General features: G+C 33.8%; 8 protein-coding genes and 1 long non-coding RNA gene across 12 annotated transcripts; 5 read left to right on the forward strand and 4 right to left on the reverse strand.

Annotated features, from left to right (window-relative positions):
- The first annotated feature begins 1,949 nt into the window (after positions 1-1,949).
- On the forward strand, positions 1,950-3,244 carry LOC105781884 (adenylyl-sulfate kinase 3). The gene is made up of 6 exons (XM_012606410.2): positions 1,950-2,073; positions 2,160-2,309; positions 2,566-2,684; positions 2,768-2,852; positions 3,003-3,049; positions 3,143-3,244. Exons 1-6 carry the CDS (start codon positions 1,950-1,952, stop codon positions 3,242-3,244), a joined length of 627 nt encoding a protein of 208 aa, XP_012461864.1.
- Positions 3,245-5,010: 1,766 nt separating this feature from the next.
- On the reverse strand, positions 5,011-8,757 carry LOC105783612 (probable protein S-acyltransferase 17). The gene is made up of 10 exons (XM_012609174.2): positions 8,276-8,757; positions 8,092-8,185; positions 7,285-7,379; positions 7,025-7,192; positions 6,870-6,942; positions 6,686-6,738; positions 6,080-6,171; positions 5,944-5,996; positions 5,673-5,798; positions 5,011-5,578 (listed from the first exon to the last, which is right to left on the reverse strand). Exons 1-10 carry the CDS (start codon positions 8,422-8,424, stop codon positions 5,300-5,302), a joined length of 1,182 nt encoding a protein of 393 aa, XP_012464628.1. The 5' UTR covers positions 8,425-8,757; the 3' UTR covers positions 5,011-5,299.
- A 7,537-nt stretch (positions 8,758-16,294) lies between these two features.
- LOC105783835 (gibberellin receptor GID1C) lies at positions 16,295-18,517 on the forward strand. Of its 2 annotated transcripts, none has more exons than XM_052626333.1 (2): positions 16,295-16,663; positions 17,374-18,517. In XM_052626333.1, exons 1-2 carry the CDS (start codon positions 16,625-16,627, stop codon positions 18,454-18,456), a joined length of 1,122 nt encoding a protein of 373 aa, XP_052482293.1. In that variant the 5' UTR covers positions 16,295-16,624; the 3' UTR covers positions 18,457-18,517. The 2 variants fall into 2 exon arrangements, with proteins under 2 accessions (XP_052482293.1, XP_052482294.1); XM_052626334.1 differs by having other exon boundaries at positions 17,474-18,517.
- A 5,629-nt stretch (positions 18,518-24,146) lies between these two features.
- LOC105784962 (gibberellin receptor GID1C-like) lies at positions 24,147-26,744 on the forward strand. Of its 2 annotated transcripts, none has more exons than XM_052626336.1 (2): positions 24,147-24,502; positions 25,317-26,744. In XM_052626336.1, the coding sequence occupies exons 1-2, from the start codon at positions 24,496-24,498 to the stop codon at positions 26,210-26,212; spliced, it is 903 nt and encodes a 300-aa protein (XP_052482296.1). In that variant the 5' UTR covers positions 24,147-24,495; the 3' UTR covers positions 26,213-26,744. The 2 variants fall into 2 exon arrangements, with proteins under 2 accessions (XP_052482296.1, XP_052482295.1); XM_052626335.1 differs by having other exon boundaries at positions 24,148-24,502; positions 25,217-26,744.
- A 3,471-nt stretch (positions 26,745-30,215) lies between these two features.
- Positions 30,216-31,628, reverse strand: LOC105784618 (histidine-containing phosphotransfer protein 1). The gene is made up of 6 exons (XM_012610515.2): positions 31,338-31,628; positions 31,084-31,214; positions 30,928-30,996; positions 30,706-30,777; positions 30,556-30,628; positions 30,216-30,474 (listed from the first exon to the last, which is right to left on the reverse strand). The coding sequence occupies exons 1-6, from the start codon at positions 31,395-31,397 to the stop codon at positions 30,430-30,432; spliced, it is 450 nt and encodes a 149-aa protein (XP_012465969.1). The 5' UTR covers positions 31,398-31,628; the 3' UTR covers positions 30,216-30,429.
- A 3,697-nt stretch (positions 31,629-35,325) lies between these two features.
- On the reverse strand, positions 35,326-41,229 carry LOC105783312 (autophagy-related protein 18h). 2 transcript variants are annotated; one of them, XM_012608697.2, is made up of 9 exons: positions 40,702-41,229; positions 39,114-39,572; positions 38,390-38,833; positions 37,816-38,061; positions 36,929-37,729; positions 36,681-36,853; positions 36,393-36,514; positions 35,779-36,312; positions 35,326-35,554 (listed from the first exon to the last, which is right to left on the reverse strand). In XM_012608697.2, exons 1-9 carry the CDS (start codon positions 40,906-40,908, stop codon positions 35,541-35,543), a joined length of 3,000 nt encoding a protein of 999 aa, XP_012464151.1. In that variant the 5' UTR covers positions 40,909-41,229; the 3' UTR covers positions 35,326-35,540. The 2 variants fall into 2 exon arrangements, with proteins under 2 accessions (XP_012464151.1, XP_052482560.1); XM_052626600.1 differs by having other exon boundaries at positions 39,114-39,549; positions 40,702-40,834.
- Positions 41,230-52,742: 11,513 nt separating this feature from the next.
- LOC128035998 (uncharacterized) lies at positions 52,743-54,029 on the reverse strand. The gene is made up of 3 exons (XR_008192744.1): positions 53,955-54,029; positions 53,392-53,477; positions 52,743-52,874 (listed from the first exon to the last, which is right to left on the reverse strand). It is a non-coding gene; the product is annotated as an uncharacterized LOC128035998 (long non-coding RNA).
- Positions 54,030-55,369: 1,340 nt separating this feature from the next.
- Positions 55,370-59,396, forward strand: LOC105782637 (sugar transporter ERD6-like 8). Its single transcript, XM_012607504.2, has 19 exons — positions 55,370-55,652; positions 55,734-55,944; positions 56,042-56,104; positions 56,218-56,307; positions 56,537-56,596; positions 56,689-56,754; positions 56,842-56,907; positions 57,086-57,161; positions 57,280-57,344; positions 57,523-57,615; positions 57,692-57,772; positions 57,906-57,990; positions 58,101-58,144; positions 58,231-58,293; positions 58,365-58,424; positions 58,515-58,568; positions 58,667-58,726; positions 58,813-58,927; positions 59,078-59,396. Exons 2-19 carry the CDS (start codon positions 55,774-55,776, stop codon positions 59,188-59,190), a joined length of 1,425 nt encoding a protein of 474 aa, XP_012462958.1. The 5' UTR covers positions 55,370-55,652; positions 55,734-55,773; the 3' UTR covers positions 59,191-59,396.
- Positions 59,397-61,541: 2,145 nt separating this feature from the next.
- LOC105782636 (phytochrome A) lies at positions 61,542-66,007 on the forward strand. The gene is made up of 5 exons (XM_012607501.2): positions 61,542-61,689; positions 61,949-64,001; positions 64,164-64,983; positions 65,082-65,372; positions 65,512-66,007. The coding sequence occupies exons 2-5, from the start codon at positions 61,955-61,957 to the stop codon at positions 65,720-65,722; spliced, it is 3,369 nt and encodes a 1,122-aa protein (XP_012462955.1). The 5' UTR covers positions 61,542-61,689; positions 61,949-61,954; the 3' UTR covers positions 65,723-66,007.
- Positions 66,008-70,515: the final 4,508 nt, after the last annotated feature.

Here is a 70,515-nt window from a genome sequence, read left to right on the forward strand (position 1 = left end):
CCAATTCCTCGCCTTACCCTTTCAGCATTCGTAAGTAGGCGTTGCTTGAGGGTGAGCCATAAAAAGAAACATATCTGTTGAGGACTTTTAAATTTCTATGGTATCTCCCCAATATGTTCTTTCGAATTCAATGTACCTTCTTAAATCTTCCCATAGGTGCTTTTAAGAGAAAAAGAACCAGTTGAAGTAGCTCCCCAAGTTATTTTATCAAGATCCGAAAAGGGGTGCGGTGGTGGAACACCTGCAATTTTGTTAATGGTCTCTTCTAAGACCCACAATCTGAAAAGGTCCAAATTCCACGATTTGTCACCTGCAACCATGCTACTAAGAAGACAATCCATATTAAGGTTAGAAAGAGATGGAATCTGTACAAATAAGGGACCACAATTTGGAATCCAAGGGTCACGCCAACATTAGATACTATTTCTATCTCTAATAGACCATAAAAGGTTTTCGCGAATGAGGGGCCATACCTTAGAAATGGATCTCCATAAAAAGGAGCATCTAAAAACCCCGTACTTCGACCAGGACCCAAACCCAAAGGGCATCATCGTTGACGCATTGAATCCCAACTTTCTAAAGCCATATTTGCACTAGCACTAGAAGATCCCCAAACGAATTTCCGTACAATGCACTCAATCTCTTCATAAAGGCCTTTGGGAACCATCATCGTCTGCATAAAATAGCTTGGAATTGAAAGTAGAACCGATTGAGCTAAGGTCACCCTTCTTGCTAAAGAGGGCTATCTTGCATCCCAGCTAGACAACTTACTACGCACCTTATCAACCACAAAGCATAATGTATTGTTGGTAACCTTCTCATGGAAAAGGGGCACACATAGATACGTTCCCAAGTTACTTACCTCCTAAAAACTAAAAAAATCTACTGATACTCCTCCCTATACTGCCATCAACCCCTCTAGAGAAAAAAATATTCGTCTTCATAACCAGTTTATCCTCCCTATAACTCTCGGAAAGACCATCTTAAACCGATTTGCAATGACCTTCATAACCAGTTTGTAAAGGACAAAACATAAACTAATATGTCGAAAGTGAGCGAAGCCCTCCAAAATTTGAATTTTAGGGATAAGCACGATAAGCGAGTTATTCAATTCCGAATCAAAGAGTGTACTTTTTTTATTTCACAAATAGTTTTAAAAAACTTCACTAATGCTGTACCAAATATTTTTCAATACATTATTCTCTCTAAAATTTTAACTTTTATCATTTTAACCAAAACCACTACATAATTTTTCTGTTTACATAAATTTTATCTAGTTAAAATAAATTTTATATAAAATAATAAAGAAACTTTGGTTTAACTGACAAAATTAAAGATTTAAGAAACTCAAGTCTTAAATTGTTTCTATATAAATTTTATATAAAAGTATAAAAATAATAATAGTGCAGTATATTAATGGATGAAAATATACCAGAAAAAGGAAAAAAAAAAAACTGTTTCCTTTTCTTCTTTCCTATGTGTATGCCGCCTTCAGCTCCGCTCCTACCATCTCCTCTTCCATCCATATAATAAGCACACAGTTTCTCTCTCATTTGTTTCATTCAACTTCATTTAAAAATATAACTTTCAACAGCCTTGTTTCTTTCTCTCTCAGGTTCCTGCCATTACTTTTCTCTCTTTCTTTCATGTGATGGGTAGTTTCCCTGGATATATATATATATATATATATATATATATATATATATATATATGCGACATAATGTGTGTTTTTGGTTTACGTGTACATTCATGTGGACGATGATGTAATGTTTTCTGAGTCTTCTGCAAAATTTTGATTTGTCCAGCCTCCAAAGTCTTTGGAACATTTAAGGGTTGAAATGGTTATTTAATATTGCGTAATATGTAGATTATCTGGTTGTTAACAATTCTAGGTCTACTTGTTTGTATGCATATTTATATAGACACAGAAGACAACTAAAGAACTTAAGATGTCGACGGTCGGAAATTCAACCAATATATTTTGGCAAGAATCCCCGGTAGGGAAGCTTGAAAGGCAGAAACTCCTTCACCAAAAGAGTTGTGTTGTATGGATCACAGGTCTCAGTGGATCAGGTTTATACATCAAAGGACTTTCCCTATATGTTCCAACTTGCTCTTTTCTTGGCTTTGAATTTGAAATTTGCTTCAATCATGTTCAGGTAAAAGCACACTTGCATGTTCATTAAGTAGGGAACTCTTTACAAGGGGAAATCTATCTTACGTACTCGACGGAGACAACCTTCGACACGGATTAAACCAGGATCTCGGTTTCAAGGCCGACGACCGAACAGAAAATATACGCAGAGTTGGTACGTATGCTCTAAGTTTAAGAGTTGATGGTTTTGCTTGGCGTCCAAGAAATGTAATATATGTATGTATAGCTACAAATCTTGGCTCAAGTATGGTTAAATGTGCAACTTTCACTAAAGTAACCACGGACATAATGGCTTAGAGGAACCCGGATATCGGTTCGGTAGAGCCGGAGGTGTGATTAAGGCATGGTTCTTCTTTGACGCATCTTGTTTGAGTCGGGTCTCTAACGTTTTCTGCAATATTAATATTTAGGTGAAGTTGCAAAGCTGTTTGCAGATGCTGGTTTAATCTGCATAGCCAGTCTAATATCTCCCTATAGGAAAGACCGAGATTCATGCCGTGCTATGTTGCCGGATGCCAACTTTATAGAGGCAAAACCCTTATCTTTCGTTTGATTTGTTTTATCTTTTTATTTACTTGAATGAAAATGCTTTTTCCTTGTACATATTTGCAGGTTTTCATGAACATGCCTCTGACATTGTGTGAAGAAAGAGACCCGAAAGGCCTTTACAAGCTCGCACGTGCCGGAAAGATTAAAGGTTTGATCGATTGCCTTCGGACATTCGTTGACCGCAAAATTGCCTCCTTATTCCCTTTCTCCCCTCCCACCAACAACAACATGCATACATACATGAGCAATGGCCTCAGCTTTAAGGACTCTAACAAGGGAATTGTGTTGTGTATTATAGGTTTTACAGGCATAGATGATCCTTACGAACCGCCATTGAACTGTGAGGTATGTAAGCTACTAATTATGACATTGAGATTATAGTTAGGCTATCTTTCTGCAAACAGTGGGAAATGGATAATCATTTTTGCTTATTTCCAGATCGAAATAAAGCAGAAAGCCGGAGTTTGTCCGACACCAGGAGCTATGGCAGGGGAAGTAGTTACGTACTTGGAGGAGAAAGGATATCTGCAACATCAGTAATGAACTCTCGAAGGCGGTCGTTTTTACAACATTACTTCTAGGATTCCATTTGCCCCTAAGCATGGTTAGTTGGTTCTAATTATATCATCTAAATGAAGATTGTTTTGTGTTCTAGTGCTAGGGACTATGTTACTCGAACTCGAGGGTTTCGGGGGTCAGTTTGCTTGCTGCAACTCCATTTGCCCGAAAGCATTGTTTGTTGGTACTAATTACATCATCTACTAGTTGCTATTTTGCAGTTGCCAGGGATTAGCAACCATTGTTTTACTGGAAATTCCAGATTCAAGACATCCAACTTCTTGTATTCTGGATATAAGTTAATGAACACCACCTGTGACTTGATTCCTAGTCTATTAGGTTTTGATTTTTAATGAAATGGTTACTCAGAAAAATGATAAACCAAAGGTTAAATTTTGCTATTAGTCCTTATATTTTGCGAAAGCTGTAGATTTAATCCGTATACTTTAATTTGGTATTTTTAGTCTTTGTACTTTTCAAATTTTAAAATTCCAGTCCTCACCAATTGTTAAATTCATCAAATTCTGCTATTTCTGAAATCCGACATGACAAACATATTATCATATGTATAATGCCATGTTAGTTTGTTATTTTCACACATTACTCACTAAAAATCTAGTTAATGGATTAATGATCGACGTTTGCATCATGACTAAAATTTCAAAAAAAGTTATTCAGTGCTATAGTTGGATGTCAAAGACATCTATTTTTAAAACAAAAGATCGGTCTTTTGGTGCCATTACTTATCTATTCCTATAGATTTTATAAATTATAAATATATATATACTACAATACAAATTGCATAACATAAATGAATAGAGATGAGAAAATCGCATAAAATGCTTCTATTCTAGAACAAAAAACAATATGATATAACCCTTTTTATTTATATTCCATACACTATCCAGAAAAAAAAAGAAAAAAAAGAGAAGAATTTGTATTTAATTTATTGGTACCTTTCTTTTTATATCTCCATTCAAATCTATAGGATAGATTAGTATCTATATCTATTATGATATATAAATCGAATTGATAAAATAAAACGCAAAAAAAAGTCTTTCTTTTTCTATCTCCGCCTAGTTTTTGTTGTCTTACATTTATAATTTATACATCTCCATTTATACATGAAAACTACATCAAAATAAAAAGTGTAAAACCCATTTTATCTACCCATGCAAACTTGAATTTGATTTTTTTTTCCATAAATTGGTAATTGGTCAAGCTCGAAGAAAGGGTATGCCCAATTTTCATTTTCAACCAAATTCGAATGAGACTCGTAGTTAATATGTTAAATGATACATAATTTTGAAAAACAATATTTTATTATGTTAATAATCATTTTTCTTTTAATTATATGTAAATAGAAAGGAAATATCAGATAATCTTTCCTACAAGAAAAGGTTCATTTATTGTAGTGGAAGACAATCAATTAGTTCCATAATGAAAATGAACTAGTTAATAAGTTCGAATAAACAAGCTCAAATAATTTGTTTTTCTTTTAAGTTCTAGGACACCCTATGATTTATATCATACTTTTTGGGGAATTCTTTGTATTTTTATCGATGTATCTAACTTATTGTAAATAGAAATTATTGTAATATGTAATAATAAATAATAATTGATATTTTCAGAAAAAATATTACTATAATGAAAAAACAGAATTCGGCGAGATCATTTGATTACTTCTAATTTTGAAATTTGAATATTTTTGAAATAGTTGCGAAAGATTAAAAAATTAAGAATAAAAATTCCAGCCAAAAAGTAACACAGAGAGTGTACTCTCTTTAATTTCTTTAGTCTCCAATGTTGTTCATCTTACAAAAGTAACAATGTCTGGATTCCCATTTTCAAGGACAATAACATTAAGCCATCAAGAAGCTGTATAAATGGACTATCCTCCAAATCCCAACCTCGAGATTTCGATGCGATTATCCCATCTTGAACTTCTGGCTGAGAACATGATTTGACTGACGGAGGTTAAGCACGGATAACAGCAGAAGTTGAGTGAATGAATATGTAATATCAGTCGACAAAGCTTTAGCCGGATTTCGATTTAGTATGCAAAAATGATGCTCTTGTTGAAACTGGGAAAACGACCTCGTAGAGATTGTGAAAGAACCCTTTATCATACACATTCTTCTTTACAATGGCTTCAGTATCCTGTAGAAGGGACTGTCTGAAGAAGGATTTACATTTGCTCTCTCGAGGCTTTCCTTCAGTAGTCATCCCGGCGATGTTCGCTTTCAGTGCCGCTGTACTCGCTCGTGCTTCGATCAGTTTCTTCTGCCAGCTTATGTAGTCTTGCCACTTGAAGGTCTGTAATTTCAGATACATTAGAAGAGATGAGTATTTCCAGGTTTATGTCAGAGTAAGGTAAAAAACTACCAAACAAGGTCTAAACAGATCTGACCTCATTTGTTGTTGTGTTCGTGAGACAAAGATTAGCGTGATATGCGAAGAAACCCGCTAACAAGAGAGAAACTACACCCATGAACACCATAAGAAGTATCTGGGTGTTATGTGCGTCTAATAGCCACTGCGAAAACCAAATGATTACTTAAATTCAAAAGAAGCTAAACTGCGTAGAGAATAATCTACACCATAATAAACAGGAAATCAAACATCGAGCAATAACCCTAAGCAAAAATTCAGATACCGGTGTATGTATATATGACACTCACCTGTACGACATACGGAGCTAAACTGCGAAGAGAATTATCCACACGATAATAAACTGGAAAAACAAAGAAAACGACATCGAATGATTAGTCCATAGATTTTTAAGAAACTAGAAAATATTAGTCCAAATCGATTTACCTGTTAAAACATGCACAATTTGCAATTCTTTCAATCGTCCAGCAAGAACCAATCCAATAGCAATTGTCCCATAAATGCAAAGAAGGAAATGCCTGAAGAAATGCTAAATATGAATTTCGAACACTAAAATGGAAAAGCAGCTTTTTTGGTAACGCATATTACCAAGACAGGTCGAGCACAGATGAGTGCTGAACACAAGGATAAGCCATGTTCTCAATCTCCAACAAGTACACAAATGAAAAAAGTGCTTTATATTAAAGGATAAAAAGCAGGCACTTCTCGATTACTAGATTTAGATCATCAGTCCAACCAAAATTAATCAGAACCTTTATACTTATAACTAACTTATATTAACGAAATTGGATGTTCAAAAGCTCCAGTCATAGTTAATGACTACGACCCAAGTAATTGACAGAAATGGCTGCTAGTGTTGGATGATTGCCACCTAGTTATGTTACTTGGACTCGTGTTTAACTGTGTATGTGTTTGACACAGATATGTTCAACAATTCAAGCAAAATGAAGAGTCAAAGTGAACACCACCGCCCTAAGTAAATCGAATGAAAAATAAAGACCACTAGCTGCAGATAAATAGTGCAGAACTCACCATAAAAGAAAAGCCAAGAAGTATCGGGTATTTCTCTCCCCAATACAGTTATTCTGCAATATATAAGAGCATATTAAGTAGATATTGAATGAGATTCAGATTTTTTAAACATTATGTACATAAAACAACTTGCAATACAAAGTAAAATAACAAAGAAAAGAATAGATTGAGATGCCGGTCAAACCATCCATCCACAGTGATGATCAAAGCGAGCAACGCATCGATTGCATAAGCTGCAGTGCTTCGATCTAGCAGGTCTGGAACAATAGCAAAATCTCATCACGCTTTAAGTTAACAAAAAGGCTATCAATAAATACAAAACCAACGCAATGACCCTACTTTGGAATTTTACAAGTGGGACATTCTTTCTCGGTATAGATGATATTGTCATAAGGATAAGCAGATAGATATCGTGAAACATTATCAGCCTTCACAGTCCCCGGATCAGAAAAGCTAGTTACTAGAAAGAGCAGAATGCCGACAGCAACAGCCAAAAAACTTGCGTACCTAAAAGAAGATACAAAATACAAGGAAAAGAGGGAAGACGATCATTTTGAAGAAATCAGGTTACAGCAGAGAACTCGCTTCTTAGCACATACCTATGAACTTCACTCAGATAGTACCCAGGAATATAGCTAAAAGACGTCTTCACTATAATGTAATAAGTCGTTCCAATTATTGCCAAGTATATAAGCTGTCATAAAAAGAAAGTCATAAAATGGTTTACCACAATACGGAAGAAAAATCACCCCTTTACTAGTACAAAACAACCCTTTATAAGATCATCTTTTCAATACGGGTACTTTTCAAGCTAGGGTAGAATACTGGAGCATCTAAACCGTGAATTCTTATCATTTGCATCTGAGAGCAACTTCTTTATATAGTATGGTGTAGGTTTCCTCATTTGACGCATGTATGTTGGCAGTGAGTTTTGACATTAAAATGGACTTTATAGGGCCGTGACAGAACCGAACCTCTATTCGGTTTATCCTCATTCATCATATATAATGTGCATATAACTAAAGTCGTGAATCAGATGACAAAGATCAACAAGAAAACTCAGTCAATCATCTTATAATTCAATACAACATCTCAAGCTTCACACCGTTGTCACTCTCCCATAGAAGGGCAAAGGCCGAAGTTTCGAGTTCTCTCTCCCCCTAAGACTTCCTCATATTGATGGGTACCAAATGAATCTTATAATTCAATACTTTAGCAACTGAAACTAAATATCATTACCCATGCTGTATAGCTTTCTAATGTTCCCAAAGAAAACAACTTTCATGTATCCTAATTCAGATTCTACAATAAAATACCCAAATTCATAGAAATTCACTCAGCTATGAAACAAGAAAAAAAGCAGAAATCATTTTTCCCAGGGGCTTCAATTGGTATTAGAATTAAACCTGTAAGATAGGATTAGGCCTATCACAACAATAATACTCAACGGAAAGGATCAAATTTGTTCCTCTATCTCCAAAAACAGCCCCAATAAACCTCCTGAAACAAATTAAAACAAGAAGAATCATACCCAAAGCAAGAAAAAAAAAACCCATCAAAGAAAATGTGGTAAAAAGAAATGGAAGTTACAGGAAGTATTGATAAGCTCCGAAAGTGAGGAAACGATGGATAGAGCTGATGGGTGTTCCTTGGAAGATAGGCCACTGCCCACAAAGGAAGGAAACAACTATTGTAAGAGTTATCAACCCATGGCATATCAATGCCCAATGCAAAGACATCTTTGTGAACAAGAATAAAGGGGCGAAGCTTTTTCTGGGTCTTTGAGACACAGGGAAAAAAGGGGTATTTTGTGAGAGAAAATCTGGAAGATTTTCAGGAAGAGGTGGATTGGTTTGACTTTTCGATGTTTTGTTTTACTTTTATGGCAGTTTCTTAGTTGGGGTTTGGTTTTTCGGATGTTTGTTCTAACTTCATGGTATTGAATTGTTTAGTGCACGAACTGAACAGAGAGACAATTTATCAGAAATCTTTTCCTATTTGATTATTGAATTGTTCATTGGATTGGATCTTTCCTTATGAATTTGGGAATGGGGTCATGGCCTGTATCAGTTGGGTACGATGTTAGAAAAGAAAATCGATTTAATTATATAAACTTAATTTTTTATAGGGTAAATTCCAAGTTGGTCACCCAACTTTTAGGGTTCTTTCATTTTGGTCACTCAAAATGAAATTCTTACAATTTAGTCGCTTAACTTTTAGGGCATTTTCATTTTAGCCACATCATGTTCACACTCTCATTTTGGTAAAAAAATTGGTTTCCCTCTCCCTCCTTTCGTTGATCTACCCGTAGAGCTCATATTCAAAATTCCTAAACCCTAAATTCCGCTGTGAAGATAGAAAATGGAAAACGGGAAAAGAGCAGAAACTTCAATTCGATGGAAAGTTGAGTAAGGTGAGTTGCGGTATTTAATATACCGGTGGTTTGAGGGATCTGATTGGTGGAGTGAACACTCACGAAGATTGCCAACGTGGGAAAAAAAGTTTTGGTTTCCCGCGAAAATCTGCTCTCTGTTTGGAATCGTATCGGTTCTTTGTATTTTATTCTATATGAAAACGCTGTCGTATAAATGTGCCACAATTGATGTTACTTGAAAGGATCTCAAAATTTTGCCTAAACCGATATCTTGTTTTTGGGCTTTAATCATTCACAAATCTTCATTGTTTTGGGGCCCAAAAAGAACCCAAACATATGACTGTCATGTCTCGTGTTTTTTTTTTTACTAATTTCTAATATCACATGTATTACATATAATTTAAGGTGTTTAAATTTTAAAGTAATTTTAAATAATATAATTTTAATTATTATAATTAATTTTTAATTTTTTATTATAATTTTAATAATTATAATTATTCTTAAACAAACAATTATCATAATTTCTATTAAATCATAATTATTTTTAAAGTATAATCATCATAAATTCTATTTTATGTCAATCTTTTAATTAATAATTTTAAATTAAATATTGAAATTGTTTTTAAATGTAATTTTGGAGTCGGTAATAATTTTTGAAATTTTATTGGGCGAAGAATTGACTTGAATGAGTGTGAAATTATAAGTTTTAATAGTTTAAGGACTAATTTGAATAAGAGAAGAATTAAAAAGGTTTTAAGTTATGATTAGCCCAAGGGTTCGATAGCTATGATGGAGCTATTCCCCCTTAGTCAATTGCCTTTCCCTTCTCTGCCGCCGAGAATTGTGGACCCAGGAAGTAATCGATCATCAATCTGTATTTATAAGTCATAACCATTTAAACACTCATATATGTTTATTTTTGTATAAAAATATTTTGTATGAGAATTAATTTGTTTACTCTAATTACTTATATCATATATTTAAAATCGAAGATTTTACTGAAAAATTCAATTTGTGGAAACCATATTCATTATAAATATATATGGGCAAGTATTCTATCCGCTATGAAATTAAAGTAGAGTTTAACGCACTCTAACATGGAATTAGTTATATTGTATAGGATTTTAATCTTTTAATTTAACCCAACCAATTTCACTCAATTCAACTCGAATCGAATTTCATTTCAGTCGACTTGATTCGAAAAAAATTTAAATCGAATTAAGATGATAAAATAAGACTCATCAACTTGATTAATTCAAAAAAATTTATTTAATTCAACTCGATTCGATCGAATACTCACCACCATGCTAAAAATGTATTAAAACAAAAGGGAAAGAATCATACAATGTATCTGACCTCTATTATGCGTGGATTATATTATTTGATAATGAATATAAAAGTGGGCTGTAGTATTGGCTGAGTGTGTGTGTCCTTATTCGAGGGAAGTCCACAACAATCCAAAAACTGATCCCAGTTGTTGACCCATTGCCAATGCTTCCAAAACTATAGGGGGACTGTGGGCTGAGAGAGAGATGCCTAATAATAATAGCAAAAACTAGAACTTCACGGACAATGACAGCGGCATATATAGACAGACAGATACTAGCTGTTTGGTTTTGCTTCCTCACTCATTTTTCCAATTACTTATGTCTTGTTTTATTTTTATTCCACTTCCTTTTCTTTTCTTTTTTTCTAATTTCTCATTGAGTTCTATATTTTTTTTATTTTTAATACATTTTAAGTTAATTATTCCCCCTTACTCGTTTTTAATATATTTTACGATTGAGAAGATATGAAATTATTTTAAATACTTTTTATTAAAAATAAATATTATTTGAGTAGTAAATTCGACAAGGGATGTATTTATATAAGATTTATATTATTTTCTTTTCAATTTAAAATTTAAAATTTTAATAATTAAGTTGATTGAGGATTTAGCTCGATTTGTATGGGCTTGATTATTATCAATGTAAAAGAACATGGGTTCGAGTACGCTGAAATGCATTATCCTCCTACTTATGGGTTGAGGAGAGACTTTGGGTAATTTTAGATATTGTCTAACAAAAAAAACATATATGATCAGAAATTATAACAAGATTATTTAAAAAACTTAATAATTAATATTTATATAAATCAGTCATATATGCTAGATTTTTTTAATTAGTCAAATAGGTCATTTTTTTCAAAAATTAAGAAAATAGATTGATTTTGGAGAGAGTGTGTGAAAGCGTGCTTTCCTGCCACCTGTGACGTGCTCGGTTGGATGCACTTTCTTCCAACGATCATTTCCCAATGGTCAGAGTTTGAAATAGGCCAACGGTAATTTTTTTTAAGAATCTCGCATCTGGCAAATAACCATATTAGGGCTACAAATTGGATCCTACACTTATCAACGCTTTGGTGGAAAGATGGAGACCAAGATATACACATTCCTTCTTCTATACAATGATTGTATAATCACACTCGAGAATGTAACTCTACAACTCAGTTTACCGGTGGATGGACTAGTCGTAACAGGGTCAGTGGTAGTTCGCAATAAAAAAGATCTTTGCGAAGCATTTTTTGAAGAAGGTGTTGAGAAAGTTTCAAGGTGGTTAGATAGATATGAAATGATTGGAATATAATTTCAAAGATCTTCCTCCAGACATGACTACCGTTGTCAAAAAACAATTCGCCCGAGCATTCATCTTGAGGTTATTCGGGGGAATTCTAATGCCCGATAAATTTCAAAATTTGGTACACATAACGTGGCTACTACACCTAATCGAATTCAAAGAAAACAGATGACTGAATTGGGGATCAATCGTGGTGGCCACGTTGTACATGAAGTTGTGTCAGGCGACGGTAGCGACTACCATTTTTACGTCCCCGAGTGAAAGGTGGAACCATGGGTCGAGTTATGTGGGCCTACTGGAATAGCTCGAAGATATCCGGCTGTTGTTAGATCAACGCTCGAAAGTCGAGGTTAGTTTTTTTTCAAACCTATAATAATTACGCAATAATTTGAAATTTAAAATTTTACAAATAACAAAATTTATAATTGTGCACTACAGTTTTAATGGATGCATACGCCGATTCGGATATCATAGAATATGTCCCACTCAAATTTTTGGCTATTTGGAGTATGTGGGACATGAGGGTGCCATTGATAGTTTACGCAACAATGGAGATGCACAAATCGGATCGAGTGATGCAACAGTTTGGACAGAGGTAACAAATTCCACCTCAAGATATCGAAGCACTGCACAATTTTGATTTACGGAGGGAAAATTAACGAAAATTGGCAATATTTCCACAAGGACTATATCGACATTTGGGATCATAGGATGGATTCCTTACCCATTCACGAATCTTTTTTCACATCAGATATAGTGACCTATTTGGAGTACATGTATTGGTTTAGGGTCACCGACAAGCCATATATACTGTCGGTAGAGACGAGGAGTAGGCAACTTTGTCCGAATAGGCCACGGTAACCGCCCCAGCATCATAGGTCCGGAGCAAGTGCCGCGACGTGTTCGTCATTGGATCCAACCCAATAAAGGCCACCGATGGCTACACCACATCCCAATTAGTTCCCTCCACATATTCATATTCCTTTCACTAACTCCATTTTTATTTCACAAGCACCACCACAACATCCTGCATCTACACCTCTTACTGATATGAATTTCGCTACAGCTCCGTCCCCAACATATTACACACCGATGTCGATATTGATGTTGACACAAATGTCGATACCAATGCGGATACTTGTTCTAAAAGCAATGCCATCATCAATACCGAAGTAACCGAGTTTTACGACATCGTACAATTATTCTTCAATAGTGCCACAAGCACTCACCGCGTCGTTATTTTATCAATGTGCCTTATCATCGTAACCCCTTCTCATAGAATAGAAGACACATGATAGGAGGCTAGGATGACATCACACTCAACTAAGGAAGAAGGAGATGAAGACGAAGACGGGGTGGAGATGAAAATAAAGACGAAAGTCGATATGAAGATTAATATGGGGGTTGAGGTGAAGAAGAAGAAGATGAAGATGATGATCGCGACCAAGAGGAGGAGCCGACACCCCAAGTTGTACATAGAAATCCTACCCACAACTGTCAACCACCACCCTGTGACACACATTCGACTCGACGACGCCAGTGATATATTTTTCATTTACTTTTTGTGATGTAAACATAATTGATATTGATAAAATATGATAATGTTTTTTTTTATATTTTTGTTACAACTTATAATTGTCTTTGTTAAATTCTATTATATAGTGTATGAAAGTTTTCCATATATAATACTTGATATGAAACATGTAACGATCCGAAAGTTAGTAGTGTCGCAAAACGTGGTTTCAAAAGCCCATTTTCATAACTTAGAGTCATAAATATTTTTATTCAATTTTTACGGAGTTATATAGTAGGCGAATTGAACTTTGGATAGTTACTTTTATCGAATTAGTGATTAATTAAGGTATAGAGACTAAATTGTAAAAATAGTAAAAGTTCAATCGCTAGAGAAATTTTAATTGGTACTTGAAGTAGGGCATAAAGTGGCAATTTTTTCACTATGTTGCTTTCATATACCCTAGATGCATAACCTCTATTGATTGTCCCTCTCTCGAACATCCACATTGGTGCGTATTCGAGTAGAATTCGGACGATTGTTTGAGAAACGACGCAAGTTCATATTCGGGGCCAACTCAAATGAACATTGGACACTTGCGGCTACATACCCTAATATGGGACGAGTGGGAATTTAAATCTCCATACATTTTGCATGTGTTCTAGTCTGTACATATCGTTAATATAATGCGTGTACTATATTCTAACATTTGCACACGCAGTAATTACATTTGTGTATGGGAATCGAAGTGCTTGGAATCTCTCACTATCGCAAGTCTCTTTCGATATGTCAATATAGAATCTTTCACAATTGCAAGTCCATTTCGCTAGGTTTGTTTTCATGTGCCCGTATCGTAGACCCCTATCATATGATTGTGTCCATTGTTCGAATGATATATTAACGAGGTAGGCAGTATTGGCGCTGTTGATGGCGCACAAGTTATCCAATATTTTATGGAAACGATGTTAGATGAGTTTGTACCCTGTCAAAAAAAGTATACCCATGAATGCAAACAATGAACGAAATATGGTATAACAAAGTTGTGGAAATAGTGGCAACTACGTACCCATGTTAATGCATTGATCTTGCTCACTTTTCGAAGGCCATTTTGAGTGATAGTTGGAGCCAACATGTCGTATACAGTACCTATGATGTGTGAGATCCTAAAAGTCACAGTGTTCTTCAATAGCATCCAAGATTTCGGGTCCCTTGTCGGAGATGACACATATGTTGGGCTGCGGGCAAACACGATGGCATAATCAGATAAGGAATAAGTCACAGTTATTTGTTTTTTTCTGAATTATTGCAAATGCTATTGACAAAATCCTCTAATTACCATCCCGGGCATTAACTATCAACAACCGATGCTCATACCTCCCGTACAGCCAGATGCCGTCAATTTGTATCAAATGTTTACAGTGCTGAAAAGTTTTCTTGCATTGATCGAAGATCTAAAAGAATCGATAGAATACTCCTTTCTTAGGGACCAGACGATTGTGAAAGTACGCTTGGTGCATTTCTAGATTAGTTACGAAACCTGTTATGCATCAATCAAGTACTTAACACCATTGCCACAATCGTTATATGACATGTTTCAGCTGTGATGCAACTTATCCGTAGTCTATTGTTTTGCAACCCATGCCTTGTAGTACGATGACGTGTAATCGTAAAAGCTACAAATGTTGGCAATCAACACCGACACAAGAATCTTGAGACTCACTTTCACCATAGGTAGAATTATGTCAGATATCATGTTAAAGTCTAACCTCGAATGATCCTGATTTACACTTGCAAAGTACGAGTTAAAGTTACGTTATTGGCAAAAATGAAGACCCTTGTTAGGTTATGTTATGTCGGATATCGGGTGATTGCATCGCACACCTGCTGCAACTCAAGCATGTAGACTGATATACTTCTTTATTGTCCACAAGCTCGTCTTCTTCTGAAAATATGCTACGATTTATCATTTGCATATTCTGTCTTGCATTGCACTTTTTCCCTTAAATTTCTCCGAACGAGATTTTACGACATGATAGTTCACACAGTTCTTGAAGATGTACCACTTCAGTGCAGCAAGAAAAACATCATTGTTGGGATACTCCATGCCAACTTCCAATACCCGAACATTTGATGATGAACTTGAATGGCCAGGTGTTCTATGCGAGAGCTATGAGAACTCTAAACCACTCTTGACGGAGAGGTCGATGTTGATAATGTGGTGCGGAAGTTAATATAAGATATATATTTTGTTCTTTTTAATTTAAAAATTAAAAACTTAATAATTAATATTTATATAAATCTTTAATATAAATATATATTTGTGTTAAATATGGAAAAATAAAAAAAAATTGCACAAATTTCAATAAAACAACATCCATAGGACCCAGTTAGAGGTGATCATGGACTGGGCTGGGCTGGACCCGGACAAAATTTTAGACCGGTTTTCTAGGCTCAGGCCGGCCCGGCTTGAAATATGGGCTTAAAAATTTGACAAAGCCCGTCCTGAAAGAAAATTGCTAAGCCCGAGCCTGACCCGGCCCATATTAAATTTTACAATACTAAAATAGCATAAAAAACCTGCAAAATATAATCAACCAACCAGAATATCTATACATTAACCAATCAACATATTTAATTTTATAACAAACTATAAATTGTAAGCTAAATTAAATTTCAACAATTAGAAAGGAAGGTAACCTAAAAAGCAATCGAAGAAGCATGAAAGTTAAAAAGTATATTTGATTAAAAATAAAAAATAAATATTTAATATATAATTCGGGCCTGGTTGAGCTGGCCCAGGTCAAAAAAGTTTTACCCGAGGCCTGACCCGTTTCCTAAACGAACTTCATTTTTTTGCCTAAATTTATATCTCGAGCCTACATTTTTACCCGAATCCTCTTATTTTTTGAGCGGGCCGTCGGGTCAGGTAGCCCAACCGATGATGACCTCTAGACCCAGTAAACAGTTATCTTTCGGCCGATAAATTTGTCATATCTCGTGTGCTTATTCACATCAGGTGTACTTTAGTCATTCTCCGTTGACATCTTCTAACCTGAGCCACAAGTTTCCTAACCTTCACCCACACCACACACATATAATAACCTCCCTGTTTTAATTTATTTATCGGGGTGAGATTTATCATTTTATTGTTTACTCTGTTTTTCTGCTCTCTTATGAACTTATAATTAAGCCAAAAAGAAAAAAAAAAGAAAAGGTTTTAATGAATTTGATAATGAGCTGAACAGCAGAAAAAAGAGGGATCTTTGGAGTGGAAAATAGAATAAGAATAGAATCTTTGTTGGTTGTTTCTTCTTTTTTTAAAAAAAAAAAAACAAAATTGGTTTTGTGAAATGAATTGTGGGTTTCTGGGTTGTTCTTCAAAAGGATCTGTTTGAAGCTTTGGGGTTTTGTTTTTGAGTCCTTATAGAAGGGGGGAAATGGCTAGAAGTAATGAAGTCAACCTCAATGAATGCAAGGTACGATCTTTATTCTTTGTTTTTATTTGTCAATTTCTATTATTTCTATCTAGAGTTGGATTGTCAAAGTCGGTTTTTAATGGATTTGTAATCTACTTTATGCCTTTTTTGGTTAAATGAAACCCAGTGTAGCGGTGTTTTTTTTTTTTTTTTTGGTTAGAGCTTGGTAGTCTTATCAAGTCATTTCTATTTGAAGATCTTTTCTTAAAACTTTGGGGGCGTTTAGGGTTGTTGAAACTTTATTATTTTCTTGCTTTTGGGGTATGTGTCTATTTAATTTGTGGATTGTTTTGCTTTTGGTTTTTAGTGATTTAGGTTTGGAGCTATTGATTGTGTTTCTCCAAGAAAGTTGGAGTTTTCCGATAGTAGTTTAATCTTTGGAGTAGTGTTATTTAAGAGGCTTGATTAGATTGTGAAGATCATATAAATCAGTGAAGGAATCTACATGTTGTTGGTTTGGATCAGCTTGCTTTGATGGATAGTTTTGTCTTTAGTACCTTGTGAAAAATTATGGAGTTCATAGCATGTATTCATACTGACTTTTGTTGTGTATATTGACAATTGACAAAGTGAGTCAAGTAAACAATGGATTTGATCTTTTCTTTGCCTTTGACTCTGAATAGATAGTGGTTTCCCTAAATATATGTGTTGCTTGGGAAGATGAAGCTCTTTGTTTTGATTTTTTTTTCTTTGCCTTTGTCTCCGAATAGATGGTGGTTCCCCTAAATACGTGGGTCCTCATCTCCAATTTTAAGTTGGCTTACAATCTTCTTCGTCGACCTGATGGCACTTTCAATCGTCACTTGGCAGAGTTTCTTGATCGCAAAGTCCCTGCTAATGCGAACCTAGTTGATGGGGTTTTCTCGTTTGATGTTCTCATTGATCGTGGTACGAGCCTCCTGAGTCGGATTTATAGGCCAGCTACAGCTGAAGAGCCTCAACCGAATATTGCTGAACTTGAGAAGCCTGTTACAGCGGAGGTGGTCCCTGTTATTATTTTCTTTCATGGCGGAAGCTTTGCACATTCCTCGGCTAATAGTGCTATATATGACACTCTATGTCGGAGATTGGTAAGCCTTTGTAAGGCTGTTGTGGTCTCCGTGAATTATCGCCGTGCACCCGAAAATAGATATCCGTGTGCTTATGATGATGGGTGGACTGCTCTCAAGTGGGTTAACTCTAGACCATGGCTTCAAAGTCAGAAAGATTCTAAGGTTCATATATATCTAGCCGGAGATAGCTCTGGTGGTAACATTGCACACCATGTTGCTCTGCGAGCCATAGAATCGGGAATTGATGTATTGGGAAATATATTGCTCAATCCAATGTTTGGTGGACAAGAAAGAACTGAATCTGAAAAGCGTTTAGATGGGAAATACTTTGTTACTCTACGAGATCGGGACTGGTATTGGAGAGCTTATCTTCCTGAAGGCGAAGACAGAGACCATCCTGCATGTAATCCTTTTGGACCTAACGGTAGAAGTCTCGAGGGAATCAAATTTCCAAAGAGTCTTGTCGTGGTTGCCGGCTTGGACCTTATTCAGGATTGGCAATTTGCTTATGTTGAAGGGCTCAAGAAAGCTGGACAAGAGGTTAAACTTTTATACATGGAACAGGCCACGATTGGTTTCTACTTGTTGCCGAATAGCAATCACTTCCATACTGTTACGGACGAGATAAGCAAGTTCGTGGGTTCTGACTCTATTAAAACAATAGGGGAAAGAATCATGCAATGTATCGGACCTCTATTATGCGTAGATTATGTATGTTTATTCAAATGTTTTTTAGGATAAGATGGAAAATAAATTGATTATTAATATTATTTGATAATGAATATAAAAGTGGGTTGTAGTATTGGTTGTGTGTGTGTGTGTGTCCATATTCGAGGGAAGTCCACAACAATCCAAAAGCTCCTCCCAGTTGTTGACCCATTGCCAATGCTTCCAAAACTATAGGGAGACTGTGGGCTGAGAGAGAGATGCCTAATAATAATAGCAAGAACTAGAACTTCATAGACAATGACAGCGGCATATATAGACAGATAGATACTAGCTGTTTGGTTTTGCTTCCTCACTCATTTTTCCAATAATATTACTTATGTCTTGTTTTATTTTTATTCCATTTCCTTTTTTTTTTAATTTCTCATTAAGTTCTATATTTTATTTTTATTTTAATACATTTTTAATATATTTTAATATAACTTTTTTGACTTTTTGTTCAGAGGAATTGAAATAACTATTAGTTTGTTTGTTTTTTAATTTTAGAAATTCTTATGAATAATATTTATTTTTAAAATTTTTTAAAAGCAATCAATTGTGCATTTACGGTTATTTTTTCAACATTGCATTTATTTTTCTTTTATTAACAGAAATTATTAATTACAATTCAATCATTATTTACTCAATTTTTGAATATTGTAGAGACTAAATTATTTTTTATAAAGATAATTTGAACCAAATTATTGTTAGAATGAATATCCCGTCAATAGATTACAATTTAAGGTTTAAATTACTCTTTTTTTTTATCTTAATAATGATTAAATTGCTCCTTAATTCATATTCTATCAATGGAAATAGTTAATTTTGGTAATGCAAAAGAAAAGTTGGGAGAAGACTTCTAAGAAACTTTAAATATAACCCTACTTCCTACTTTTATCGAGTAACTGAGGATAAGGCCCAACACATTTACGTTGTTGTTGCCTGCTTAGTTTATGTTTGTGCCTACAACACATATTGGATGGATTTGTTATTTATCTTTTACGAATATGATATCATTTCAGTTTCTAAATTGTTACAATTTTGACTTGATCTGTTGTGTTTTTTTAAGGAAACTAGCTTTTGGCGGTTGTGCTTTTTAGGAAACTGACTCGTCGGATTTATTGTTGTCCTTCAAAAAATCTTATAAATAGTTGGGTCATTCTCCTCGTGTTCTCGTTTCTGAAAACTTTTCCCACCAAGTTTTCAATCTTGTTTTCCTGACCTATTTTTCCAGATCCTTTTTCGAGAAGAACAATACAAATTGTGTTCCACCTTCTTTATTCGTGTGTACGAATATTGAAGTTTTGTGTTAATCTTTGAGGGCGACGTCCACTACACGATTACACCGACCAGGGCGGATTTACTTCTAAGATGGTGATTCTTCCATGGCACAGTAATTATTTCAGTTATTTACACAATTTACTCTTTCCTGTTAGTGCTAACGGTTTGTTTTGCAATAATATATTTCCAACAATTAACCCTGTTATTAATTGATTTTACTTGCTCACACAATATAGGCCTATCTATAGATTAAGCGATGAGTGTTTGAATAAATTTTTTTTGTCCTCACACCAATTTAGCTCAGTTGGAATTTAAATTAAATAATTTAAATATAATTATAAAATTTACACGTATTAATAAAAAATATAAAATCGATATTAATCGTTGAAATTAATTTTCGAAGGGAAATGACTTTAGAACTTTATTTTTACGATACGAATATAGAATCATGGTGGTACATTATGAGATTGACATGATTAATGTACTATGCAGAATGGGATGAATTATGAGATGGGGACAATGCGAGAGATGGATGGATGGATGGATGGATGGAGAAAGGTTAATAGGCTGAGGAAATGAATTTAGATTCAAGAAAACGAGGGTTTACCTAATTTTTTAGAATATATAGTATTGGTATTCAAACCAGCAATGGCAATATCCTCAAGTGGGTCACCATGTACACATCAGTATTAAGTTTAGTTGTCTCAATACAGTCTTCTTTTAACTGAAGATGTCAATAAGCACCATCCAAAGTCTTGATGTTCTCATTGTGAGTAAGGTGCACTTTCATTTGCTCCCAATTATGAGGTAAGGATCGAATAAGGGCACGAACCAGATGATCATTGGACTGTGAGCTACATCTTTCAGCTCACTTATCATATTAGACACTTCTCTTACATGCTGCATCATATTATGATTAAATCATTTATTGTTGCCACTAAACTTTATCTTAAGAGCAATCCACATTTCTTTTGCTATTTCATTCTTACCAAACTCACGTATGATGTCATTGTCTATACTACTTAGCAATATAATGCGAGCAATGGAATTTTTCTTTTTCTAGCCATCTTAAATCTCTCAATCCCTTCTATGTTGGGTCGTATTCTCATCTTCAGACTCTTTCTGAACATTATTTAGAACCTCGTAAATCTCTTGTTACTCTAAATCATACTGATTTTTTTTTTACTCTAGATTTCAAGATTTCCCTTTTAATTTTCAACTTTTTTCTTTTATTTTTAATTTGCATTAGCTTTACTTGTATATTAAAAAAAATGAATTCACATAGTAGGCTTCAAGGTAAAGAAAAGAAAACCCACACACTTACTAAAAATTGATAGTTAATCTTATATTTGATCTAATCTCAAAGTTTGAATCAATTTACTTTAAATTTAATAATAATATTATTATTTAATTTTAATATTAAAATATTAAATAATATAAAAATAAATTATTAACATTTTTAAATCAATATTATTATTAAATCTGTTTGGTGCCATGAGTTAATAAGATACAAACATAATTGAAAATGAAAAATAAAATAAAATAAATTTTGAAATAGAAATAACAAATATTTTATATCTTAAATGTATATTTTATAATATATTTTTAATAAATGACTTAACTATTTATCTAGAAAAACCTCTTTTAAAAATGTACTATTTTTAAATGATTACCCACTTTCATAAAAATATTTTTATTTAAAAAAGTTAATGTAATTTTGGTATCTAAATTTGACAATTAGATTATTTTTATATCTATGTTATTTTTATGGTCCACTTTACTATCTAAATTTAGTAATTAAATCATTTGTAATCTTGAACTTGGAAAATGTAAAACATTGATGACGTGATACTTTAAGGTTACACTACGCATCACTTAAAAAAATAGTATAAATTTTAAGTGATGATGTGGTACAACTTCAATATGTCACTGAAGACTAAAATAGACAGTTGTTAATTTCAGGAACCATAATAGATAAAAGGGGTAAAGTACAAAAAAAAAATAGTTATTTTTGTTTGCCTCAGATTACATTTTAGTCACTTATGCTTGAAATGTTACGTTTTAGTCACTTACGTTATGGTTTTGTTACGAAGTGGTCACTCTACCGTTAAGTTCTGTTACCTCCCTAACTGCGATCTTACGTGGCAATCCAAATTAAATTTATTTAATTAAAAACCTATTTTCATCCCCGTAACTAGACATCTAAGTTGTCATTTAAAACCTATTTGGACTACCACGTAGGACTGCCATTAGGGAGGTGAATGAGTCTAACGATAGAGTGACTATTTCGTAACAAACGATAACGTAAGTGATTAAAACATAACATTTCAAACATAATTGACTAAAATGTAATCTGAGGCAAACAAAAGTGACTATTTTTATACTTTACCCTAGATAAAAGATACAAATATTAAAATGAATTTAATTAACAAATTCAAGATAAAAAAAAACATTTTTATTACTTTTCACTTTCTAATATTTTTAATAATTTTATTACATTTAAGTGTTCTAATTTTTAATAATATATTTCAAAGTTTTGGTTTGTTTCACATTTAAAATTTGAATTTAAATTGAGATTTTTCCAGTATAGATTAAATATAAGAATACATAAACTTTCAAAATAAGCACAAATTTTAGTAAGGATAAAAAATCATGAATAGCTCATAAAAACGACAACAACCTAAATAAGAAACGGCATCGATTTTCCGCCATTCTCCTTTCCCATGGTATGGTATTTCCGTGGTTTGGATGTCTAAAATAGGTGTAAAGTGTCATTTGATATAAATAATCATCTGAGGAAGTCAAAGAGGAGATCTGACGGACTCCGTTTGTCCTCACGTGACCTGACGTCGGCGCATGCGGGGTAGCTTTTGTTTTGTCAATCATTTCCGTTATCGTTAGTTTCCAATTTATTAGAACGAGACCATTTTGTTTAAAGGGATTATTTTTTCAAGATATAATTGCGAGGTGAAAAATTCTATCGTACCACAACCACCGCCAATCAATATGAATTAGCCAATAAGTTATTGGTAAGGGAAACAGTCCGTGAGTTGGACAAATTTTTTTCTTTTAAATTCGTATAATTGATCAATTTTATAATTTAATAATTTAATCGATCAATTTAGCTCTTAATGAATTTATTCAAACTGATTTAGCATCGACTGAAATTGGATAAAAGAATCGGAAAGATCCTTGTAATAAGATTTAGATTACATTTTGCTCTTTCTATTAAAGAAATAGGTAAATTAATCATTGTATGTTAAATCAAAGAGCAAATTGGTCATTTGTTAAAAACTTCATCTATTTTTACTATTAAAAATTGGTCTTTCTATGTCAGCATGATATACAGGAAGTACAACTTGTGTCGCTATCTAGTTATTCCATCAGACACGCTAGTTTTTAATTGTACAAAATAGATGAATCTTTTAAAAGGACTAATTTGTTATTTGATTTAACGCACAATGATTAATCTACTATTTTTTAAGTAGATGGAGCAAAATGCAATCTGACTACTAGTATAAGAGCCTTTATGGTGCTTTTACCTTGAAATGGTTCAATCTATTGAATTGAATTAAATTGGAATTGGTTTTTAGTTAAAGTTTTATATTATAAACTTTTTAGGCAATGTGTCTAGAATTAGACATAACTCCTCAAACCCTTAAATAAGAGGATAAATGCACTTTGACGCACTCAAATCCATATCCTTTTACACTGATAACAATGTCAATGCCAAATGAACTAAGACTCAATCGACTTATATTATACTATATATTTGTTTTTAATATAAAAAACCCAAATTTTAATACTTAATTTTATCATTTGAACCAACAAAATTAACCAAAATCTTTTTATATTATATATTATAAACATGTTTTTAAAATAAAAATTACATATATTAAAAATAAATTAAATTGATGAACTCAATTACAAAATTTCATGATGAAGAACCTATCCACATAACTTTTTTTATACATCACAATTTTTAAGCCCTATTTAACCATTATAATTTATTTAATTCAACTGATTGAATCGAAAATTATTGATTATTTTTTATAATTAAAGATAATATAACCTAAATTTATTTTTATATTTTAAAATTCGAATATATGATTTTTTATTATAAAATTCGTCAACGGATGTATTTATATAAGATTTATATTCTGTTCTTTTAATTTAAAATTTAAAAGTTAATATTTATATAAATCTCTAATATAAATATATATTTGTGTTAAATATGAAAAACTAAAAAAAAAATGTACAAATTTCGATAAAACAACATCTATAGGACCCAGTAAACAGTTATCTTTCGGCCGATCAATTTGTCATATCTCATGTCCTTATTCACATTGGGCGTACTTTAGTCATTCTCCGTTTACAGCTTCTAACCTGCGCCACAATTTTCCTATCCTTCACCCACACCACACACATATAATAACCTCCCTGTTTTAATTTATTTATTGGTGTGAGATTTATCATTTTATTGTTCACTCTGTTTTTCTGCTCTCTTATGAACTTATAATTAAGCCAAAAAGAAAAAAAAAAGGTTTTAGTGAATTTGATAATGAGCTGAACAGCAGAAAAAAGAGGGATCTTTGGAGTGGAAAATAGAATAAGAATAGAATCTTTGTTGTTTGTTTCTTCTTTAAAAAAAAAAAAACAAAATTGGTTTTGTGATATGAATTGTGGGTTTCTGGGTTGTTCTTCGAAAGGATCTGTTTGAAGCTTTGGGGTTTTGTTTTTGAGTCTTTAAAGAAGGGGGGAAATGGCTAGAAGTAATGAAGTCAACCTCAATGAATGCAAGGTACGATCTTTATTCTTTGTTTTTTTTTTTTTTTGTCAATTTCTATTATTTCTATCTAGAGTTGGATTGTCAAACTTGGTTTTTAATGGATTTGTAATATATTTTATGCCTTTTTTGGTTAAATGAAACCCAGTGTAGCGGTGTTTTTTTTTTTTTTGGTTAGAGCTTGGTAGTCTTATCAAGTCATTTCTATTTGAAGATCTTTTCTTAAAACTTTGGGGGCATTTAGGGTTGTTGAAACTTTATTATTTTATTGTTTTTGGGGTATGTGTCTATTTAATTTGTGGATTGTTTTGCTTTTGGTTTTTAGCGATTTAGGTTTGGAGCTATTGATTGTGTTTCTCCAAGAAAGTTGGAGTTTTCCGATAGTAGTTCATTCTTTGGAGTAGTGTTATTTAAGAGGCTTGATTAGATTGTGAAGATCATATAAATCAGTGAAGGAATCTATATGTTGTTGGTTTGGATCTGCTTGCTTTGATGGATAGTTTTGTCTTTAACACCTTGTGAAAAATTATGGAGTTCATAGCATGTATTTCATACGGACTTTTTTTGTGTATATTGACAATTGACTAAGTGAGTTAAGTAAACAATGGATTTGATCTTTTCTTTGCCTTTAACACTGAATAGATAGTGGTTTCCCTAAATATATGTGTTGCTTGGAAGATGAAGCTCTTTGTTTTGATTTTTTTTTTCTTTGCCTTTGTCTCTGAATAGATGGTGGTTCCCCTAAATACGTGGGTCCTCATCTCCAATTTTAAGTTGGCTTACAATCTTCTTCGTCGACCTGATGGCACTTTCAATCGTCACTTGGCAGAGTTTCTTGATCGCAAAGTTCCTGCTAATGCTAACCCAGTTGATGGGGTTTTCTCGTTTGATGTTCTCATTGATCGTGGTACGAGCCTCCTGAGTCGGATTTATAGGCCAACTACAGCTGAAGAGCCTCAACCGAATATTGCTGAACTTGAGAAACCTGTTACAGCGGCGGTGGTCCCTGTTATTATTTTCTTTCACGGTGGAAGCTTTGCACATTCCTCGGCTAATAGTGCTATATATGACACTCTATGTCGGAGATTGGTAAGCCTTTGTAAGGCTGTTGTGGTCTCCGTGAATTATCGCCGTGCACCTGAAAATAGATATCCGTGTGCTTATGATGATGGGTGGACTGCTCTCAAGTGGGTTAACTCTAGACCATGGCTTCAAAGTCAGAAAGATTCTAAGGTTCATATATATCTAGCCGGAGATAGCTCTGGTGGTAACATTGCACACCATGTTGCTCTGCGAGCCATAGAATCAGGAATTGATGTATTGGGAAGTATATTGCTCAATCCAATGTTTGGTGGACAAGAAAGAACTGAATCTGAAAAGCGTTTAGATGGGAAATACTTTGTTACTCTACGAGATCGGGACTGGTATTGGAGAGCTTATCTTCCTGAAGGTGAAGACAGAGATCATCCTGCATGTAACCCTTTTGGACCTAACGGTAGAAGTCTCGAGGGAATCAAATTTCCAAAGAGTCTTGTCGTGGTTGCTGGCTTGGACCTTATTCAGGATTGGCAATTGGCTTATGTTGAAGGGCTCAAAAAAGCTGGACAAGAGGTTAAACTTTTATACATGGAACAGGCCACGATTGGTTTTTACTTGTTGCCGAATAACCATCACTTCCATACTGTTATGGACGAGATAAGCAAATTCGTGAGTTCTGACTGTTAATAGAATTAACCTGACCTACAGGCCGCCATAAACGACAGGAGCTTGACATTCCTCCACTTGTGGCAACCAACAAGTTTGCAGTTTATGATTGTGTAGTATTACTAGTTAGTGTCTTATTAATGCTGGTATTATTTTGCTCCATATTTTCGGACTACCGAGCTTGATTATATGGTAAAGAAGAGGTATTCCAGCTCATAGCTGGATCAGGATGTGTTCTGGTCTGCATTCACTCGCCTGGACTTGAGTGTTATAGTTCGATGAAGCTCTTGTTTCAGTTAGAGCCTTTTTGACTATGTTTTAGCAGACAAAGTTTAAGAGTTACAAATTCTGGCTTCTTGCCACAAAGGAGAAGAAGACAGGAATATATGGATAACATTCGGTAACCGATCAAGGGATCGGTGTCTGGCTAATGTTATATATATAAATATATATGCTAATTTTAGAACATGGATTAGAGAGTTCTCCATGGCTTTTATGACCCTGTATGTTTATACATATGTGTTAGTATATATAAAGATGTTTGCTTAAATCACTCTCCTCCCTTGTCTGACATTCAGCTTTCTCTTTTCCTCCAATTTAAATGTGGGTATTTTATTGGCTCTATTATTGTTTGAAACACTACAGGACAAGTGTAAATACAACTATATATATATATATCCTATTAAGATTGAGACGTTTTGGACTCTCTTGTTTACAAGCAGGTACACTCTTTTAACTCTTAATCAGATATGGTAATATATGTTTGTGAGGAATCAAAAGGTGTAGACATTTCATGCATTAAATCCCAGCAGGGACAAAAGGGGTATCAACACACCTTTGACAAATGATTGGAAGCAAATTCTAGTAAGTCTTTTATTATTTTTCTACCTATGGGATTGGGATTTTGATTTGATATTTTATTGTCATTTCTTGAATGCTTGTTATTATGGTATGGATGATTAAATTTGGAGGGTTGAATCTTTGCATAAAATACAGGAATTGGCTTGTTTTGAAAAAGGAAAGGAAAAAATAGAACAAACATACATGGTATATTAATGGTGATTGCAAAATGGATGACATTAAAAGGGGGACCACTTGAGAGAGCATACACCATCCCTTTTTTTGTAAGCTGTTATGATTTGCTTTCATAGTGCTAAAAGAATATTAGCATAATGTTAAAGAACAGCTAAGCTTTTTGATAATGACATCAAAAGCCCTGTCTAATTGACTTTAATGGAAAATATGGCACTATCTTAAGAAATAAATTTGATTTCATTTTGTCCTTCTTTGTTTCTTCTTAACATATATGACAATGTCAACTATTGTGATTTTCTTTTATTCCCATCCTACTACAAGATTATTGTTTTGCTTCTAATCATGCATTCTGACTAGGATTTGCATCTGAAATTTCTGCTCATACACCTTTCTATTTCATTATTATTGAATATTCATGGTTTTAAGACTCTGGAAACATGAAATAATTTATACATTCTAATGTTTCCAAAATCATCAGCTTACCATTTTGTTTACGAAAGATATCATGCAGGTTGAGGATAGTGCCAACATTTATATCATAATCAAATTGGTACACAGCCAACGCAAGATTCATGCCTATTCTCAAAGACAATAAACCTTTAGATTTATAAAAATCTTGAAAATTAAACACATTTTGATATGATACAGCGGTTTCTAAACCTCTTGCGTGATGGATCCTCATAATAGCTTGGCATTTTCTTTGAGTCAAGTCGAGATTTTGTCTCCCAACTTTATAGAAAGTTTGAGTGCTGTGAAAGGCGATATGTTGAGATAATAGGAACGCCTTGTTAAGATAATATGCACAATGCAGTGTCACTTACCAAAGAAATAGTGATTACATCATTTCCTTAGTAAGTGATGGTGCACTATGCACGATCCATTCTAACTAGACACTTAATACCTTCAAAATTTCGAGAAAATAAAATTTCAATTTACATCAAATCTAGTATTCAAATTTATAAAAATATTAGAAAAAATTACATCAAATGACATCTAAACACTTGGAAAGCATGAAAAAGATTGAAGAAGATGAAAAAGATGTTGGGTGATGATGATGATGATATGAGCTTTTTATAAGATAATATAAGAAAAAGAAGACAGAAATCTATTTTTATATATTCTGTCATTACAGCATACATTTTGGCTTTGTTTGCAGGTTTGCAGCAACGTAGGGGGACATCCCTGTCATCTGCAAGTAGTTTTCACCCTTATAAAATATTAATAAAATATGTATGTTCATTGAATGTGAATCACAACAAATCATGTAATGAATGCTGCTGTTTAAATGAAGAAAACTTCAGACATAGAAATCACCCCATAAGCGTGCCCTTTCCCTTTCTTTTCAATGCCTAAATTACCGCAGTTATGACCTATCTTTTAGATTATGTGTCGGACATAAATACGTTTAGAGTTAATTACATCATCCATCCTTAAATAATGGTCATTATTCTAAATTAATTTTAAAATTTTAAAATATTTTAATTACATCCTTAAATTATCAAGGTTATACAATCTTTTGTTATTAAAATCATTAATTTAACTATTAAATTAGACGTTATATACCATGTGTCATAATTTAAAATGAAATTTAAAAAAATGTTGTGAAAATAAATGTTATAAAAATATTGATTTTGAGGTTTTCAAGTTTTACAAAAGATTTACCATTCATTCATTATTTTTCTGTTTTATTTTATTTTTAGTTTTTACTTTAAAATTATGTGACAATGTTTTATTTTTCTTTAAAATTTTTATTTTAAATTATTTCGGATATGATTTGATGTGTCATTTAATGTTGAAATTAATGATTTAATAATAGGACTTAATTGATATAATATAAACAATTTAGAGATGTAATTAGAATGTTTTAAATTATTGGGACCAATTTAGAATGAGGGTCGTAATTTGAGGATGTTAAGTACAATTAACTCAGACGTTTATATATATTTGAAGTTTTATATATATATATATTTAATCGAATATATTTTCATAAATCATATCAATATTTAAAGGTTTGAATCACAAACTTTTTTTAAAATTTGGTATTTAAATTTTTTTGGGTCATAACTCATAAGTGGTATCTAAACTATTTTTCTCTCCAAATTGGTAGATTCATTAGTCCAACCTACAAATCGTACCTAAATTATGTCATTTTTCTCATTTTAGTATTTAAACATTGTTTTTTTGGTCAAAAGTGGTACCTAAACCAAATCGATAGTTAAAATAACCAGGCCTCTAATTCTCAGTTTGATTGATTTGTTTAGTTCAATCAAATAAATTATTTAAAAAATTATTTAAAAATAAAAAAATTTAAAAAAGAGTGCTTCGTCCAACCAACTTGGTTTGCAAGTTAATCATATCAACCTCTATCTCCAAACCAATACTCGACCGATTCCCAATCGAACTAGTTCAACTGGTCAATCCTATTTGATTCTAAAAACACTGGTTTTAATTGATAAAAGATCTTTTTCAATCCCATCAAGTTGAGTAACAGGCAGTCAAGTTCGAAAATAAAATTATCCGTTATCTTCTCAACCTTGAAAGGATGAATTTCGAGTATTGCTAACTTTGCCAGATATTATTATAAAGAAAAAAATAGTAAAAAATAAATAGAAAAATAATGTAAAAGAAGAAAAAACTAAGAATTATTTTTTAAAGTTGATATGGCATTAGCCTATTATTGATCGGAACTTTTTAATATAACATTTTGGCGTAAAATGGGTAAAATTAATAATTTAGGTATCACCTGTGACCTAAAAAATTAGACTTAACGGTTTAACTAACCTACTAACTTCAAAAAAAATAATTTAAGCTATACTTAAATATGTTAACATCAATCATTAAGTATAATGTAATCAATAAAGTACGTCAATGAATATGTGGTTGGAAGATCTCCCCATCTTCATACATGGTGGTGGTTAAGCTAGTTGACCGAATTTGTTGCATGTATATCCATATTTAGGGTTTAATATAAAAATTGGCACTTGCATCATTAAGAGCTATGCTGGCCTTGATTAAAACACAGCAGTGATAATACCAGACATGTCTGGTTTAGTACAGAGTTGAAGAGAGAAGAAGAGCTTGTTGTTCCTAAATAGATTGATAATTATTGGAATTCACATGATTCGTTATGATACAAGCTTTTAAGCTCAAAAGTAGATACCATACCCAAAATCCCCATTCTCTGCACATAGGTCCTTTTAGAATTACACAGGGATTGAGCCACCAGCATTCAGGATTTGTTGTTCAAGCTGGCATTCAAAAAAACAATAGGGAGAATCAATTCTCAGCACTAATTTGGAACATTGATACAAGATTGGTCCTAATTTTACCTGGAACATAGATTCAAGCTTGGTTTTAATAATGCCATACTCATGCTTCACTTGTTGCAGACATTTAAGACATCTATATATACATGTAAGACATCAAATGTTCCGGATATATAATCAAATGTAATGATCCAAGGCATAAAATCGACTCACCCTTCCACGTTCTGAGCTTCGCAATAGTTCCGGAAGACGATGCAGAGTTTCTGCACTCTGTGAGCACCAATGCTGTTCATTTCACAACATTTTAGCCATGGAAATGAATCAAAATGAATGGGATTCACAGCTTGCTAGACACTTATGAATGTTAATAAAATCATGGTCAAGAGATTAACCCAAAATAGAAAGAAAAAGCTTATGTGAGGTAAATAGTATTACCTAGAGCTGCTACCTTTCAACTGGTGAACTTGAGCATCCATCCTTTTGAAATCTATGACCTGCTGCTCTCTAAATTTAAACATCAGGAGCAATCATAATCAAATTACATTAAAGAGTAAAAGCATGGTAGAAAATAGGGTCTTGATCCTCACTCACAGTGCTTTACTCAGTTCATTAAGAAGTCTTTCAGAATCTTCAAAGAAAAGAGACACTACTTCCACAACAAAATCTGGGTTATTTTCATCTTGGAGTGACTGAAGTTGGGTGAATTGTTCATCCAGAAAACCCTAATAATAAAACAAGAAATGGGGGTTAAAGAAAAGATAAAATGATGGGGAGGGGGGAACATTAAACCCAGATTTTCTTGAATGCCAAACAGTCTGCTAATACTACCAACAAACAGAACTAACCTCATGGTAGAGTGAGGTTCTGTAGTCAACTAGTTGCCTTTGCAACTGAACCAAATCCATTGCAGCTTTTCTTTTTAAGAATTATACGTTCTGCAGCTCTTAGAGAGCTATATATATATAATATATATCATGTCATTGGATTAAAATGGGTGGAAAAATGGATATTATAGTGTTAGGAGGCAAAGAATCTTTGCCCTTTGGAAGTGGACTATGTAAAGTCACGCTTTTCCTGTTTCTCTCTCTCTCTCTCTTATTATTTTTGCTTCACTCTCTCCGGTCCCCTCTGGGAAAATCTAACCATTAATGATGACCATGTTGAAAACTGAATTTATATATAAACATGTATATGATATACATATGTATGTATATTTAAAGTATGAAAAGATACAAAACTTGATGCCATTTATCATTCACCTTCCCAACTTCTTTCTTTATCTTTATACCAGTAGTTACTTCAATTGTTTATCGTCTCAACATCTCCATTTTAAGTTCATCGAGAAATATCCAACAAATTACGATTATACTATATGAATATAATATTAAAAATTAACATATAATATAATATAATGGTAAAACTATCATGATTTTAATATATTTTGTCTACGATTTTTCTATTAAATATTTTTATGATTAAAAATTTTATTAATTACACTAATTTTTAATGATAAAATTGGATAAAATTTTTAATAAAAAGATTAATTTATCTTTTAACAATATTGTTTGAATTAGACTGGACTAACTGATTGGGTCGAGAATCAGTTAAAATGGGACCAGATAAATTGGTATTGCAGGATGGGAGTTTGGATAAAGTTTGGGAGAATGGATTGACGAGGGTGAAAGAAGAGGATTGATTTATCGCTTTGGAATGAGGGCTTTGTCCCTCAAGATTAATTACAGGACATTGAAAAAGGTGATGTTACAATGTTCCATGTTTTGCATTAGAGCTATTTTGTGTCTTGGTTTTGTCTCTTCTAAAAATAAATAAAGGGATGATAAAAGGACTCTTTTAAAAGATTAAAAACTATTGCAATAGCTAAAATTGTGTAGCTCCCTAAGAATTTATTTATTTTTAACTCTAAAAAATTTATAAGATGTTTTAATTTTTTTACTTATATTTTTGTAACTTATGGTAATAAAGATAGTATAAATAGAGAGTATGTATAATTTTATTATAGTCTAAATAAAAAGTTGAATCCTTTCATTTTTGTCTCTTTTTCTTTAGTTTTGTAATACGTTATCAACCTGTAGATTGAACATATAAAAGATAGAATTCATGTCCATCAATCAACAAGGTCTGTCCATCAGGATGTCCCATTGAAGACATCCACTCCACAAGTTCCATAATGATAACTAGATGACAAGTTCAATACGTTAACATCATTTTACATTGGACCCTCACTTATAAATACCTCCGAGAACGAGAAAGAGATGATTGACTATCCAAGAATACCAAGCCTATACTCTGTCAACTCATCTTTAGCTTTCAACCTTAACACTCTCCTTACATTCATTCTTTGTAACTTCCGGCTCTCTGCCTCGACTGGGTGAACTAACCTCTGCAGCAACCGCCACTCTCTTCTCCATGCCTCCTCCTTGTTGTATTACTGTATCAACAACTTCGTTCTAGTGATAATTTGGTAGATTTTTTTTATCAAGGCATTGCTAACCACAACGTTTGAACGACTGGTAGTCTAGTATACAAGATTTGAATGCATCGGCTCAAATATGTAATATGATGTTGACATTAGAGGGAGTCTAAAACACGTGTACTCTTTTCCTGATAAAGGTTTATAACGAGGTAACTTGTAAAAGAAAATCATGTATTCTTTTTTATTCATTAAGTTTTTAACCCTTAGAGTTTCTTCTAATAAGGTTTTAAGGAGGCCTATTTTCGTTGATAGACATCTAAGGGAAAATGTCGTAAATCCACTAATAAAAGGATGCCCTACAACTCTTAAAACGAAATTTTTTTGTAACCCCTAAAGAATTTATATGGTGCCTTAATTCTCTTATTCATTATTTTGTAACCTACAATAGTGGAAATTGGTAAATAAAAAGTATGTATAAACTTATTATATTCCAAGTAAAAATAAATAAATAAATTGTCCTTTTATTTCTATCTACTCTTGCTACTTCTCTCTTCTTACTACAATTCTCTCAATTTCATAATATTAGAAACTTCTTCCTTTACTCAGTTATTAAAAATATTAATATTTATAATTAAATTTAAATAAAGAAAAATATTATATTAACAAGATCAAAATTCTTACCAAAACTTGAATCCATAGTAGGTGTAAAAAAATCAAGTGGGTAAGTTCTAACACATAAGCATATCCATTCATCTTACCTACTCCCCCATATTCTGTGTTTCTTCCCACTCTTTCCTCTTAATTGATATATAATTGTATATGATGTCAATATTCATCCAAAAGAATCTTATCAGGTTTTTGCTCTTCATTCCACAGTTGTAGGATGTAATGTTGTTGTTGTCTCATTGGCTAATATGTTTCATATGATTCGGAGTCCACAAAGTATTTGCTTTTAAAATCTTTTGCTTTTTTGGCTTTTACTCTGTAAAGGTTATCTTTCTTTTTAATCATCTTTCTATTAATTATTATTTGTGATGTTGAAATGTCTCATCTTTTATATTTATATATATATATATACAGTTGGTAAGGAAGAAAATCATAATGAGAAATAAAAGGGGAAGAATTTTTAGGCATATCAAGCTTTTATAGATGCACACATGATTGCCCTTCTCAAGACCACCTCCAGCTTCCCAAAATTATCCTAATTAAATGAATCTTAACAAAAATTAGGTAACCTACTTTGTATTATATCCGGATATTAATTTAATTGATTCATAAAATCACTTTTAAGAGATGACATTTAATGTTCTAATTTTGAACATATTTTTATATGATAAATGATGGAGTAATTAGAAAAATTTAACTTGATTCAAGGCTAAATATAAGTAACCTAGAATGACAAATTGAATAGTATGTTGGATTGAGACAAGTCAAGCACAGAAAAAGGACAAGAAAGATGGACCCTCACCTAGGACAACAAAAATGGCTCCAATCTCCATACTCACAAGGTTCCTAAGTGTCCCTTATAAAGTTGTCTAAAAGTTCCCAAGTAAAGTGCATGCATATGCAGCATAAGAGATTGTAGATTTTGGTGAGAGATTTCACATTTCACTCAATGGATATGGATGGGATGATGGAAGATTATCTCAGCGACTTGTTATGCTTCAAGGGACCACTCTCTCCCTAACTCCTTTGATGGGAAGGGCATCTAGGTAGTGGGGGCCAATTTCCATGGATTTCATGTCATAAATGCAAGCACCCAAAACATAATGTAATATACACTAAATGTCTCTCTATTCATGTTTGAATTTTAGCACCTTAGACACAAATTTTAACATACATGAATTCTATCAAATCTTACATAAATGTAAGCTTCATGGCAGGATGTTTTTGGGTATCCAAAGTTCTGTAAATGAACAGAACATGGCATAAGTTAAAGATCAGAGAGCTCTACTGCGTATATATAATCAATGTACTGTTTCATTTTATTTTATTCTGGTATCAACTTTGGGCTTATTCTTGAAACTAGAAATCTTGAGAAGGGCACAAGATCGGCTTTGATGATTGCTTTGTTGCTGAAAGCTGTGTAGCAGATTTTGAAATAGCTTAGACAATATATGGTCTCTTATATTATGGACATTGAAGACTGATCTAAACCTTCACAAGTAATAAAGAGAAAAGACGACTCAAGATTTAACCTAGTTAATTTATATAATCATTTTCAAAATGTCCAGTTTGTAACATCTCCTATCATGAAAAGACATTTCAAGAAAATCTAGAAGCATCAGATGGCTTATACAAATAGAACTTAAACCTAAAAAGAACACAACTTGTGTAATTCATTTTCCCCCTTTTTTTTTTTTTTTTACTTTGAAGAATGAATAATGTTACACAGCAAAGAAAGTACATGTCCTCACAAATCATTTGGATTTATCAAATATAAAATTTACAAAATTTACATTAGGACGGAAGAAACCAGAGGAATTTGCACTTGGCAGCACAATAAAGCCAGTAGTCATTATATTATATTACCTGAATAAATCAGTCAGTAGCTTTTTAAAATCATCAAATCACACTTCTGATTAGTGTGTGAACCCCCAACAAGGCTGACGTTTTAACCAAAAGAACCTGAAAGTTCACAATACAAATGATCATGAAGGAATCAAGCACTCATTAAGTCAACATATCACAAAATGAAATGATGATTTCGAAAAGGTTTTAGAATCAGTACACGATTCAAAGTTGGTTTGTATGTTTATATGGAAGAAGCAGAATTTTAGAGGCTAGGATTTCCAGACTATGATGCATCATATATAAGTACAAACAATTATATAATGCCTTTAGATACTTACCTTCCTCGGAGAAGGCGAAAACACCCCCAAGCATATCATCATTGTCAACTTCTTCCTCAGATTTTTCTTTATCACAAGGACTGATGCTGTTGTCAACATCAGTAATAACCTTCTTTGGTTCAGAACATGCACTTAAGGGTAATGCTTTGCAGTACTCTTCTTGAAAAAATTGCTCAAAATCCGGTGACTCATTTACTGGACCCTCATCTAGCATGTTCATACTCAAATCAGATCGATTAGAACTTGTGTTTGAAACGTCACTGGTTCCGTCACTGTTTGGAAACTGAACCTCATTTGCAACAGTTCTTCCACCAGATAAGGAGCCACTTGTTAAGGAAGACATACTATTAGTTGAGTTAGTATCTTCAATGTGACAAACACCCACTTTTGATTGATTGAACGAAACTGAACCAGCATCTTTGTTCAGAGTGCTCTGGTTAAGCATAGTTGATGCCAAAACAGAATTCTGTCCTTTTACCCCATCATCATCCTTTCCAGATTGAATGCCAGAAGGATAAGAACTCCTTGTTGATCCTGGTAAAAACACAAAGCATAAATCCAGTTTGATACATGAGTATATTGGACGACATTTAAAATTCAAAATATTGTTGTACCACTATCTGAGTTTTCAACTGAGCTAGGTGACATCAACTTAGAGTGAGAAATAACAGTGATTTGAGAGAATCTTGCTTTGGCATCTTCAGAAGACACAGGATATTTTTCTCCGCCAAATCCTCTGAAAAAATAAACGGCAACAGTGTGAAGGAAAATTCATTTAGTGATACAATATAACAACCGTTTTGCACCAGGTAAGACCATCCTAAACCTCTCTTCCATATAAAAAAGAAGGGACGTGAATAATCAAAACCAGCAGGCACAATGTAAAAGGACATGGAAATTACCTGTTCCATTCAGATTGAAGCCTGTGAAAATGCTCAAAAACAGGCAACAAATCCTTCTGTCTAATTTCAACCTCATGAGCAGGCATCTGTTCTAATTCAATTTCTCCACCAGATAGATCAGCAGTGAATTTATGCTCCTCAAACCCCACAGGACTCATTGTATAGAATGATACCTAGGAAATACATATCATATGTAAGTGAAATGGGCGGCGAGCAAAGAGTATCTTATGATCCTATAAAAACTCTACCTTAGAATTCTGCCAGACTGGTATCCTTCCGGAGCTTATCTGCACTTCTGCATTAGAAAGATACAAGTGAGACCGGTCTTGGGGCTTTGACAGGTCATCGTGCCCAGCATCATTATTTTCAGAATCAGAAACATCCACCATCATCTCTAATGCTTCTTTTCTTCCATGAGTCATTCCAGAAAGACATTCTTCTCTTTCTGGCCAATCTGTTCTTCGGCATACATCCCATGCTTGCAATTGCATAGTTTCAACTTTCACCCGTAACTCCTCATCTTGTACCTGAGGAGCAGAGCCTGGTCCAATTCTTGAAGCATTTTCACCAGCCTCTCCCCTAAATGAAGGCAATAGCTTATACTGAACAACATGACCAGAAGGTGTGTAAACTAATAGGTGCTCCAAAATATTAGTTTTCATTTGAGCTTGTTGCACATCATTAGGTAAAGAGTTATGAAAAACAGCAGAAAAAGCACCAGAGGGGAATGAGGCCTTCCCAGCGACAGAAGATGCAGCATTGGTAACCGTATTAAGCCATGAGTTACCATTTTTTATTCTGCTAACAACAGAGAGGGTTACAGTTGGTGGTGGCATAGAAAATGTTTGAGAGTATATCACGAAAAATGGAGTGGACCACCAAGGGAGAGATACAGCTGGTGATAAGATAGGCCCATCTACATGAGAATTCTGAATTTGGAGAACATTCTCACCACCAAATGGGGAAAGAACAAAAATATGGCAAGTACCCCGAGATGAAACAATGGCAATCCACTGACTGAAAGGACTAAAACAAATATCTTGAATCACCTGCAAAATAAAACAAAACAACAGCAAATTATAAATATACGTAAAACATAAGAGTTCCTTTAAAGGTAGAAGGAGCAAGGACATACAGCTGACGTCATCCCGCGATGGAGCTTGTAAAGATGCACATGTGATGAACTCCAATCATAGCTTTGAGAGCCAGATCCATTCTTTGTTGAGGATGGCATGATCCGAAAAATATTTATGTTGTTTCCATGTATGGAGGCTGTAACTAGAAGAGTCCCACTCGGATCAAAACATAGAGCAGAAATTGGACTAGTATGAGCCCTGAACTGTGATATAACAGCCCTGGTAACATAATCTTTAACAACAACCTGCAATGAATCATATAAAGAAAATCCTAAAAATTACACTCAAGTCTTCATTGTTTATAATTAGCAGGTCAAAATTTTCATGCCTCTGATATTAAGTACTTCTAAGAACTAATGAGCAATATCATCTCATCTGACACCTCCCTGAGAAATTCAACCTCAAGCATGGATCTCACATAATTAAAAAAAAAATGAAAATCCAAACATGTAGCAAAAGATAAGATACACACATTCCACATCAAGGTGGAATTAATGTTCAATGATCATGCACTTATCTCAGGCCCTCTAACAAAAGACTGAAATTTGCTTCTAAAATACATCAAAAACTAACCGTCCCAGCAATATCAGTCTCTGCAGCATGCGAAGCAGCCCGACCAACTTTCCAGCCTGAATGTGAAGATACAGGAGAACCAGAACCATCAGGAATAAGATCTTGATAGTATTTTGATAAAGTTCTGTAGCCCATGTCACCCAGATTGATTAGCCCTGCAGCTAATTGCTTACTAGATTCCATGGCATATCGAGCCACAAGACTCCCACCACTGGGTGAAGTTGATGGACTAACACCAGGAGAAGGACTAAGGTTCTGTGGACTCAGCCGACCTGTGTTGGACTGCAAAGGATTGTTTGAAGCGTAAGCTAACCACCTGGGACCCACTGCCATGGGTCCGTATCCAATATTAATCCCAACCATTCCTTGGCCACCTGCTTGAGGGACAGGATAGGTGAGGATGCTAAATTTGTTTTCAAGAGTGAGAGCATCGAAGCAGTATATCTGCCAAGCAATAAAAGAAATTAGCACAGTTTAAATTGTTTAGCTAAATTAAATAGTAGGTCAAAAAATATGAAATAAGGATTGTATCTAAACTATTTGATAAAACACTAGTAATTTGCTTTTTTTCAGTTGTGCATTAAACTAGAGCAAACATAGAGAGGAAAGAGGAGGATAAAAATTGTTTAATCCGTCGGGACTTGTCTATAACAAATGTTAAAACATTAGCTGTCTAAGACTAAGTTCAAGGAAGAGAAGAAAAAAAACATATGTTAATTCTTACTTGTGTTGCAAGCCCCACAGCAATTATTCGAGGACTACATCTAACTGTATACACAGTAGACCGAAATCTTAGTACATGGACATAATTATGAGACCTTAGTGAATAGAACCGAACAGCAGTAGGAGAGATAAGAACATTTCCAGTTTGAAGTCCATCAAAACCGTCTCTAGTCAATCCATCTCTTCCAGTAAGCATCAAACCTGAGCCCTTTGACTCATCACAGGCAACAACCAGAAGTAAAGGATGTGATGCTCTAAATCCTTCATGACCCTCCAACTTTTCAGGAAGTGGCTGCATTTGTAAAAATGTGACTGGATCATCACGCCTTGAAACAAGTTCGTTGACATTAGAGGCATTTTCAACATCAAGAACTTGAAAGCCATTGGAGTATCCAAGTAAGAGAACTCGTTTAAAAGATGATGGACCAAGCTCTAGTCTGTCAAAGGAAGTCCAGAGCACCTATTTTACAAAGTATTCCAAAAAGATAGCAAACAGTGTATCAACAAGTTATGCAACACAAGAATTCCAAGGCAAATGCATAAAGTTATTCAAGTGATCAAAAGAAGTAAGACCATGGCAAGCTATATTACAGAGTCACAGATAAATTTATATTTGCATACCGCATTCACCCATGCCTTCTTAGGATTAGGGCTAAACAATTGCCCTCATCCTTTACAAGGAGTCATTGCCATCAAAATTATAGGCAACTGAAACAACTTGCATACAATACAACAGCATTCAATAGTTGAATTTCCATTTTGATCTTCAAGGAACTAAAATCCCCATATTACTAAAGTTAATCAAACAGAACTGGCAGTAAATAGCAAATCAAAATTTAAGTCTTACAATAAACTACTTCTGGTACTCTCTGAAACACAGTACGGTTCTCACACAAATAGCTAAACTCATTTATGATGATTTTAACTTAAATCATAATTTGGGCATTACAAAGACTTACAAAACTCTAAAATAACAAGGGATAAACATTATTACAGCATCAGTATAATTGATGAATAATCAAGTCTACCAAAAAGCATAACTTTCCTCAAGTCTCTAAGACACATTGAATCATTTCTGACCCAAAAATTGTATAATGAACCGTCATTCATTTACATTCATTAAATAAATTATTCACAACTTCATTCATTTTAATAAAAATTCATAAAAGGAAAACATCATTTTCTACACAAACAATGCAATGTCCATTCAATGGCCACTAAAAAGCCAATAGTTATATATAGTGATTTTTTAAGGAAAAAAGAAGAACAGATTTCTAACGATTTTCAACAATCCAACTTGAATTTTAGCAAATACTCGATAATAAATTAAGTTCAAAAATAAATTCGTAAAGAAATGAACTTTTTAGCTGCGCATTACACTTCGCAAAGCCCTGATTCACTAGAATAAGTAATTTTATTTTAATTTTAAGAAAAAAATACCTAATTTATCCACATCTGATATTTTTGTGAGCAATCAGAAAACAAAATGAACTAAAAAGGAGCTTATTTATCGCAAATAAAACCCTAAATCAACAAAGATTAAATTAATTAAGGTTATAATCAATAATTATAAGATTTAAAATAGAAACCTGGTCCTTTTGGTGTTCGTGACTGTCTCCAGAAATAGAAGCGGCAACAGAGGCACTAGCTGACCGGACACCAGAAGAGGCTGTTTTTATGCAGGAAGATATAAATTTCAAAGAAATCGGCAAATAACGATTATTATTATGACTGTTAGTTTTGTTATTGATAATATTTGAGCCTTTGTTGTTTTCGATGTTGCCGTTGCTCTTCATAGTCAGGAAATAATCCAAATTTAATTTCTTTTGCCGGCCACCGGGGCGTTACCGGGAAATTAAAAGCGATCGGCAATAGCATAAGAGGTTAATAACAGAACGGCAGTGTTTCACAGCTTGACGGTCACCGGAAATGATTTATTTTCTTTTTTTTTTTGCGGTGGTTGGGTTTGACCTTTTTAACAGAGAGGAAGAATACAGGGGAGAAGAAAAGACGGTTCTTTGCCTTCTATGTTAAATGTTAATTGCGGTGTAAGCAAAGCAAAACGGAAAAATTTCAGATCAGTGCACAATGTTTTCTGAAGTGCTCAATTAGGTCATTCGTGGTCAAATGGATTTGGTTGATAGGTTATCTGCTAGTTTGAGTTGTTTTTGAATTTTGATCATTTTGAAGACCTATGGTAGAATACATTTAACATATATGAAAATAATATAGTAAATATATTTTGGGTGCAAAAGGAATATTTTAAATTTTCAACTTTTTTTTTTTATGTTGGGTGCAAAAATTTGTCCATGGATACTACTTTAATTTTAATTATAAATGAATTTAATTAGATTTTTACCCAGAAAAAATTGATTTATTTACATACATTGAATAATTACTCAATCTCTTTTATTTGATCTAAATTCATCTAGTAATTAATTATAATAAATTAATGAAATTTGAATCAATTCCCTTAGGTCTCACTATCAAAATTAAATATTAGTACTTTTAACTATTTATTTATTTAGATCCCCACCAGCTTCGGTTATGAACTTGTTGGGAAGAGATCGTAACATGTCTATTTCCTCTTGATTATGGTTTTATCTAAAGTAATAGCTTAATGCTGTCCTTTTCTACCAAAAAAATATTCGTAAATAAAATAATTATATAAATATAAAAAATATTTTAGTTTTGAAAAAAATATATAAATATTTTAATTTTATATTAGTATAAGTGAATCTCTTAAATGGACAATTTACCATTAAAAGCTTTTTTTTTAAAATTTACCGAAATGGGTCATTTTCCCCTAAATCGCGTCCACATCAGCGCGAAGTCAGGGAACGTGTCAGGAAATCGCGTCCACGTCAGTGCGATTTGCTGACGTGAAGCGCGTTCCTGGGGACGCGATTTGCCCCGCGCGTGAACAGTGCAACGGTCATTTTTTTGACCGTTGCCCCCCCAACGGTCCAAAAAAATTATAAATACTCCCACCCTTTTTTTTCACAAACTAATCCTCTCTCAAATTTCTTCTCAATTTCCTCTAAATTTCCTCTCAATTTGCTCTCAAATTCCTTCTAAATTTCTCTCAAATCCATATTTAATCTCAATTTGCTCTCAAGTTCCTCTTAAATTTATCTTAAATCCCTATTTTTAAATAATTTTAAAAAAAATTATTTTTTTAATTCTTTTAAACCGTAAAAATTTGTACGATTTCAGCAATGGCCGGAGAATTGACTCGTCTTGATAAGCAGCACATATTGGTGAAACAAATGAAAATGGTAAGCGTTAAATTTAATTTTTAAATATTATTTAAGAATTTTTTATTTATGCATTTTTAGATAATTATTAATTTATTATTTGTTATGAAAGTCTGTAGATCGGATATTGGAATGCAATATCCGGAATATGCATGCTCCTCCATCACCATTGGTAGAAAACTACCTGCGGGAAGTGGGTTTTTGGCACGTGGCGACGGTAGGCCGAGGATGCAAGATGGACCCGAATCTAATCAGTGCGTTGATCGAGAGGTGGAGACCCGAGACACACACATTCCATCTTCTATATGGAGAGTTCACTATCACTTTGGAAGATGTTAGTTTGCAATTGGGATTGCCGATGGATGGGTACCCAATCACCGGGTCTGCCAAATCTAGCGATTGGGGAGCGGTGTGCTACGAGCTTTTAGGCGCTATCCCAGAGAAAATGGACGAAGGTAAGATCGAGATGGGCTGGTTACGAGACACATTCCGGGATCCGGATGAAGATTCAACCGAAATAGAAAGAACCCGATATGCTCGGACATACATTCTTCAGTTAATTGGAGGTTATCTGATGACGGACTTGTCACAGAGCCGCGTATATTTAAGATGACTGCTGAAACTCGTTGATTTTAGAGCAGCTGGTGAATTGAGTTGGGGTCTGCTGTCTTGGCAACATTATATCGGGTGATGTGCGGGGCGACGCGACCGAGGAAAGCAAAAATCGGAGGTTGTCTGTCACTACTGCAGTAATGGGCACGATTTCGCTTTCTATTTCTATGTCCTCGAGTGGACCACTCATATACCTTCTCACTCATAACGAGGTAAAATTTATATTAGATTTTACAATTATTATGTAGATTTTTAAAAATAAAAGTATGCTAAAAATTTATTTAATTAGGTGGAACCATCCGGCAAGTCATGCTCGATTACCTACCTCTCTTGAAGATATATGGCTTCTATTAGACCAACAGTCGGAAGTACATGTAAGTATTAAATAAAATTGATATTTCCATCATTCGCTAGTCGATTGGTATTTAGTATTTAGTATTTAGTATATAACTAACATTTCTATCATGTTTATATAGTTCCAATGGACACCATACAAGGATCCGGCAATTCGGGCAGTAATTCTGGATGAGTTCTTACAAAATCCAAACGCTTGGCACGCGAAAGTCGCGTTGATCAGCTACGCGACCGTGGAGATGCACCAGTCAGACAGGGTGTTACGGCAATTTGGATGTAGACAACCGATTCCCGTGGAACCTGATGTGTTTGACGATCACCACAAAATCGACCTTCAGCAATTGAATACGGATTGACCGAGATACTGGTCTGAGTACATCCAAATGTGGGAAGATTGGTATGATTATATACCTACTCGGGAACCGATCATCGTTCTGGAGTTAGCGTGCGTGCCGAAATACATGCCATGGTTTAGGATTTATGGCAAGCCGTATTTACTGTCACCAGAGAAGAGGCAGCGGTAATTACATGTCCAAAGGGAAAGACGCGGACCTTTAAATCCAAGACGACAGGACGACGACGCTAGCCCCTCAACGAGGCCCAGACATTCACCCGGCCTATCATCAGCGGCCATTCAATCACCAGGCCCAACGAGAGCACCGGCACAGTCACCCGATCCAGCAGTTCAACTGATGATACCCATGCAACCGCCTTTTCAGATGATGCCAGGTGCGTTTCCTAGCCCTTTTATGTATCCTAACCCTTATATGTTTCTTTTTCCGAGTCCTATGGCAGGTTGGAGCGAATGGCCCGGTTCAGCTCCATTTCCTGTTACACCGAGTGGACCGCTGATGTATAGGCCAGCGGCGCACGAGGGATCGCAAGAGGGGCCGTCGGGGAGCTCTTTTTTTTACCAATCCCCACTACCGTATGGGTTTCAAACACCGTCACCGTTAGTGATGCAAACACCTCTACATTCACTATTCTATCAAGGTGGCTCATCGTCTCAAATCCGACAACCAGATGCCCTACCGGAAGAACCAGAATTCCCGTCGGAAAAACCACAACTGCCACCGGAAGCTGGACAAATGAGGAATCCAACGCGTAACCGTCGATGACTGCTATGTGGCACTGAACCCGGTGGGTACGGAGATTGATTTTTGTATTTAAATTTATTTATACAAATATTTTGAATATTTTGATATTATTTGATGTAATAAAATAGAACTTTTTTTGAGTTATTACTTAAAAACCCTAAACTAATTTATTAAAAATTTATAAATTTATAATTTATAATTAAATGCATAATTTAATTGACAAACCTTAAACCCTTAACCTAAAAATCTAACCCTAACCCTTAACTTAAAAAGCTGTAACCCTTAAATTAAAAACCATAAACCCTTAACTTTAAAACCGTAACCCTTAAATAAAAAACACTAACACTTAACTTAAAAACCCTAACCCTTAACTTAAATATAATTTGATAATTTTACTAACAATTAATACAATTATTAGTTAATAATTTTACATTCACATAATGTTAGATTTGAAAAAAATGTTTTGATTGGTACTAACAATTAATAATTTGATATAATTTGATAATTTTACTAACAATTAATACAATTATCAATTAATAATTGAAAAAATATATATTTTTTACAATTACATTCAACTATTGCGATTAGGGCATGATCGACTTGTATGGCCTGGATTCCTACACTATCCGCACAACTTCTGTTGACTGGCTACTTCTCGGATATCCATATTGTTACGTATTCTAGTCGAGCAAGGTCGACCCTTTAGTTTGCGACGTAATTCTCTATCCGGTAACAGCTTAAAAGGAGCAAGAGATACGGGTGGCCACTTACATTCATCTGGGACCGGTGGGAAAACGTGTCTCCAGACGTTGTACATGTTTTCTAATTTGTACACTTCGTCTACATAGCTCATCGGATCCAGATGGAGATTCTGACAAGCTGCAATAATATGAGCGTATGGATAACTAAGTGCATCAAACATCCCATAGTCGCAAGTCCTATTTCACAAGTGTACACGATATTGCCCGCCAACAAAATCTTGGTGCGGTCTGTCAAACTCTGTCACGCGAAACCATAAGTTATCTCGATCGTGACACACTGTGTGCATGGTGTTTGCCCGCGCCTTGACCTTGTTAATTTCTTGAAGTACCTTACTGCACCATACATGGCCTCCCTGCATCTGACCTGCATAACTTGCTGCTCGCTTTGGAAATAGCGCCGCCAAACGAAATATGTTTCTCGCACAACCGATGTTATCGGTAGATAGCACGTTCCTTTAAGAACAGAATTTATGCATTCAGCTAGGTTTGACGTTATATGGTCATATCGTAGGCCGCCGTCGTATGCTTGTGCCCACTGTTCGAAACGTATGTTACAAAGGTAGTCTGCCCCTTCTCCGTTAATTGAACATAAAATTGCCAACATCTCGTGAAAACAGTCTTTATTTATTTCATACCCTGCCAATATAAGTTCATAGCGAATATTACATACCACTTCTACCAATAAAACTAATTCAAATTAACAAACGAAATAACACAGATATAGACTAAATACCCATGTTGGTCACTTGTCGTCGTTCTCTCTTAGATGGATATTACCTATAGTAGTTCGAAGCAACGTGTCTTAGGCAATATCGATGGTGTGCGCGCTGCCATAAGCTTCCTTGTCGATCAAATGCAGCTAGTATACCGGTGCCCCGATCTGAAATAACACAAATATTAGGTTGGGGACACACATGTCTCCTTAACCTAGAGAGAAAGAGATCCCAGTCATCAGACGACTCCCCCGGTGTTATTGCAAATGCAATTGGAAGAATTCTCCCACCGCTATCATGTGCCAATGCAAGTAATAGCCGATGAGTATACCTACCAAACATAAAGGTACCGTCAATTTGTACTAATGGCTTGCAGTATAGAAATGCGTCTCGGCATTGCTTAAAGGTCCAAAACAGGCATTTGAACACTTGGCATCCACGTAGCAATCGGCCGTTGTAGTACGCATGTTCTATTTCAAGGTCAGTGATGGCACCTAGGACGTATCTCTCTAGCATTTGACACCACTGTCATATTTCATTATATGAGGCGTCCCACCCACTATGCATCTTTTCCAACACCTTTTGCTTAGCTATCTAGGCCTTACGGTAAGAGGGCGTATACCCTATTTAGCTACAGATATTGACAATTAACATCGGCACTGAAGTCTTGGGATTTGTTTTTACCATGGGCAGTATCAAGCTAGCTAACATAGCTGAATCCATATTGGGATGATCTTGTGAAACACCTATAAACGGAGTACATTAAATAATGTAACATTACATAATAAAAGTATTATTCAGAAACCGTCAATATTGTACCTGCAGCACATGTATGTGGACCTTTGTACTTTTTAATCTCCCACAACCCTGTCCTTTTCCTTAACGAGGCATAGATTTTCCATGAACATGTACCGTCTTGCACTGCACACTTCGCCTCAAACTTATCAGATTTGGATTTAACGACGTGGTAGTTAACGCCGTTTGATGCTATGTTGTTTCAAAGCACCAATAAAACTATCCTTGTTGGTAAACTGATTACCAACTTCAAATTCACCAGAATCTAGCCCCGAACTTGTACGATCACACAACCAGTATGGTAGATCTAGAAACTCTAACGCATCATCTGCAGACAGATCGATATTATGTATGTGGGCGAGAGGTGAGTATGCTCTGAATCGTGAATTTTCTTCTTCATCTGAACTCCTTTCAGCATCTTCAGGTTTTGTTGGAATAGGCTCCGGTTCAGAAAATAAGCCAACTTCTGCACCATCGGGCTCGGGCTCTCGAGGTGGATCCACATCGGAGTCATCTTCTAACCTACAATCATCTGCAGAGTACGAGGTCCTTTCGCCGGTTGACGTCGTAGGGAGTACATCATCCCTTATTCTGGGCATTTCATAACGTCCCCAATTGGATGTAGATTGCCAAGCACTAGAACTTGATGCCGTTTTCTAGTACGTATTTCTAGCATCAAACATCGAGCCACCGACGTACATGTCCCATCCACCGACAGAGTATCTTGCAGGGGATGTGCATTTGACACCGCTACCAAACATGGGCTGTTCTGTGTTTTGTAGCTCGCTAACCGAGTGTCGGCTAAGGGGGGTGTGTACATCTCGAACACCGGTCACAAGTACATCATTTGGCGATGTAAATTGTACATATAACTCAATATAAGGTGCTCCACTAGCAAGATGAGTATGCACCATTACCTCCAAGCTACGAACACCTTTTATGTTAAACGAGTCATATGTCACCGGATCAACAGAAGAACAAAATCGATACGTAATAGACAGAACTTTCATTGGCGTCATTCTAAAAATTTTACGCCTAATTTTTTTACGAAGTTCTGTCAAATCTATGTTCTGGTTAAAAACCAGTCGCACCGTATTCTCGGACAAAAAAATAACACCATTCTCGGTGTGGCAAACCTCACCATCATAATAAATAACAGCACTAATACGTTCACTCATATTTGAAACTCTAACCTTTTTAGCCTCTCTAAATTGTTTCTGCTGTGACTTATGCATTTTGAGAACATTTTCTGCCTCATTTATAGCCTCAGGCCAAACATGCTACTGTAGCAAAAGCGCATCCATGAGGGCGCAATTTCACAAATTCTTCTCAAATAGCATCCTGCTAGAAGCGTTTTTATTCTATTTGCTCAGAAACGTCAACTCGAAATTATTTTTCCAGGACCTACTGTAGCAAAAGCGCGTCCACGAGGGCGCGATTTCACAAATTCTTCTCAAATAGCATCCTGCTTGAAGTGTTTTTTAAACTATTTGCTCAGAAACGTCAACTCGAAATTATTTCTTCCAATACCTACTATAGCAAAAGCGCGTCCACGAGACGCGATTTCACAATTTCTTCTAATAAAGCATCCTGCTTGAAGCGTTTTTTTATACTATTTGCTCAGAAACGTCAACTCGAAATTATTTTTCCAGGACCTACTGTAGCAAAAGCGGGTATACGTGGGCAAGACTTCAGAAATCCTTCTGATAAAGCATCCTGCTTTGATTTTATCTTAAAAACCCATAAACACGAAACGTAATCCAATTTTGAATAAATTATAATTAATTTAATTAGAAAACCCTAAATTTTAATCCCTTATTTGTTTACTTTTTTCTCTAAAACCCTAAAAATCCTAAATCCTAAAAATCTTAAACCCTAAACCCTAAAATCCAAAAACCTAACGTGGGAAAAACGGGCAAATCGCGTCCCTAGGGGTGCGCTATGTGGAAATAAATCACGGCCATGTAAGCGCGCTTTCGAGGACGCAATTTGTTGCCACGTCAGCAAAGCGCGCTGACGTGACCGCGATTTTTTGGCACGTCCCCTGACATCGCGCTGACGTGAACGCGATTTAGGGGAAAAGGGCCCATTTTGGTAAATAATAAAATATCGGGCCTATTTTGGTAAATTTAAAAAAAAAGTGGCTTTTTTGATATTTTTCCCTCTTAAATTATAATATGAAATTAATATAATTTAAAAATTGATGTTGCTTGATTAATTTAAAAATATAAATTAAACTTTTATAGGGAGGAAAATTAAAATAAAAGTAAATTAATGTTGGATGTAAAAAGTCAAGCCCCACTTTGTTGACATCAACATAATGAGCACACCATGGCAAATTATGAGTGTCATTGCCTTGGTAATCAAATGGAAAATAAGAAAACTATATAGACCTGTCCATGGGCCGGGCTCGGGAAATTTTTTTGGCCAGCCTCCTAGGCCCAAAATATGGGCCTGAAATTTTGTCCAGACCCGGTCCGGAAAAAATATCATAAGTCCGAGCTTGGCCCGGCCCGCCCTATTTTTTAATAAACATTAAAAAATTATTTTAAAAATAAATAAAATAAAAAATTTTGAAAGTATTTTAAAATTAAAAATAAAAATAAAAAATATATATTTATTATATTCGGGCTGGGCCGGGCCGGACCCAAGCCAAAAAAGTGGTACCTGAGGCCCGGCCCATTTTTTAAACGGGCCTCGTTTTTTTTCCCAAGCCCATATTTTGGGCTTATATTTTTACTCGAATCCTCCTATATTTCGGGCGGGCCGTCGGGCATGGACAGGTCTAAACTATAAGGATGAGAGTGAAAAAAAATGAGAAAAGTATTGGGGCAAGAGAGAAAATAAAGAAAAGTAGAGGGGGAGATCTGTTACGTTACGACAAGGAACGAGAATATGTTAAAGTAGATGCCGATTGCCGAACCACAATCCTCCGGGATAGATTTTCTCTGTTGTCAACCGTAACGTAAAGTAACCATTTTCCTTTTCTTTTTTTAAAAAATAAATATAATTAAGTAAATTGATAATTTGGAAATATAATAAATAATAGTAATAATATTCGGACAAATATATGTCCCATCCGGTTTGTAGTTTTGATTTTATATAGACTCTATATATTAAAACTTTATTTTTCGTCTAATTACAAAAGTTAAACAAGAATCCTCTGTCTTTCGGTTCGGTTAATATTTAAATCAATTACTTAAAATGTAAAAATTTTTAATAGTTAATCGAATTGAAATTTTTTCAAATATATTAACCAAGTTAAAATATTTTGGTTAATTCGATTGGTTAATTGAATTAATTGAAATTGATATGTTTTTGTCTTTTGGTTAAAATAAGTATAAAACATATAAAATATATTATTAATCTCTATTTTCTTTTATTTAATAGTTCAAAAACCTTAAATGGAGATGATAACAACAAATGAAATATTAGAAATACTACATAAGTCTTGAAAACAACAAATATTTCAATTAATTATCCGATTTCAAACCGAATTAACCGATAAGTGAAATTTTAAAAATCATTCACTGATTTCCGACGGATTAAATTCAACCACCGACTTAATATTTATTTAGATTATTTATTTGAGTTGTATTCTCTTGCCCTGTGAGTATTATATATTGTATTTGATAATAATTTATATTATATAATTTTTTATAAATTTATGTATTTGCATCATAGTCAAAGCGAAGGAAAAGTTTAATACGCGATTGACCATTAATAAATTAAAACAGATTCTTATGTTTTTTTTTTCTTTTATATTTTTGTATATATTTCAAGGATATTTATGATAATAAAAATAATAAAGCATAAATACAAAAAGCATGAACTCAAGTCAATGCTTTGATGCTTTTCTTGCCTTAATACGCAACAGTACTCAATGTTTGTCGGGTTAGATATAGTTAGAATTTATCATGAGTCAGGTTCGGTTGTGTTAATGTAAAAGTTTTAGGTTTGAATTTGGTTTGATTTGAAAATTGGGTTTAAAATTTTGTTTAAATTCTGCTCAAAAAAAAGAAAAAAACTAAACTCGAGGCCAACACGTTTGTATTAACTTTTGTGTAATTTTAAAGAAAAAGATATATCATATACTCTAAAAACATTAAAATAAATTTTTCCTAACAAATTGAAAATACATTAAAAGAAAATATTCATACTTAAATAATATTAAGATAGTTGCAACTTAACAAGCAAATATCTCTAAAATAGTAACAAAATTAATAATAAAACAAGAGTTATACAATATCTAAATAATAACAACAAAATAATAACAATATAATAGCAATATTGTACAGAAGCAAAATAACAATGAAAAAAAAAATGCAAATCCGGGTCGAGTGTAGGCAAAAAAACTCTTATCAGAGGCCCGGTTTATTTAGAAAATAGACCATATTTTTCTGTCTAAACTTATTTTTCGAGCGAGTATTTGGGCCTGGACGAGTGACCCGATCCATTAAGTAATCTAAATATAACTCATTTTTCCGTTTAAATATAATTGTAATTTGATTTCGTTATTTTTGTATCAAATTTGAGCATAAATAATTGGATTTAACTTAATTGAGAAAAAGATAATAAATTTTATCTTAAATGAGAACAAAATAATAAATTCTATCTGAAGTTAAATTCAAATTTAAAAGTTAAAACTTGATGGAATTGAATCGAATTTTAAATTTTTTATTCAATTTGATTCAATTACAGCCTTAAATAAATTATATTGTTTGTTTGTAACAGTAATAGATATTTTATGTTGGGTTTTATTTAGTATTTGAATAATGGTTGATTTTGGAGTTAATTTTGGATCCAACTCAATTTTTCAAGCCCATCTTTCTTTAAATCATATATAGGAGGATAATAGATTTTAGCGCATTCGGATTCATAGTTTGCTACATTAAATTTTGTACAAAACCATGAAAATTAACTTAAATTCAAACTAAAATTCTCGAATAATATAACTTTATATACATGCGTCTCTCTCTCATTCCATAATTATTTATATTTATATAAATTTTGATGTATCAATGAGTTTAGTACCAATAAAGGCTCATTTTTGAAATTATTTAGGGAAATGGCCCGTTTCTAAAATAATGATGGGTATGGATTGAAAACCCAAAAACACGTTGATGTGGACGCGTTTTCAAGGGATATCCCAGAAAAACGCTTCCATGTCATGCTTTTTTTCTTGTGTCAAGCAAAAACGTGTTGACATAGTATGTAACACCCCTAACCCGTATCTGTCGCCGAATTAGGGTTACGAGGCATTACTAAATATCGAAATCTCATACTTAACAAAATGAACCAAGTAACATAACTGAATATAAATATGTGTCATGTGTATGTATATATATATTTAAACCCTAATTTATCTCAGCTAATGATCAAAACAGTTTATACGTCAAAACATAGGTCATTCACAAGCCACACCAAATATCAATCATACTTTACTAATAAAATTACATTTTCAACTCATGCTTCGAATTTCAACCCTTTCATTAATATTTACCTAATCAAAATTTTATGTCAATCAAATACTTAAAACATCTTTCAAACATTTATCATTACATTATCATATACTGAACATATATCAAAACATCTATTTGTATATATACATTTCATTAATAAATTACTAACTATTCAACATAATACAAACGTAGATAACCTACCCTGTTTTGGACAGCATTAATATGCTCAAAATGGACAGCATTATAACATGTAAAAACAGCCGCATTTGAATATCATAGTAACATGCGAAATAATCACATTTTAATGTCTTTGAAACATATTTGTAGCACAATTGGGCAACATCAATCAGTCACCATTAAGACAATTATAAACAATCATTTAAACACATTCGAGCATAACGTAATATCCATATCCGAACCTTATGAAGTAAAATCAACAAACCTACTTGGACATCCTTATTATCACACAATTATATACTATATAAAATACTTCCAAAATGAGCTCAATACAAAGCATAATATTCACAAACATTAACAGTATTTTCAAGCCATTTTCGCATGGCTTTATATACACTAATTAAAATGTGCCATATTGAAACTAGCCTATACATGCCATTAGTCAAAAGTACAAACTTATAAAGTACCGAAATAGCGATCGATAGTGTGACAATGGTCCTGAATGATTCTCAAACTCGCGCTAGCTTTCAAAATCTATAAAACACAGGAAAAACAAACAGGATAAGCTACAAAGCTTAGTAAGTTCGTACTAAATATACTCAACAATTCATAAAACACAATCAGCAATTTGAACAATTTAATGTATAACTCATGATAATATCAAACCTTCCATAAGCTTATTCATATACTTATGAGCAAAATCTTAACCTTTTCTATTTGAACTTCATACTTACTTGTATATACCTGTACAAATTCATAACAAACTTAAATCTTCTCGTAACATTATAGAACACTCAATGTTTCACACACTAATTGCCAATCATATAGCCGAAGCTATTATAATTCCGCACACTAAGTGCCATATATAGCCGAAGCTATTCCAAATCGCACACTAAGTGCCATTAATAACCGAAGCTATCTCGATTTCATATTAAGTGATAAACATAGTTGATTTATCGTTAAACATGACCGTATTCTCGTGTACACAATTTATGCAATATCAAAACATTAAAAGCATAATTGTAACAATATTTATCACATACAATCTTACCTGAGATGCTAAAACGGCGATTCGAGTCGTTTAGTTGATAACTTTAGTTTTCCCCCGATTTAGGTCCGAATTTTGCTTTTCTTGATCTATATAATATCAAATTCAGCTTATTAAATCATTAATTTATTCAATTTAATTCAAAACACACATTTGAGCACATTTACACTTTTGCCCCCAAAATTTCACATTTTTTACAATTTAGTCCTTATTTATCAAAATCACAAATTACACAAAATTTCAATACACCCATGCTTAGCCGAATTTATTAGAGGTCCCTAGCAGCCCAAAACTTGCATTTATTTCACATTTCAACTACTCAATTTACACATTTCTCAATTTAATCCCTAATTAGCATTTTTATCAAAAATCACTTAATAAAATATAATAATCTATCAACAAATATTTAATTTTCATCATCAAACAACAAAAAGCTTGAATATTCATCAATGACATTTCACAAAATCATCAAAAATTTCGAAAATTAAGACACGGGCTAGCTAGTATACGAAGCAACAATCTCAAAAACGTAAAAATCATCAAAAACGGAATAAAAACGAACTTACAATTGAGCTTAGAAGTGGCCGAACCTTAGCAAGCTTGTTATGGCTTTCTCTTCTTCAACATTCGGCCAACAAAAAGATGAACATGCATGATATTTTTTTTTATGTTTTGTTTTATTTATTACATAACAATATTCAATTTACCTATTTACCCTTATGAATAAACATAAAAATTTTATAATGCATGTCCATTAATGTCCATTAACACTACCAATGGTCTATTATCATTATAAGGACTTTTAATTTAATTACCATTAACACTACCAATGGTCTATTATCATTGTAAGGACATTTAATTTAATTAATCATAGCAATTGAGCACTTTAAACAAATAGTATGCAACTTTTGTATTTTACGCGATTAAGTCCTTTTTTCAAATTAACTAACCAATTAGTAAAATTAAATCACGAAATTTTCACACATATCAAATAACATGCTGTAAATACCAAAAATAATATTAAAATAATTTTACGACTTCTAATTTGTGGTTTCGAAACCACTGTTCTGATTTAGCTAAAACCGAGCTGTTACATGGTCATGATTTAGTAAAAAGCGTTAAAGAGCACGCGCTTTTGACTGTATAATCCCCCAATGGTCACCTCCAACGGCTGTTTAAAATTCTGACCGTTGGGCAACAGTCAAGAAAAAAAGTATAAAACCCCCAACCCATTTTTTAACACAAAATACCAAATTTCTCTTTAATCAAAAAAGCTCTCAAAGCTCTCTAAATTTTTATTTTAGTCTGAATTAGTAATTTTTTTTTATAATTTCTAAGAAATTTGATCATGTTAGCAATGGTTCAGCAATTAATTTTTGATATTTATGGACATATGACAAATATGTGGATTAACTATTTTTCTAGGATATCCCCTAAAGCACATCCACGTCAGCGCGCTTTTGCTTGACACAAGAAAAAAACACTGATGTGGAATTGTTTTTCTAGGATATCCCCTGAAAATGCGTAAATATCAGTGCATTTCTAGTTTTTGAGTCTATACCCGTCATTATTTTTAGAAACGACCAATTTCCATAAATAATTTCGGAAATGAGAATTTATTATTACTAAACTCTGTATCAATGATATATTATAGAAAAATTGTATATTATTTTACGTCAGCGTTGTAATTATTTATGAAGTTCCTAGAGATGGTTTGCCTTTTGAATCATACAATAAGAGATAATGGGGGGATGAAGGTGGCATAAAATGTATGGGCAAAGATCAAAAGTTGGCCAAAAAAATACACAAAAAGCCATTAACTAGCCATACCGGGACACTTCTAGTTTTGTTGTGGGTCCAAAATCATTGACGAAAATGCAATCATTGCTGGCTCTATATTTAAAAGAAAATCATAAAAATATGCATGAAACCGACTATTATATGAGTAATCCAATATGTATCTTCACTTTGATATTTATGGACATATGACAAATATCTGAGACAGACCAGAGATATTTTTGTTCCTGGATTTTATCATTTTACAGCTTTGCTAATTCTATGTTCTCTTTTTTGCAAACCATATAAATGCATGATTTTGGATACTGAAGCATGCAAAAGCTGAAGCTTACGGACTTACCATTTTTGCTTTCTGGTCTATGTAATTTCTATCAAAATTTCATTGCTTAAACAGGATCATAAAAGATTCTCCTTCATTCATGTGAGCCAGTAGGAAAACGCAGGAAAAATAGAGAGGAAAATTGCAGGTCCCGCCGGTTTTAGTTTGTTTTTCATATTTCAGCTTCTTGCTTGATGCATCTCTTAGTTTTTTGGTCTTCTGTTTGCAGGTTAAGGACTGCAGTGCAGGGTAAGAGTTTCATAAGGAAGATGAAAATGGCGGACTCACAGGATATTGAGAAAGGATCAAGTGGCAGCTTGTATCAGCCGTTTTTTCATAAAGATGAAAAACAACAAAACTCTCACGATAATGGTAATCTGTTTATGGTTATTCTCTGCACATTTGTTGCAGTGATGGGCTCTTGTGAGTTTGGCTCAAGTGTAAGTTTCTCTATCATCTTAGCCAATTAACAGGCTTTTCAGTTATTGTTTGTCAATGAACTGATCATTTTTTTGTTGGGTTTTCTTTGTTTTTCAGATAGGATACTCTTCGCCTACTCAGCAAGGTATAATGGAGGAACTTGGAATGTCCTCTGAAGAGGTACATGAGCAAGAAATTAGTTTATCTCTTTCTTAATGTTACCCGAATTCAGGAGTGAGTTTTGTATATAAATATCCGCAACAAAACATTGAAACTTTGTTGTCTATTTGCAGTATTCAATGTTTGGATCCATACTGACTATCGGTGCAATGGTTGGTTCAATCTCTTGCGGGCGTGCTGCTGACCTCATTGGCCGTAAAGGGGTACTCATATCCGACCTACATCTAACTATGATTATGAAGATACGACCCTCTAAAGATCTGCAGAATATATAGAAATATTATGAAAAAATTGAACATATCGGTGTTGGAGACATGAACATATACATATGACATATGGACATATCCTATTACTGTATAATCATCCCATGGATTAAGCAACATTTGATCACTAAATTCTCTGCTTAAACTTTCTATTTTTCTGTCATTGCAGACTATGAAGATGTCATCAATCATCTCCATTGCAGGATGGCTCATAATCTATTTATCTCTGGTCTGTTTTTATGTTAAAAAATTCTCCATCAATTTCCATAACAGTTCTTACCTCAATAAGTTGCTGAATGAACCCCGTTCCTTTTTTTCCAGGGACCTCTATCTCTAGATGTCGGAAGATTTTTAACAGGATATGGGATTGGTGTTAACTCCTATGTGGTATATCTTCACTTTCTACATGAAATTTTAGGCTAATTGAGATTTTATTCTTGTGTTATATCCTCTTTAACACTCCTGGTTTTATAGGTGCCGGTTTTCATTGCTGAGATAACCCCAACACACCTTAGGGGGGCTTTATTAACAGTACATCAGGTATCAAAGTTGCTCGAACTCTTTTTACTTTCCCTTGAAGTGTTTCAAGTCTATTCATATCTGACACATATCCTTCGAACATATACCCATATTTAAAACACGACTATCTTCGAGTAACATTACTTTATGGGAGCCATTTTTTTTCTTTGATGATTTTACACTTAATCTACTTTGGCAGGTTGCTATTGCCACTGGTCTGCTGGTGGCATATGCAGTAGGTGCATTTGTTTCTTGGAGAACACTGGCTTTAACTGGTAAGTTAGTTACTACATATATTGTGTTCATGGGAAGATAAACTCTTAAATTAGAATCAGATTTTAGTCTTATTTGATTGTTTCATTTGGTTTACCTGAAGTTGATTCTCGGTTGCAGGAATGATTCCATGTGCTGTTATGATTTTGGGGCTATATTTCATCCCAGATTCCCCTAGATGGCTGGTAAGATCACTTTCTTACTGTAAAAACTAAAAACTAGGGTCCTCGAAGAATCATAACTCTATACCCATATTTGCATATGCTCTCGACATAGGCTAGAAACTTGAAAAAATGTTGCACATTCTTTAGTATCAAGAAGTTCATTGCTTGAAAATCATTGAGTGATTTGTGTGGTATACAGGCAATGGTTGGCTGCCAAGCTGAGTTCAATGCTGCACTTCAGAAGCTTCGTGGAGATACTGCTGATGTTTCAAGAGAAGAAGCTGAAATAAAAGTACTTAATTCAATCGCATTTTCCCCCTTTTTTAATCCTTATTTTGGGAATTGAGACTAATTCTTTTAAGTCATAGGATTCTTTGGTAACGCTTCAGCATCTTCCAAAAGCCACTGTGTTGGATTTGTTTCTCAAACGAAACTTACGTTTACTCATTGTAAGTATGGCAACACGATATTACGATTGTTATTTTACGGATTTCGACTCTCTCTGTCGTCGATTTCGCTTGTTTTCACTTATTTAATGCTTTTTCTTTTGTTTCCCTTTTATGCTCAACAAATGGCATACAGATTGGAGTTGGACTGATGGTGTTCCAACAGTTCTCTGGTTACAATGGAGTAGTTTTCTATGCAAACCAAATTTTTACATCTGCAGGTAATCTGATTTCTATATTATTATATAATGATTGGAGTTCGGATGATGACCGAATCCCAATACGTACAATGACACCAAGAGAGATATTTTATATTTTTCTCTCATTTCAGGAGTTCCTCCAAATGTTGGAAGCATTCTCTATGCATGTTTACAGGTTTCAATCTTTTTTTACTCTCCCTCCCATTCTCTTATTTTGACCCACTATCAATAACATAAAACCATGTTTCTTTGATCCTTCAGATAATTGTTCTTTCACTTGGTGCTGTTATAATCGATAAAGCTGGAAGAAGGCCTCTCTTAATGGTAGATAAATCTATAAAGATTGTTAAATAACTAATAAAAAATTCATATTAAAATGTGTATTTTTGTTTCAGATTTCTGCAAGTGGAATGCTCCTTGGCAGTCTACTTACTGGAGCCTCCTTCTGTTTGAAGGTATATTTTATCAAACTTACAATCTTTTGTTACTTTCTGAAATTTGTTTGATCATGTTCATCTCTTGACATACTGTATTTTCTTCAACAGGAACATGAATTGGCTTCTGATATGGGTCCCATGTTCACAATAATTGGCATCATGGTAAATCAACAAAACCATAAACTGGTTTCTTATTTTACGGACAGAAAAGATTGCAAATGTTGAGATTGAAACTCTAAGTACACATCCTGTTTTTGCAGATATATATGGGCTCCTATTGTCTTGGATTGGGTGGAATTCCATGGATTGTAATGTCTGAGGTAAACGAAGAACATGTAGTTTTTTCATTAGCTTTTAAATGAATTGATGAATGAGTAGGGGTGGTTAAGTTGAGATTGTGGTGCAGATATTCCCTCTCCACATCAAAGGCATTGCAGGCAGCCTCGTAACATTGGTCAGCTGGGGTGGTTCTTGGGTTGTTTCCTTCACTTTCAGCTTTCTCATGGACTGGAATTCATATGGTAATTAAATCTTCCTTTTTCGACACGATATATGATGATAAATATGATGTTCCAAATATATAAAAGATTTTCAAATTTAAATTAATCCGTGTCGAAAATGTTTGATGTATTGACCAGGTTTGGTTTGATCTTAATTTCTTGGTTTTGCAGGTACATTTTTGATGTTTGCTATATTCTGTGTAGTAGCGATAGTGTTCACCTGGAAGTTGGTGCCTGAGACGAAGGGACGTACCTTAGAAGAAATTCAGGCTTCCATGGAGTAGAAAATAGGACAAAGAATAGAATAGGATTGGACCCACTGATCCCATTGCTAGGGCAGTGTAGTCCAGTCCAACGAGTGTAGAAGAAGTAGATGTTATTTGAACTAGTGGAAGTGCGTTTAATTGTTGAAAATGTGGGATTGAGTTGATGGGTGTGCAATTCACTAAAAATAATATTTTTATGTTTAAATCATAAATAAATAGTAGTACAGAGAGTAGTATCGATCCTACAAAAATTAATTAGGTTGCGCGTCAGGCAGTTGTTATACTCACGACGTGTGACGGTATGTACAAAAATAAACAGGAGAATTTAAATTTGATAAAAGTAAAAATAAGAAAGATATTTGAAATCGAATTAACAATAAAAATAAACAAAAACAAAATTGAATTGAATAAACCAATGTGATGAAAATTTAGTTTTCAGGCTCGATTTTTGGTTCAAATTTTGAATCGATCATTGACAACAAGTTTTCTCCTTTAATCAATAAGTCAATTATAGCGATCGAGGATGCATAAGACCACCAACTCTTCCGTGTGTAAATTAATTGCGGGAACGCCAACAACTAACCCTTGCCGAATGAACAACTACGAAACACGCATCTACGATTGGTAGCCTTGAGAACTAGAAGGGCCCAACTTGAACCAACAATCTCAATTGCGTGGGTCATTTAAATCCGATTGCTATTTTTCTTGACGTATCCAACCAACTACTTAATTAAACATGTCAATATATTCTTCGATAGACCGAATACAACAAATGATTGTCTCAATTTTTTTAATTGTACGCCTATCAATATCGAATCAATGGATCCTTTTTGACTTGATGCCAATACAATTTTTTAAGATAATGATATCTATATCCTTAATAGAAGAAATAAAAAATACCGATATTAAATTTTTATATACAATTATTGAGTCTTACAATTTCGAAAACCAAATAAAAAACTAACCTAAAACTAGATAAAATAATTCATAAAATTAATAACAAATCAAAAGAAATATGAAAAGGATTAAATTTATTTGAAGCCAACAAACCCTTACAACCTTTTAAATGGAAGGAAAGGGGAACTCCTTGTTATATAATATAAATTATTAATGTATAAATGTTTTTTTTTGAGAGAATTAACATATCAAAATTTATAAAAAAAATATAAAATAACTTAAATGATTTAGGATGTAATTGCCCATGGGCTGGGTCGGGTTCGGGTTGGGTCAAGCAAAATAATTAGGCTCATGCCCGATCTGAAAAATGGGTCTAAAATTTTACTCAAGCCTGATCTGAATAAAAATGCTAAAATCTGAGTCTGGCTCGGCTTGCCCATATTAAAATTTTTTATATAAAAATTAATTTTAAAAATATAATACATCAAATACATTAAAAACATTAAAATAAATGTTTCCCAACAAATAGAAAAAAAAGTTAAAAAAATATACTTAACTAACACTAAGATAAATGCAACTTAGCAAGTAAATACCTCTAAAATAATATAAAATTACTAATAAAATAAGAGTTATTCAATATTCAAATATAATAACGAAATAATGACAAAACAATGAAAAACAGTAAAAAAACAGCAACAAATTTTTTTACAAAATCGCCGGGATCAAGGACCCAAAAAAAGCTTACTCAAGCTCAACCCATTTAAAAAACAAGTCTTATTTTTTTGGTCAGAGTCCATTTTCTATGCCTATATTTTTACCTCAATTCTCTCACTTTTGGAGTGATCCCACCCAGTAGAACTCTAATTTAGGATATGAAAAAGGTTTAGGGAATAAAGCAAAAAAAAAAAAAATACAAGACTTGTGAAGAATAGGAGAAAGGAATGGGCCAAAATCTATTTATTACAAAGGTACGTGAATACCATAATGGGAAATGGGTACGTAGATGCAACCAAATGGCAGGTCATGGGCTGTCTCTACCTTGCTAATCCAAAGAATTAAACCACCACCTTCTTTGCTAGCGAATCCGATGAAAGAGGAGAAGTCATTTTCAGACCAACTAGATTAACTAACATTACTTAATTATAAGTAGACACCAGCGGTGGATTCTTTTATTTATTTTTTCACTTCAATTATTTTATTGGGAAGCAAGCAAGCGAGATCCAATATAGAAAGTAGATTTGCTACATTGAATGACGACAAAAACCCACTACCAAAGAGAGAAAGAATCGATTCAATTCAATAATAAGGAATAAACAAATATGGAAAGCCAATGATCGGATTACTTTCAACTGTTATCCTTGTTTTGTTAAACCCATACCTTTGTTTTCCTTTATTTAATGTTATCATGGTGGTCCCTCCTGGTAATTATCTACTAGTTTTTCAAGGCGGTTGTCGACTTCTTTTTTATAATATTTTCTTCTATAATGGGATTGGCCATGGATTCTGGATTTGGGGGACACTCATTTCCATTTCCAAGCTGTTTTGGAAAACCTGCTCTTCTCCTCTTTCATCACAGATAGCAGTTTCCCTTTCCTTTTCCTCTGTTCTTATTGATAAAAGGTTAGTCCCTTTGTTAAATTCAAATAGAGTTGTTTTTGTTGATAAATTTGTTGTTATTTAATACTGTTCATGAACACAACCACTGACAGATGCAACCATGTCAATACTTGTTCATCATGGACACAATCACATCCAGTTTATGAAACTTGATTGTTCTAGTAATTAGTTGAAGTTAGTTTTTTTGTACATGGCATCGGATTTTTTTTGCTTCCTCTGTTTCTATGCCATTGAATGGAACCTTGTTTTCATTGAGTGACAGGTGGAAATGTCATCATCAAGGCATAGCCATTCATCAAACAACTCAGGAAGATCCAGACATAGTGCTCGGATTATTGCTCAAACCACTGTAGATGCAAAACTTCATGCAGATTTCGAGGAGTCAGGCAGCTCGTTTGATTATTCGAGTACAGTGCGTGTAATTGGAGATCAGCAACCAAGGTCGGACAATGTTACCACGGCGTATCTCCATAACATTCAGAAAGGCAAGTTTATCCAGCCCTTTGGGTGCTTGTTAGCTTTAGATGAGAAAACTTACAAGGTCATAGCGTACAGTGAGAATGCCCCTGAGATGTTGACCATGGTTAGCCATGCTGTCCCAAGTGTTGGGGACCATCCGGTTCTCGGCATTGGAACCGACATAAGAACCATTTTCACCGCCCCTAGTTCATCTGCATTGCTAAAGGCCTTAGGAATTGGGGAGGTTTCTCTTTTGAATCCAATCTTGGTTCATTGCAAGACTTCTGGGAAACCCTTTTATGCGATAATCCATCGGGTAACTGGGGGCTTGATCATTGATTTTGAGCCTGTCAAGCCCTCTGAAGTTCCCATGACTGCAGCTGGAGCCTTGCAATCATACAAGCTTGCAGCAAAGGCGATCACACGGTTGCAGTCACTGCCTAGTGGGAGCATGGAAAGGCTTTGTGATACAATGGTGCAGGAGGTTTTTGAACTCACTGGTTATGACAGAGTGATGACATATAAATTCCATGATGATGATCATGGGGAAGTGGTATCTGAGATAACAAAGCCAGGTTTGGAGCCTTATTTAGGTTTGCATTATCCAGCCACTGATATTCCCCAAGCTGCTCGATTTTTGTTTATGAAGAATAAAGTCCGTATGATCGTTGATTGTCGAGCAAAACATGTGCAAGTATTTCAAGATGATAAGCTTCCTATGGACCTAACCTTGTGTGGTTCAACCCTGAGGGCTCCCCATAGCTGCCATTTACAGTACATGGAAAACATGAATTCCATTGCTTCTCTGGTTATGGCTGTCATCGTCAATGATGGAGATGAAGAAGGTGATGGGACTAACTCCGAGCAGCCACAACAAAAGAGAAAGAGACTATGGGGTCTGGTAGTATGCCATAACACCACTCCTAGGTTTGTTCCATTTCCCCTCAGGTATGCCTGTGAGTTTCTAGCTCAAGTTTTCGCTGTCCATGCCAATAAAGAGTTGGAGCTTGAAAGTCAAATCGTCGAGAAGAACATCCTGCGAACACAGACCCTTTTGTGTGATATGCTTATGAGGGATGCACCAGTGGGGATTGTATCACAGAGTCCAAATATAATGGATTTGGTGAAATGTGATGGAGCTGCCTTATTATACAAGAATAAGATTTGGAAACTAGGTGCAACTCCAAGTGATTTCCAACTGAATGAGATAGCGTTGTGGCTTTCAGAATATCATATGGATTCCACTGGTCTGAGCACTGATAGCTTGTATGATGCGGGGTTTCCAGGGGCTCTGGCTCTTGGTGATGTAGTATGTGGAATGGCAGCGGTGAGGATAACCCACAAAGACATGCTTTTCTGGTTTCGGTCCCCTACGGCAGCCGAAATTCGATGGGGTGGTGCAAAGCATGAACCTGGTGTGAAGGATGATGATCGAAAGATGCACCCGAGGTCATCATTCAAGGCTTTCCTTGAAGTTGTCAAGACAAGGAGTTTGCCATGGAAGGACTATGAAATGGATGCCATCCATTCTTTGCAGCTTATTCTAAGGAATGCGTTCAAAGACGTTGAGACTACGGATACAAACACCAATGCCATACATTCGAAGCTCGGTGACCTCAGACTAGAAGGGATGCAAGAGCTGGAGGCAGTGACAAGTGAGATGGTTCGTTTGATTGAAACGGCTACCGTGCCAATTCTGGCAGTTGATGTCGATGGCCTGGTTAATGGTTGGAATATGAAAATTGCAGAGTTGACTGGCCTTTCTGTTGATAATGCAATTGGAAAGCATTTTCTCACACTTGTTGAAGATTCTTCATCTGAAACAGTCCAGAAAATGTTGTTCATGGCACTGCAGGGTATGTAATATTCCACTACTTCATAGCTTATTTAGCATTATCTACTCTATAACGCTCCTCAAACTATTTAGTTTCCCTAAAGTATCAATGTCCAACACATATTCCAACATAGTTACGAGTGCTATTGCATATTATCTCACTAATATACTTATTCCTGACCAGGCAAAGAAGAGAAGAACATCCAGTTTGAGATCAAAACTCATGGGTCAAGGACTGAGGCTGGTCCCATTAGTTTAGTTGTCAATGCTTGTGTAAACAGGGATCTCCAAGAAAGTGTTGTGGGGGTATGTTTTGTGGCACAAGATGTAACAGCTCAGAAGATTGTCATGGACAAATTCACCAAGATCGAAGGGGATTACAGAGCAATAGTACACAATCCAAACCCACTGATCCCTCCAATATTTGGCATGGATGAATTTGGGTGGTGTTCTGAGTGGAATCCGGCAATGACAAAGTTAACCGGTTGGAACCGACATGAAGTGGTGGATAAAATGCTGTTGGGGGAGGTTTTCGGAACCAACACTGCATGCTGTCGTCTGAAGAACCAAGAATCCTTTGTCAACCTTGGTGTTGTTCTTAACAATGCAGTGACTGGTAATGAACCTGAGAAGGTTCCTTTCGGTTTCTTTGCTCGCAGTGGGAAGTATGTTGAATGCTTGTTATGCGTGAACAAGAAGTTTGACATGGAAGGTGGTGCTGTGAGTGGTGTGTTCTGTTTCTTGCAGCTTCCAAGCCATGAACTGCAACAGGCACTTCATATCCAGAAATTATCAGAACAAACCGCCATGAAAAGATTGAAAGCTTTAGCTTATTTGAAAACTCAGATACGTAACCCCCTGTCTGGAATTATTTTTTCTAGGAAAATGATGGAAGACACAGAGTTGAGACCTGAACAAAAACGCCTTCTTCAAACTAGTTCCATGTGCCAGCGCCAGCTTAGCAAGATACTTGATGATTCAGACCTTAGCAGCATCATTGATGGGTGCCAAAACTTATCTTACTCCAACTCTTCATTTTTTCTTTTAACTATACGTGTTCAATATCATGACCTGACGTTTCTGTTTTCTGAATTCTTAACAGTTACTTGGATCTTGAAATGATTGAATTCACCTTGAATGATGTACTGATTGCTTCTATCAGTCAAGTGATGATGAAGAGCACTGGGAAAGGCATCCGAATACTGAATGAGACAGCAGAAGAAGTCATGGAGGAGACCTTGTATGGAGATGGCGTTAGACTTCAACAAGTCTTAGCTGATTTCTTGTTGGTATCAGTTAATTTTGCACCAAAGGGAGGCCAACTTAGTGTTGTAGCTAGCTTAACCAAGGATCAACTAGGACGGTCCGTTCATCTTGCACGTTTGAACCTCAGGTACTGCATTCTTTCAACTATGTCCTATATTTATAGAATAAAATAAAAGAAGAGAATATGTCTGCACTCCAATTTAAGCACCTTGTTTCCTTTAGCCAAAAAGTAAAGGGATTCTATTTGTGTGTATATATTGGGTCAGGATAACACATGTAGGAGGTGGAATACCTGAAGCATTGCTGAACCAAATGTTTGAAACTGATGGAGATGCAACAGAGGAAGGTATCAGTTTGCTAATCAGTCGAAAATTGGTGAAACTCATGACTGGTGATATCCAGTATTTAAGGGAAGCTGGCAGGACTACTTTCATCATCAACATTGAACTTGCTGCAGCAAATAGGTCCAGAAACTAACTGGTTTTGTATTGTTCAAAAAAGAAAGAAATTTGGAGCTTTTGACACTGTATCTGGTTCATGTTTTATTGAAAGCGTTGCAATTTGAGGGGAGAAAAGGTCTGATCTTCCAAGGATTCAATAAGGTCTCTGAAACTTATTGTTGATTGCTGACAGTCACACTATAAAATTTGTTTTCATACTGTTGGGGGTGTCACTGTCAATTTGCTTTTGAATGTGAGGTTCATATCGGAGTTCCAAAGCATTTGAATTTGTTTTTAATCTATAGCTTTATGTACCTGCAAATGCTTATGCTTCTTGAGCTTGAAACTGCTATAAGAACAGTCAAATAGATCTAAAACATGATCCAAAACACCCATTTTTCTTGTTTTTTCTATTGTCTGGTTTTCACTTAAATATATGTTTTTTTTTTCTCTCAAGTACCTGAAACAACAAAGATAATTGAAGAAGATCTTCTTAGCATATAACTAAAATATCCTTTCAGAATTAAAAGGGTTTTTAAACTATGTAAGAGTGAATGAGTGAGAACGATATACGCGAGTTTGGATGGGTGGTTAGTTGCAGTTAATGTAAAAATAACGGTGGCGGCGAGATTATATATTATAGTGTGAGACAAAAATAAGCTAAACGCATCGTATCCTATCGCCCATTCAAACCCACCCTAATAGTGAAGATTTATTTGAAGATTAAATTGATAGAATTTGTAAATATGAAGGATTAAATTTGTTGAATTATTTAGAATTTTAGAATTTGATAGAATGTGCAAGTATTAAGAACTAAATATGTTATTATACCAATTAAAAAAAATCACATGTATCATTTCTGTTAACAATTTAATGGATAGTGACTAAAATTAAATCAATCAAAAACATTAGTGACAAAATTGAAAATTTTGTTGTTTGGTGACTAAAACAAAAACATGCTAGTAATTAAGTGACTAATTATGTAATTGACCATTTTATAGTTTTAATAACCTTTTAGTAATTTTAAAAGAATTTAAAAATATATTTATAAACGCACGTGACACAATCATTAATGTGACATATGGCATTTAAAACACGATTAACTATCAATAGTTAAAGTTATTACGCTCTACTTAAATGTATAATTTTTAGGTTAAGGTTTAAATTTGTAAAAAATATGGTAGGGTTTAAATGATTATGTTAATTAATAATTATATTATATGATTATTAACTAAATATTCATCGATAAATTTATTATTGCATATTAAAAGAAGATACATTAATGAATCGTAAAAGTTTGATCTTAAACATTTAACACGTGTATTTTTTTCTCAATTAAAGTTTTGGAGAGTTGTGGTTAATGTGAAGACAACTTTGAAGACACATGGCTTCTTTTTTCTCACCTAGGGTTCTTCATTTAATTTTTCATGACTTTTAATTTTTGAATTTATATATATATTTTTTTGTAAAATCAACTTCAAATGGATGGAAAAGTCAATTTTATTGACTTTATTGACGTAATATACACATGGATTGCCTGGTGAATGCATGCCAGCGTTTAATTAATTTTTTAAAATTTAAAAATATTAATAAAACTTTTTATGTAATTTTAATGATTTTAATTTTAAAAATAATTTTTATATTTTGTTTAATATTTTTAAAATTTTTAAAATTAATAAAATGGTGAGATGTCACCCACATGGCAATTCATGTATATACCATGTCAACAAATTTAAAAAAAATCTTAATTTTTATTCATTTTAAGGTAATTTGACAGAAAACACAAATTTAAAGACTAAAAACAAAAATTAAATAAAAACTATAATAATATATATTTTTAAAGTTGGAAGGACTAATAAATTATTATGCCATTTGGACAACAACATAACAAAGCTGCCCATGTCATGTCCGATGCATTCCATTTGGAGTCTAGAGTGTCCCCCTCACTCATTTCATCAAATTATAATGAATATTACTATTTATATTCTTTGAATTATTTATTTATTAAGTCGGCGTGGAATTTAGACAAAATTTCAAAAATATATTTTACCTCAAATCAAACTTAATAATTATAATATACATAAATTCAAAGCAATCATACCATTAATATTATTTATTTTGGTAACTAAATTTTTTAATTTAATATTTGAGGGTTTTTTTGTATTAGTTATATTTGATTTTAGTATTTAAATTTTTTTAATTAATTATTAATGTTTTTTTGGTTAAAATACATGGGTCAAACATTCAAATGGTTTGATGCCACTGAAGCTAAAGTTCATAAATAAACATGTGACATTAATAATGTATCACCCTTCACTCGGTTCGGTCTTCGGACCTAAGTTATATGATACTACTTCTTTTACCAAAATAATTCATATTCAAAACTCAATAGAAATTCATTCAATCATCAATTATTAATATAGATGCATGCACCACACGTTAATCAAGTAAAATTGAAACACAATCGAGCTTACGAAAGTTCTAAATTTGACCCAAACATGAATAAGGACCAAACTGTAAACATTTTAAAGTTTTTAGAAAGGTACCGGTACAAAAGGAAAAGTACCAATACTTTTTATGGTAGGTATCAATACTAAAACAATGTATCGATACCATTTTGGCATTCTGCCAATTTTATCGATACCTTTAGAAAGTATTGTTCCTTGAAAAAATAAGTATCGATACTAAATTGATATTCTATTTATTTAAAAATACTATTCATTTGGTAAAGTACTGGTACTTTAACTATAAGTATCGATACTTCTTGTCCAATGACAAAAAAAAATGAAGCATTTAAATACTTTTTCATGCGCAAACCAACTACCAATTCGAATTGTACTTCAAACAGACATCAAACATGCATAAAAGCAAATTCAAACTATACCAAGATTACTACAAATCATTCATCCTTCAAACCACAATTCAAACATGTAAATTTCAAATATTTTAATTGGCATCCCAACAAAATACTAACCTAAACAACTTAGCCCCTATTCAACCTTGCAATTCATCATGTTAAACCATGACATTTCTGTGCCAATTCAAACATATAAATCTCATCACTTTAGCACAAACATTCCATGTAACAGCTCGGTTTTAGCTAAGTCGGAACAGTGATTTTGGAACCACAAATTCGAGGTCATAAAATTATTTTAAAGTTATTTTTGGTATTTACAGTATGTGTGAAAATTTCATGATTTAATTTTACCGATTGGTTAGTTAATTTGATAAAAGGATTTAATCGCGTAAAATACAAAAGTTGCTTACCATTTGTTTAAAGTGCTCAATTGTTATGATTAATTCAAGTAAAAGTCCTTATGATGATATTAGACCATTTTTAGTGTTAATGGACATTAATGGACATACATTATAAAATTTCTATGTTTATTCATTAAGGGTAAATAAGTAAATTGAATATTAATATGTAATAAATAAAAGAAAACATAAAAATCATGCATGTTCATCTTTGTTGGCCAAAAATAGCAAATAAAAGAAAGAAGCTTTAGGGATTCGGCACTTTGGAGTCTTGATTGAGATATGTTTTGAGTTCGATTTTTGATAATTTTTACGTTTTTGAGATCGTTGCTTTGTATTCTAACTAGCCCGTGCTTTAATTTTTAAGTTTGATGATGATTTTGTGAAATGCCATTGATGAATATTCAAGCATTTTGTTGTTTGATGATGAAAAATAAATATTTGATGTTAGATTATCATGTTTTATTAAGGCTTTGTTTGTTTTGCTAGTAAAATATTTTCTAGAAAATGATTTCTGGAAAATGATTTACTTTTCTGGAAATGATTTACTTTTCTGGTGTTTGAATGAATCTGTGTAAAATATTTTCTGTTGTTTGGCAGATTTCCTAAAAATGTTTTCTGGAAAAGTTGCTTTTACATATATTAATAAATTTATATATATTAATAAATTTATATTTTAATAGTTTTACATATATTGTAATGATTTATTTATTTATAAATAAATCAAATTAAATATATAATAATACTCAATTATCAAGCTAGAATATTAACCGTCATAAATTGAAAATAACCAAAGTCTATTCACACTTTTTCAGATAAACGTCAAACACAAATACTTTAAGAAGAAAAAGAGAAACCCCTATAACATAGGTTTCCCTTGTATACACAATGGAAGTTTATTAGCTTAATATTGATGACCACAAAAAATTTATTGTTCATCAATTTAATTTAACAGAGAAATTATTTTTTCTCAGACAAATGTATAATTTGAAGACATTGAAACTAGGAGCTCAAGTCAAAGCTCAAAGCCTTGTATGGATATACAACCAGTGACAAGGAACCAATTAATATCCTAAGAAAGCTGTTTTATATTGGTACAGGCTTCACTTAATGCCATGTTTATCTGTCATGTATTATGCTGCTTGTTTTGGATTAGTTAAACTAATCAATCCTTACTAGATTAAACATCACCATATCTTCAAGCCCTAACCGAAAATCGCTTTGAGGAAAACATTGGAGACTCTTGATTGCAATATCAGCTTTCTCTTTTACCAACTCTTCTGCCCTTTCGGTTCCCCCACATTGCTTTACTAGTTCGATTGCTTCGTCAAGGGAACCAGTCTCGCAGGACTCATCTCCATAGTTTCACCCTGAAAGAACTAGCCAAACAGAAATAAAAGAGAGGATATAAAATGAATTTCTTTCTCTTGTATTCAAAATTGCTTCCTTCTGAATTCTCAACTTACAGTATTTATAGACTTTGTTGACTAGTCTAAACTTCACAACAACCTTACCAGACTCATAACTAATTAACAACTTCCTATATTCTAATATTCATCCATCTTCTCCACGGTT

The sequence above is a fragment of the Gossypium raimondii genome, chromosome 13 (genome assembly GCF_025698545.1).
Source record: "Gossypium raimondii isolate GPD5lz chromosome 13, ASM2569854v1, whole genome shotgun sequence".
Lineage (NCBI taxonomy): Eukaryota > Viridiplantae > Streptophyta > Magnoliopsida > Malvales > Malvaceae > Gossypium > Gossypium raimondii.

Excerpts from the sequence above, each read along its gene's own strand:
- LOC105781884 (XM_012606410.2), top strand. The coding sequence starts at position 1,950 with ATGTCGACGGTCGGAAATTCAACCAATATATTTTGGCAAGAATCCCCG. Across the intron at positions 2,310-2,565 it reads AGAAAATATACGCAGAGTTG|GTGAAGTTGCAAAGCTGTTT; the intron begins GTACGTATGCTC and ends ATTAATATTTAG. Across the intron at positions 2,853-3,002 it reads ACGTGCCGGAAAGATTAAAG|GTTTTACAGGCATAGATGAT; the intron begins GTTTGATCGATT and ends TGTGTATTATAG.
- LOC105783612 (XM_012609174.2), bottom strand. The coding sequence starts at position 8,424 with ATGTCTTTGCATTGGGCATTGATATGCCATGGGTTGATAACTCTTACA. Across the intron at positions 6,739-6,869 it reads ATCATCACTGTGGATGGATG|AATAACTGTATTGGGGAGAG; the intron begins GTTTGACCGGCA and ends TATATATTGCAG. Across the intron at positions 5,579-5,672 it reads CGAACACAACAACAAATGAG|ACCTTCAAGTGGCAAGACTA; the intron begins GTCAGATCTGTT and ends CTGAAATTACAG.
- LOC105783835 (XM_052626333.1), top strand. The coding sequence starts at position 16,625 with ATGGCTAGAAGTAATGAAGTCAACCTCAATGAATGCAAG. Across the intron at positions 16,664-17,373 it reads TCAACCTCAATGAATGCAAG|ATGGTGGTTCCCCTAAATAC; the intron begins GTACGATCTTTA and ends GTCTCCGAATAG.
- LOC105784962 (XM_052626335.1), top strand. The coding sequence starts at position 24,464 with ATGGCTAGAAGTAATGAAGTCAACCTCAATGAATGCAAG. Across the intron at positions 24,503-25,216 it reads TCAACCTCAATGAATGCAAG|ATGGTGGTTCCCCTAAATAC; the intron begins GTACGATCTTTA and ends GTCTCTGAATAG.
- LOC105784618 (XM_012610515.2), bottom strand. The coding sequence starts at position 31,397 with ATGGATTTGGTTCAGTTGCAAAGGCAACTAGTTGACTACAGAACCTCA. Across the intron at positions 30,997-31,083 it reads AATGAACTGAGTAAAGCACT|AGAGCAGCAGGTCATAGATT; the intron begins GTGAGTGAGGAT and ends GTTTAAATTTAG. Across the intron at positions 30,778-30,927 it reads TTGAAAGGTAGCAGCTCTAG|CATTGGTGCTCACAGAGTGC; the intron begins GTAATACTATTT and ends TGAAATGAACAG.
- LOC105783312 (XM_012608697.2), bottom strand. The coding sequence starts at position 40,908 with ATGAAGAGCAACGGCAACATCGAAAACAACAAAGGCTCAAATATTATC. Across the intron at positions 38,834-39,113 it reads CTGTGGGGCTTGCAACACAA|ATATACTGCTTCGATGCTCT; the intron begins GTAAGAATTAAC and ends ATTGCTTGGCAG. Across the intron at positions 36,313-36,392 it reads AGTTGAAAACTCAGATAGTG|GATCAACAAGGAGTTCTTAT; the intron begins GTACAACAATAT and ends TGTTTTTACCAG.
- LOC105782637 (XM_012607504.2), top strand. The coding sequence starts at position 55,774 with ATGAAAATGGCGGACTCACAGGATATTGAGAAAGGATCAAGTGGCAGC. Across the intron at positions 55,945-56,041 it reads CTTGTGAGTTTGGCTCAAGT|ATAGGATACTCTTCGCCTAC; the intron begins GTAAGTTTCTCT and ends TTTGTTTTTCAG. Across the intron at positions 58,145-58,230 it reads TTCTCTATGCATGTTTACAG|ATAATTGTTCTTTCACTTGG; the intron begins GTTTCAATCTTT and ends TTGATCCTTCAG.
- LOC105782636 (XM_012607501.2), top strand. The coding sequence starts at position 61,955 with ATGTCATCATCAAGGCATAGCCATTCATCAAACAACTCAGGAAGATCC. Across the intron at positions 64,002-64,163 it reads GTTGTTCATGGCACTGCAGG|GCAAAGAAGAGAAGAACATC; the intron begins GTATGTAATATT and ends ATTCCTGACCAG. Across the intron at positions 64,984-65,081 it reads CTTAGCAGCATCATTGATGG|TTACTTGGATCTTGAAATGA; the intron begins GTGCCAAAACTT and ends AATTCTTAACAG.